This window comes from Drosophila hydei, unplaced genomic scaffold, assembly GCF_003285905.1.
Source record: "Drosophila hydei strain 15085-1641.00,03,60 unplaced genomic scaffold, DhydRS2 tig00008145-arrow-arrow-pilon, whole genome shotgun sequence".
NCBI classification, from domain to species: Eukaryota; Metazoa; Arthropoda; class Insecta; order Diptera; family Drosophilidae; genus Drosophila; species Drosophila hydei.
In genome coordinates this window covers 616,197-688,285 of record NW_022045850.1, presented here as the reverse complement: position 1 = coordinate 688,285, position 72,089 = coordinate 616,197, and the positions used below count along the sequence as shown (strand labels likewise).

General features: G+C 35.5%; 5 protein-coding genes across 14 annotated transcripts; 4 read left to right on the top strand and 1 right to left on the bottom strand.

Annotated features, from left to right (window-relative positions):
• The first annotated feature begins 15,111 nt into the window (after positions 1-15,111).
• Positions 15,112-29,149, top strand: LOC111597799 (tau-tubulin kinase homolog Asator). Of its 3 annotated transcripts, none has more exons than XM_023312686.2 (15): positions 15,112-15,130; positions 15,983-16,098; positions 17,291-17,747; positions 17,840-18,205; positions 18,599-18,988; positions 19,821-20,027; positions 20,095-20,163; positions 22,151-22,513; positions 22,581-23,354; positions 24,676-24,806; positions 25,660-25,804; positions 26,599-27,058; positions 27,545-28,150; positions 28,615-28,714; positions 28,784-29,149. In XM_023312686.2, exons 2-15 carry the CDS (start codon positions 16,076-16,078, stop codon positions 29,091-29,093), a joined length of 4,401 nt encoding a protein of 1,466 aa, XP_023168454.2. In that variant the 5' UTR covers positions 15,112-15,130; positions 15,983-16,075; the 3' UTR covers positions 29,094-29,149. The 3 variants fall into 3 exon arrangements, with proteins under 3 accessions (XP_023168454.2, XP_023168448.2, XP_023168462.2); XM_023312680.2 differs by lacking the exon at positions 15,112-15,130 and adding an exon at positions 15,382-15,514; XM_023312694.2 differs by lacking the exons at positions 15,112-15,130; positions 24,676-24,806; positions 25,660-25,804 and adding an exon at positions 15,382-15,514.
• A 1,921-nt stretch (positions 29,150-31,070) lies between these two features.
• Positions 31,071-38,099, top strand: LOC111597773 (transcription initiation factor TFIID subunit 3). Its single transcript, XM_023312636.2, has 7 exons — positions 31,071-31,478; positions 31,548-32,105; positions 32,521-34,332; positions 34,397-35,436; positions 36,838-37,189; positions 37,257-37,752; positions 37,818-38,099. The coding sequence occupies exons 1-7, from the start codon at positions 31,310-31,312 to the stop codon at positions 37,936-37,938; spliced, it is 4,548 nt and encodes a 1,515-aa protein (XP_023168404.2). The 5' UTR covers positions 31,071-31,309; the 3' UTR covers positions 37,939-38,099.
• Positions 38,100-39,011: 912 nt separating this feature from the next.
• LOC111598003 (calcium/calmodulin-dependent protein kinase type 1) lies at positions 39,012-44,910 on the bottom strand. Of its 4 annotated transcripts, none has more exons than XM_023313000.2 (10): positions 44,835-44,910; positions 42,231-42,460; positions 42,029-42,163; positions 41,212-41,256; positions 40,906-40,980; positions 40,715-40,853; positions 40,389-40,653; positions 39,781-39,907; positions 39,630-39,717; positions 39,012-39,547 (listed from the first exon to the last, which is right to left on the bottom strand). In XM_023313000.2, exons 2-10 carry the CDS (start codon positions 42,344-42,346, stop codon positions 39,233-39,235), a joined length of 1,305 nt encoding a protein of 434 aa, XP_023168768.1. In that variant the 5' UTR covers positions 42,347-42,460; positions 44,835-44,910; the 3' UTR covers positions 39,012-39,232. The 4 variants fall into 4 exon arrangements, with proteins under 4 accessions (XP_023168768.1, XP_023168776.1, XP_023168785.1 ...); XM_023313017.1 differs by having other exon boundaries at positions 39,237-39,435; XM_023313008.2 differs by lacking the exon at positions 41,212-41,256.
• A 2,248-nt stretch (positions 44,911-47,158) lies between these two features.
• On the top strand, positions 47,159-57,370 carry LOC111597835 (ephrin type-B receptor 1-B). Of its 3 annotated transcripts, XM_023312734.2 has the most exons (14): positions 47,159-47,357; positions 47,419-47,498; positions 47,923-48,103; positions 48,172-48,657; positions 50,934-51,830; positions 52,687-52,863; positions 53,557-53,574; positions 54,647-54,694; positions 54,885-55,013; positions 55,081-55,176; positions 55,806-56,176; positions 56,603-56,749; positions 56,818-57,150; positions 57,223-57,370. In XM_023312734.2, exons 1-14 carry the CDS (start codon positions 47,165-47,167, stop codon positions 57,325-57,327), a joined length of 3,261 nt encoding a protein of 1,086 aa, XP_023168502.2. In that variant the 5' UTR covers positions 47,159-47,164; the 3' UTR covers positions 57,328-57,370. The 3 variants fall into 3 exon arrangements, with proteins under 3 accessions (XP_023168502.2, XP_023168512.2, XP_023168521.2); XM_023312744.2 differs by lacking the exon at positions 53,557-53,574; XM_023312753.2 differs by lacking the exons at positions 53,557-53,574; positions 54,647-54,694.
• Positions 57,371-61,688: 4,318 nt separating this feature from the next.
• LOC111597653 (protein Gawky) lies at positions 61,689-70,777 on the top strand. 3 transcript variants are annotated; one of them, XM_023312492.2, is made up of 9 exons: positions 61,697-62,347; positions 63,458-65,034; positions 65,101-65,469; positions 65,533-65,817; positions 66,229-66,410; positions 66,472-66,613; positions 66,684-66,871; positions 66,941-67,208; positions 69,556-70,777. In XM_023312492.2, the coding sequence occupies exons 1-9, from the start codon at positions 61,867-61,869 to the stop codon at positions 70,360-70,362; spliced, it is 4,299 nt and encodes a 1,432-aa protein (XP_023168260.1). In that variant the 5' UTR covers positions 61,697-61,866; the 3' UTR covers positions 70,363-70,777. The 3 variants fall into 3 exon arrangements, with proteins under 3 accessions (XP_023168245.1, XP_023168260.1, XP_023168252.1); XM_023312484.2 differs by having other exon boundaries at positions 66,675-66,871; XM_023312477.2 differs by having other exon boundaries at positions 61,689-62,347; positions 66,675-67,208.
• The last annotated feature ends 1,312 nt before the right edge of the window (positions 70,778-72,089 follow it).

Here is a 72,089-nt window from a genome sequence, read left to right as displayed (position 1 = left end):
CTACTTCTACTTCTACTTCTACTTCTACTTCTACTTCTACTTCTACTTCTACTTCTACTTCTACTTCTACATCTACTTCTACTTCTACTTCTACTTCTACTTCTACTTCTACTTCTACGTCTACTTCTACTTCTACTTCTACTTCTACTTCTACTTCTACTTCTACTTCTACTTCTACTTCTACTTCTACTTCTACTTCTACTTCTACTTCTACTTCTACTTCTACTTCTACTTCTACTTCTACTTCTACTTCTACTTCTACTTCTACTTCTACTTCTACTTCTACTTCTACTTCTACTTCTACTTCTACTTCTACTTCTACTTCTACTTCTACTTCTACTTCTACTTCTACTTCTACTTCTACTTCTACTTCTACTTCTACTTCTACTTCTACTTCTACTTCTACTTCTACTTCTACTTCTACTTCTACTTCTACTTCTACTTCTACTTCTACTTCTACTTCTACTTCTACTTCTACTTCTACTTCTACTTCTACTTCTACTTCTACTTCTACTTCTACTTCTACTTCTACTTCTACTTCTACTTCTACTTCTACTTCTACTTCTACTTCTACTTCTACTTCTACTTCTTCTTCTACTTCTACGTCTACTTCTTCTTCTACTTCTACGTCTACTTCTACTTCTACTTCTACTTCTACTTCTACTCTACTTCTACTTCTACTTCTTCTTCTACTTCTACGTCTACTTCTACTTCTACTTCTACTTCTACTTCTACTTCTACTTCTACTTCTACTTCTACTTCTACTTCTACTTCGACTTCTACTTCTACTTCTACTTCTACTTCTACTTCTACTTCTACTTCTACTTCTACTTCTACTTCTACTTCTACTTCTACTTCTACTTCTACTTCTACTTCTACTTCTACTTCTACTTCTACTTCTACTTCTACTTCTACTTCTACTTCTACTTCTACTTCTACTTCTACTTCTACTTCTACTTCTACTTCTACTTCTACTTCTACTTCTACTTCTACTTCTACTTCTACTTCTACTTCTACTTCTACTTCTACTTCTACTTCTACTTCTACTTCTACTTCTACTTCTACTTCTACTTCTACTTCTACTTCTACTTCTACTTCTACTTCTACTTCTACTTCTACTTCTACTTCTACTTCTACTTCTACTTCTACTTCTACATCTACTTCTACTTCTACTTCTACTTCTACTTCTACTTCTACTTCTACTTCTACTTCTACTTCTACTTCTACTTCTACTTCTGCTTCTAATTCTACTTCTACTTCTACTTCTACTTCTACTTCTACTTCTACTTCTACTTCTACTTCTACTTCTCTACTTCTACTTCTACTTCTACTTCTACTTCTACTTCTACTTCTACTTCTACTTCTACTTCTACTTCTACTTCTACTTCTACTTCTACTTCTACTTCTACTTCTACTTCTACTTCTACTTCTACTTCTACTTCTACTTCTACTTCTACTTCTACTTCTACTTCTACTTCTACTTCTACTTCTACTTCTACTTCTACTTCTACTTCTACTTCTACTTCTACTTCTACTTCTACTTCTACTTCTACTTCTACTTCTACTTCTACATCTACTTCTACTTCTACTTCTACTCTACTTCTACTTCTACGTCTACTTCTACTTCTACTTCTACTACTTCTACTTCTACTTCTACTTCTACTTCTACTTCTACTTCTACTTCTACTTCTACTTCTACTTCTACTTCTACTTCTACTTCTACTTCTACTTCTACTTCTACTTCTACTTCTACTTCTACTTCTACTTCTACTTCTACTTCTACTTCTACTTCTACTTCTACTTCTACTTCTACTTCTACTTCTACTTCTACTTCTACTTCTACTTCTACTTCTACTTCTACTTCTACTTCTACTTCTACTTCTACTTCTACTTCTACTTCTACTTCTACTTCTACTTACTTCTACTTCTACTTCTCTACTTCTACTACTTCTACTTCTACTTCTACTTCTACTTCTACTTCTACTTCTACTTCTACTTCTACTTCTACTTCTACTTCTACTTCTACTTCTACTTCTACTTCTACTTCTACTTCTACTTCTACTTCTACTTCTACTTCTACTTCTACTTCTACTTCTACTTCTACTTCTACTTCTACTTCTACTTCTACTTCTACTTCTACTTCTACTTCTACTTCTACTTCTACTTCTACTTCTACTTCTACTTCTACTTCTACTTCTACTTCTACTTCTACTTCTACTTCTACTTCTACTTCTACTTCTACGTCTACTTCTACTTCTACTTCTACTCTACTTCTACTTCTACTTCTACTTCTACTTCTACTTCTACTTCTACTTCTACTTCTACTTCTACTTCTACTTCTACTTCTACTTCTACTTCTACTTCTACTTCTACTTCTACTTCTACTTCTACTTCTACTTCTACGTCTCTTCTACTTCTAACTTCTACTTCTACGTCTACTCTACTTCTAACGTCTACTTCTACTTCTACGTCTAACTCTACTCTACTTCTACTTCTAATTCTACGTCTACTTACTTCACTTCTAATTCTATTTGGGGGGGGGGGGGGGGGTGCGTCTACTTCTACTTCTACTTCTACTTCTACTTCTACTTCTACTTCTACTTCTACTTTCTACTTCTACTTCTACTTCTACTTCTACTTCTACTTCTACTTCTACTTCTACTTCTACTTCTACTTCTACTTCTACTTCTACTTCTACTTCTACTTCTACTTCTACTTCTACTTCTAAGAGTTGTAGGGTATTGAGTCAGCCGGGTAGAGCCCACGGCAATATCGGCACAGTTCCGTTTTATCCATAATTCGACACCTGAACAGAGTTGAGCAGCTTTTCTGGCTGCGTCTGTTTTTATCTGTTTTGTGTTCTTTTTGGGTTTCGAGCTCATTGATGGGGGCTTGGAGAGCGTCTCAGATGCACGTTTGGCTAGTTAGCATATTTATGAGTTCATTCAGGCGGGTCCATTCATTAACTCTTCAAAATATTTGTTATCAGATTTGATCAGATTAACGCGTTGACTTTTACAGCTTACATAAATTAACAATTTTTGGGCTACGAGTTGAAAAATTCTTATTTACAAATACTCAAAAAACATTTAGAATTTGTCCATCAAATTAACAAATATAATATGTAACAAAAAATACGAATTAGTTAGGAAAGTGAAGTAAAAACTGCCGACCGAGCTCTGGAAGTAATAGTAATATAGACTAGTAAATGTTTTCATTTCAATTGAAAGAATCCCAATACAGATACGAGATCAAAGCATGTAGGATTGCCTCTCATATGAGACTTCCCGACTAGAATATACCCTGTACGCTGCACGGATTCGTCATTGAGTTATAGAAACAAAAAAAATTGTTTTATTAAGTTCGTCTGTAGTCCAGTTGACGAGACTGGATCTAGTCTGCAAAAAGTATTTATGCTCTCTGATCCTGGGGCTATCTCTCTCACGTCTGCTAGAAAGGTTTCTTCCATGTACGATTGATTATAGCAATATGCAGGTATATTGAGGGCTCGGTAGGCATCCCAACCATTTGTTGAGCGGAAGAGGCATGGGCAGGGGCAGGGGCAGGGGCAACTGACCTGGTGCTAAGAAATCTGTGAATGAAATCGTAAATTTGTCAAGTTAATAAAAGAGCGAGAGTGAGAGAGAAGTGTAAAAGTGATTATAATATATTAGTATGTACTTGTGTATTGGGCATATCTCAGATACGCTTGGGGCCACACGTTTACAAATATGTTAATATGACGAAGATATTCAATAGAGAGAGGGAGAGAGAGAGAGAGAGAGAGAAGGAGGTGGCTAGGCTTGGATAACCGGTATGGCTATGATTGTTTCAAATGATCGCATCTGGACCCTGTGTGGACACACTTACAAACGAAAACAAACAACATTCGTAGCCGCATAGCCGTACACACATAAATACACATAAATAGCTATGTTTATGTCACACCTCGCTATCCAAATAATGCGTTTTTTGTTGTGTTTAACGGTCTTCTTCTTCTACATCTTCTTCTACATCTTCTTCTTCATCTTCTTCGCATTCGCGCTTGCGTTCATCGTCTTCTCATTTTGCTGTTCTCTATTGTCTCTCTGCAAGTTCTTTGTATGTGGGCCGTAGATATATACCTCATGAATGGACCACAGAGCATTCGATATTAAAGCGTTTCAGGTTATATTTTATAGACATGTCGTTCTTATTTTCATTGACAAGAATCACCGAACGACCACTCTCTGCGACGCATCTCCAAACATGCCAGACCTTTCAATTCATATGCACATATAATCATATCTTTACAATATGTATATTTACAGCTAGTTAGCCTCTGCCGGCGTTGCGCGACTCTCTTATACACCAATATTCGCCGAAATCTCTCCAACTGATCTTTTTCTGATCAGTTCACGGGGTCTGCTCGACTAGCAGATGCCAAATCGATAGAATATACATGTGCACATAGCTTGAGGGGTCTTTGTGCTGGCTATAACAAGTGAGTGTAGAAGGGCTGAGTAGCTTCCATATATAAGTGCAGTACGTATTATCCATTCAAGATTCGAACATCTACTTTAAAAATGGAAGGACGAGCACTAGTCTCTCCTTAGACAGATAAAAATATGTTTCAGATAGAAGATTGAATTTATTGATAGATTGATTTAGTCCTCAAGCTTGCCTAAGATTAAGACAGCAATAGGTCTTTACCATTTACCTACTCTCCAGTTGAATTCGAATTCCCAAAACCCTATTTTACCTCCTTAACAATATCTGTCATGCACCCGTCTGTCATGCACATTCTACGGACATTTCTCCTCCTTTTTTGCTATAAAAACATGTGGGTATCTTTACGTCGGACGTCACCGACTGTACCACTCATTCATAGACATAGATGTCTGGCGGGAAAAAGGCTAAGGAGGCAGCACTGTTCTGAATGCTGATGATGAGGCGTAACCACAACAAGGATCAAGCGAAAGGTCCGCGCTGAGGATGAGAACGGAACAAAGTTGAACGAGATTTTACAGAAATGTAATTTAATTAATTATGTTGTCGCTTTAATAGTGGCGAAAGAAACGCTAAATGCATAATTATGCTGGTAATGCCCTGGTCAAGGGTAGATGGGTCGCGCGCTTTCAATTATAATTGTTTTAACAGAGTTTAAAATTAACACAAAATAGGGGAGCGACAGCAATTGGTCAGAGAAGCCACTTGACTTCCGGCATGAAGGAAAAGCGAAAAAAAAATTTTAGGGAGCTGAAAGGAAATGAAAACAAATAAACATTGGGGCGACCATTTCAGCTTGCCCGCACAGATTTGTTTTGGCATTAATTTGAGATTAAAAACCGTAAACTGAGCCACCGACCGAGCGAGCGACGAGTCGCGACGGTCAAATGCTTGTTAAGTGGCAATATTTTGTGGGTCTTAATGAATTTCATAAAAATCGCAGTTTCAATTCAATTCAATTTTCTGCGCCCGCAGCAAAGACATCGATTAAGTGATTTACACACAGCTAACAACCTCTGATAATGGCTTGGCTTTACACTCACAAGTACTTACTCGCCTCTCATTCAGCTATATAGCAACTCTAATTTTAATGGACTGCAGTTGTGATTTCCATTGAAGATATGTATATATTATATACGTATATACGAGCTGATCCATGTCCGCACGTCTCCAGCGATCCAAACGATCTCGCTCAAGCACTCATCCAAGTCAGAGCTCCATAAAACTTGTCCACGATCCACAAATAGTTCAATTAACAACAAAGTCAATATCAGTTTCGGATTTGTCGCATCATTTATTGGCGCATCTGTGCACGTTGTCACACCCCTGTGTGTGTCTAGACTGACGAACGGATGCTGCACAAGAGTATTCAGATTTAATCCACGTAGAAGCTGGATGGATAAAATGATTGAAGATGATAAAGTTAATGTGACTTAAATGGGCTTGTGACCAAGTACTATATCGATGATCGGTTACATGTATCCAGAGACAGAGACAGAGACGAGGACGGAGACGGAGACGGGGACAGAGGATACGAAAAGCAGTAACCCGAACACAACAAGAAACAAGAAACAAGACACAAGAAACTTGACCGCAACCAGCGCCGTTCAAAAGCTTTGACGAAAACCAAATTGTAGCGAGTGGGTAGCGATTTTGGGGCAGCTTAAGAAGCCAAGATGACCGAGACACAGACACAGACACAGACACAAACACAACAACAAGAACAACAGTCCACACCCATCGTTCATGCATGGCCATTTGTCCGGCAACCCAAACAAAAGCAACTAAGAAAGCTTTAAGCGGCAGTGCCCGACTTGGAGATACCCTGAGCCCCGACCGACGCACTACATAATCATCTATATGTAAGTACTTATAGGAATTTACTTTGAACTCGCACAACCAAATGGCATAATCCGACTTCGACTGGAGCTGAACCCACGTCCAAAAGAATATAATATAAATTTGAAAAAGTACAAAAGAAAATTTGAATTATCGATCTTAAGTAAAACACAATCATATCTTCTATCGCACCAATTACTGTGATCATAGGTGGGCTGTGATTCTTGGGCGGAAATCATATTTAAAGTGTTTATTGATGGAAATGTTAATTCAACTTGTGGGCTTCCGCAGTGATAACTTGATATGGAAGATATGACACAAGCAAGATCTATTGAATCTGTGTCAATTTAAACAAGAAACTCTTTTACATACTGACATGTATTACTTGCAACTGAAATTATCTCAAGAGCTTCGCTAAATTTGGGGCCTGCATCAAAATTGCATTAAATGCAAAATTTCGAGAGCCTAGCTGAAAATGTATGACTAAGTACGATAAGCTTATAAATGGATTATATTGAACCGGGAATTGTTATCGATTCATTGAAGTAGCTTCTTCAACAAAGACTTGGAAGGACTTAGAAGAATTAGCGGCGGGGACAGACGGTGCTAGAGTCGCTTAGCTCGTTGCTCGGACGAAAAATATATTTTGTGGGATCCGCCACGTTTCCCTTTGATATAAGCAGTACGCAGTATACCCTGAAATTCGGTCTTCAATGAGTTCCGGGTACAACAAGATACCCTGGCAGACAAAGTCAGACCAGGATAAGAATAAATATATACACATATATTCATATACTCTTCTTCTTGTTGCATGTATTGGAGCGTTAGCTGAACACCTTAGAATGACATTTGCAAAGGGTATTTAGAGTATTACAAAAGAGCCTGTTAGAACGATGTGCGACTTCAAAGTTCAAGTTGGCTTCGCTCAAAATATATGTATATATATATATATATGTGAATATATATATGAAAGCTAAAAGAAAGCCAACAACTTACTTTTCGATAAGTAATTTCTGTAAGATCGATAAATACGATAATACGTATACCTTCAAAGTTAGATACGCTTTTTTAAGCAATGTTAAACTGAGCCGACAACTTCTTTGTGGGAAATTTGAAATCTTATAATTTGTTAGCGAAAGACTTTTAGCTTCCTTTGCGCTACTTCAGTTTGGCACTTTTCGACTGTCAAAGGCGAGGCTGACAAATGGATGCGAATTAAAATTATAATCAAATTAATAATAATAATAATCTTTGTTGTTGAAAGTAGGCCTACATTGAAGGACGGGACGTGAGTTGATGTCATTAAACCGACTGCATCCCAATCTGACTTCAGCAATCAGCGGAGTCCTCTAAATGTAAATAATTAATGATATCGGATGCATATGTATATATATAATCGTATCCGTGCCGTTGGTCAGAGTAAATGGGGAACTGTGCGTGAATGCGAATTCATACGTAATTCATAAAAAGTGAGTTAGTGAATCTTTCGTTTGGGGGATGATAGGGCTGCAATCAAGTGAAGCAACGAGTTTTGATACCCTCTCAGTTCGTGCAAAGCGAGTATATTCGCTGGCTATTTGTGCGTCGGTATTGTGCCAGCCTCCGTCCCACAGTCAAATTACTATAGATCTGGCCGATAAATTGAGGTAAACAAACATATATAAAGGTAGATTCTAGATAGACCCTGGAGCTAGTGCACTTGGCTAGGGTTTTACTAGACATGTCTCCCATCCAATTGAAGTCATATGCAGTCGGTTATGCCCGTTCTAGCATATTCGCAGCTACCTATTCTTCTTCTTGTGCGTACTGTGACACGCGTAATTTCCATCAATTTTGTCGAAATGACAAAACGCGCGCCGCCCACGACTGCCTTTGCCCGCCCCACCCTGTCGCACTGTCGCACTGTCTCGCTCCCTCTCTCACTCTCTGGAGCTTTTGCAATAATTATGCAATTCGTAGCATATAAATGGGCGCTTTATGCCTTTTACGGCCCACAAGGATGTGAGCACTGTGATTCGATTGGCACCGTAACGAAATTAATTATATTTCAATGACACTGCTTAATGGACGAATGCAGAAGTCATTGCTGGGAATTAGCTCAAATGGATATGCATGTGTGTGTGGATGTAATTGTTATCTCTGGCATATGATGAATAGAAATTAGGAATTATGGAAACCCAAACAATATCAATAGAAGGACACATACAGGCTTTGCTAGTTCTGCAAATAATGCGTTTGCTCCAGCCTAATTTCCAAAGAAGTAATCTTTTCGTTCAAACTCTCTTTGGCTTTCTTCGTACTCGTTCACGCATTGAAAAGAGAGTGTATTGATTTTCAATGCCTGTCTATTGCCTACTGAAGCTGGATTATAATATATACGCCCGTGAGGGAACAGGGAACACCTTACTAGAGCAACTTATCTATTATCGATAACGTTTAAGGACTCGGAGGTTCTCAAAACACTTTAATTGTATAAAAATAGAGTTGGTCTAAAGCAAGGCTTTACTAGTTTACTAGTTATGTTAAATGTCTTTATAATTCTATGCCAAATAGGCTTTTTGTACCCCTCTTCCATAGGACTAATGAATAATAATGAAATAGAAATCTAAGTAAATACATTTACTAAGCATTCAAAATTATATTTAACAAATTTATAATCAGAATCCAATAGAAAAACAATTATGAAGGCTCTGTTCGGGGGTGCGCAACTAGCAGATACCCGGAGTCCTGACCGATCCTAGGCACACGCAGTTCAGTCTGCTCTACTGCATGGCTTACCAGCTAGAGGGCAAGTCCGAAGCTAAGGTAACAGCGGAAATTTCAGTCGAACTCGCGGCTCTATTAATAGAATTCGAATTCAAATTCGAATTCGAAGAATGCACGCACTCTCTATGTATGGTTAGAGACAATTACTTCTATGTTACTTAACATTTCAATGAAGTTTCCATGTGATCTGCATAGTCTATTGAATATTTGCTAATTTAGAGAATGTGTGAGATCTTCCATTGGCTATATTGCTACCAAACTTCAATATAAGGACGGCAGACAAAGGATTTCACCTGTCACATCCACTTTCCTGCGATTCCCATTCTCAATGGATTCAGGGCATATTCATTTTTAGGACAACAAATATTCGCGGGAGAAATGGATGGACATACAAAGTGTGTAACATGTCTAATACATAACAACTCTAGCAGGAGGCTTCAACTGTACTACAGCAACTGCATGCAAATACATGTACACATAAAACTATCCCATTGAACGAGCTAAATGCTATTAATTATCTCGTATACTTTAATCAAACTGTGAAGAGATGGGACAGTATAAAGTAAATGTTTGTTGTTGTTGTTGTACGTAACGCACAACATCCGGCTGGATGCGTGTAGAGTGTGAGAGCGCGAGACTGTGAAGCCTGGCCCAAGAAGCTATGCGGCAGCTGGACAAGTGCTGAAAGTTCTTTATTGATGTAAAGGGGCGAAATGGGCGACCTAATCGAATATCTCTGACACGCACGAACAAGAAGTCAGAATGCATGAATGGGATATATATATATATATACATATATATATATATATATATATATATATATATATGTATCTGTTACAGTTATATGAAGTACAAATTAAGTTCCTGTGAATTTCCGGTACACAGAGCCAAAAAGGTAAATGAAACAAAGGCAATTAAAGCGTTAATGTTTTGCGAGTCGTGATTGTGATGCCAACGCCAAAGATATCGCACATCCCACTCCCTCATCTCTGTCTTGCTCTTACTGTGTGCGCTGGCACGACACGCCGAGTCCCCAAGCCCATCCCCACCCCATTCTAGATTTGCAGACGTGTGGCTGACCGGCTCTTTATGTATTTGCAGTTGTGGGTGAGCACAGGGGATATGCTCTGGATATATTGAATAAAGTATGTGGGTTGTTGGGTCGACCTTCATTCACAAATTCTTCAACACTTTGGTCCAGACGCTTTTTCTGTCTAAAATACAGTGAGAAGACATGAAAAACTTCACAAATGAATTGTATTTCTCTGAGTGTAAGAGTCTTAAATATTTATATAATTTCAAACTGTTATTTACATCTTATATATGTTTCTCTAAGTGTATTTTTCAGCGTTTGCAACGTTAGACAATTCAGAACAGTTTCCTTATGTGAAACAAAAATGAAGTTTTTAAAATTTTAATGAAATGTCAAAGAGTTTTAAAATGTTTCTGCTTGGAACATATTTCTCTCAGTGTAAAATCAGAAACCTAATAAAACACCCAAAATATTATACAAGAAAATAATTAATGTTAAAATACTTAATATACCTTTTCTCTGAGTGTAAGAAGTTGTTGGCAAACGAAACCAAAATATGTTTTTATTTATTGCGTTAATAAAGGACTATTCGGGATATTTCCATTTGGCGCAATCTTTACTAAATAGAAAGTTTAACTTTGGGCCTTGAGGGTGGGTCCTAATTTGGAAATGTGCTTCCTTCAGTTCATAAATATTAATAAATATTAATAAATGTTGCGGAATGCATGAAATGAATCTAAACATATTTTTAATCACTCTCTCACTTTTCGCCTGTAATACAGAATTGTAATTAGAAGCTGTATACAAAGGCTGGAAGTGTTTGCTCACTAATAATAACAAAATAATAATAGTAATAATAGTAACAATGTGAGAGGATTTCCTCGTAAGCCACTATTCGCCTCTGAGACCATTGCATGCAGAAGTCTTCCTTTGGTGTCTCCTTTTCTCTGCAATTTGTGACGAATCACATCACATCTGGCACACCTTACACCACCATCGCCTTCAGTAGTAGTCCTAGTTTATATGTGGATTCCAGTCGAACTGTCAACTTCATTCCGAGGCGACTGTCACTCAACAAGTAGATTGTAGGATTCCGCGAGGAAGATTGAAAACTATACTCCTGCCATATAAGATCTCTGTGAATTATGTTTTGCAATTAAGCTCAGCATAGTTCCCTCCAGCATGACAATCAATGACAGGATATAAGATCCTACTACCTTTGTCCAAAACACTTTCTATTCATAACAGGTAAAACACAATAAGCAACCAACAAAACCTACTTTTCAAATGAATACTCCAGACCAGCCCAGCCCAGCCCAGACGATCGGTCGTCCATATTTTATCTAAACATGTCCGTCCGATCCTTAATTCTAGTCAAAGATTTGAAGACTTTACGTATGCTTGATACTATTGGTGGCAAAGTAATCTGCCATATGTACCCCGTACCCTTTAGAGGCGCTTAATGGGTCTCTTGCTCTTGCTCTTGCTTTGACTGATCCTTTACGTTCTTATAAAGGAAAATACGGCTATGGCTAGATCAAGTTATGTCCTTGCCCTGACCAATAATGCAATACTTTATGTGCTCTGCCACGCCTCTAGCCTCTAGCTGCCTGCTACACATATTTCCAACGACTACTGGCTATAACAAGTAGGAGTGGGCGAGCAGAGAGTAATGCACATAGGCATATATCCTGTAATTAGGAGCCTCGTGGTTTACTAATCAAAGTAATGAAATTCTGAAAACGACGCTCTGTGCCTACATATACCCAGGTACTGTAAGTATGTCTAGGTAACTATATAGGTAATTTGTTTTTATTTCCAGCTTTTCATAAAGACAAAAGAGCCTGAGTTTTGCATATGAGAATCTGAACTTCTTATGATATACACATGAATAAATATGAAATATATTGTGAGTTTTCGCTCTGTTCTGAAATAAGAAAAGCCACAAAAATTAACCCCTATGCAGAAACGCACACACACGCACGCTTTTACATACAGGCATAAGTGCAGGGGTTGGGGTTATTTTCCTTTTTATTTTTCTTTTTCTTTTTTTTCATCATTGTGGATGATCTCGGTTTTTTATGTATACATTTTTTTTTAATTTTGATGGTGTGTAGGGTGGCGATGCGACGCGACGCGACGGTGGTGCCGGTGGTGTTCCCAGTGCCAGAAGGTGGCAAAATTTGCTCGCTTCCCCGTCGAATCTTCGAATCCTCATGGCCCGTTTGAAACTCGCATTCTGCTTGCTTTTTTGCCCACCACCAACTTCATTATAATTTTTGTCGGGGTTGTTTTTTCAGTCGTTTTTTTTTTCGTTTCTACTGCTGTTGTGTGCGTGTGTGCTGCTGCCTAGCCGCCTTGGCATGTGCGCCCTTTTAATACCCTACGACAGCGCAGTTACTCGTGCTGTAGTTCGGCTCGTAGCTCATTCGAATGTCATCTAGGTCTGTCGCTCTGTGTGTTCTGTGTGTGTGCCATAAAACGACACCCCCAAGTTTTTTTTTCGTTTTTTTGTCAGTCCGTGAAAAATTGGATAAAAAAAGTGCTTGGCAGTTTTAGCATCTAAAATTCTAACATTGAATTATGGAATATCGATTTTTTGGCTTTTTGCAAAAAGCGAAAATGCTTTCATCCACATACACACACAAGACACACACACACAAAGCGGAACATTTATCTTCCCGTTTTTGGGACGTAAATAGTTGAGAGGCTGGAGAGAGGTGTGGTCAGATATCTTATATATGATAATATTGAAGGTGTAGCGAATCGAAAGAGAAACAACTATTTAGATTAATTAAAGCTCCATTGACGAACAGATTACTTATATTTGAAGATTTGCCATTTGATGATCCTCCTGAATCTGATCTTCCTTCCTTTTGTACTCCCATACAGCCCTTTCTGCTTGATTACGCTCTAACAGGTCGTGTATAGAGCAATATTTAATGTATTTCTCTGATACATTCAATAGCTTTGTATGCTATGCTGATTTAGAGCTATATATTGCTAACCAATTAACGACTTGCCATGCCTTCAAAGAGGCGTATATATAAAATAGATGGGTCAATAAAGAAGGTCAACGTGATGGCCTTGCCAGGTGTTAAGATCCTTGAAATTAACGAGGTATTCTAGTTGGAATAGAATAGTTAGAATATTCGCTTCATTTCATCCACAGACAAGAAATTCTCTTGAAGTTATGTGAAAAAGTTTATAAATTTTAAAAATTAAAAAAATAAAAATAAAATAGTATCCATAATTCAAAATTATATAAATTCAAAAATATACATTTTCAGTATTACTAAATAGAAGATAAAAGTTAGTTTTAGTTGACAAACTAATGTTCGTGTAACATACAAGTTATTTATTTCTATATTAAGAAAATATAATTATTATATAAATATAATAATATATATTTATAATAATACCTCAATATATGTATATAGATAGTTACTTGTATATATTTATATTTACATTTATATTTATTGATAAATATCTTTAAAATTGTAAAAATTATTCAAAAGTATAATTCTATGTCTCTAAAATAATCAGATTAAGATTTATAGATAATAAAATGTCTTGAGTATATATATATAAATATAAAAGCAATTGAGCAATATATTTCAAACATATATAAAAAATATTAAAAAATATATATATTAATATCAAATTTAGTTGTAAATATTAAATTTGATTGAAGGCATATTTATAAAGAAAAACCGAGCCGAAAACAATCTGGGCTACAAGGTATCTCCTCGGCGAACACTGCCATTTATAATTTGTTTTATCTTTTGTTATTTTTCGAACACTGTTTAAGGGTGACAACTGCTGATGGATCTTTTTTATTTTCTATTTCCATATTGATTTGGTGCACATATAATCTATCTAGTTTCAGTAGAGTTTGTAGTTGTTGGTCGTGAGCCACGTGTCATTTGTAACCCCCATTCGAGTCGATGCACAATCAATATTATCGGGTCGAGCCTTTTGTGTGGCTGGAATTCGAAACTTTTTAACCCTTTTTTCTATTTGATATTTCATGCAGAAGTCATTTTGAATTTTCCAACGCAGCCGAAAAGGGAACTGGAAAAAGACACCAACAAAGTCTACATAATCAAAGAAACGACTTACCAAATTAAAATCACATATTCAATGGTTATGCATACAATCCATATCCAAGCCTATAGTAAAATTTTTGACTATCTAGTAAGCATAGAAAATTAATTGAATATCATAATTCTTATCCTTTTTTTATTAGTTCCAATAATAAAAAATAATACGAAAATGCAGTTTATGAGTTAACTTAATTTGTATGCGCGCCGATAACTACGCTATCGATTTATTTGTATGCAACGCTGCTGCTCTGATTTTTATAGCAGTCAGCTTTTGATCCCAAATATATCAATGAGTCCATAAACACCTACATAAACTTAAATATCGCGTGCTTAACGAAACTGTGTGGATTTTCAAGCATGTGAAACAAACTTAATTAAATACTGTAAATCAAACAGCGTTTTACCGAAGCATATTCTTTATCTAAATTTAAGTTATATATTTATTAAATTGATAATTACAATACTCTTATATGAATGTTGGTGGAATTATGAACTGAGGACCTTCAACACTTTGAAGCACTGGATCAGAGTTCTTAGTTTTCAGCCCTGAAAGGGCTACATCAAATGGAATGCTCAAGTTTTAAAAGTTTCTTCAATTATTTTCATTTCAACTGGATTGTTAATTTAAAATTTGAAATTATATGTCTTCAAGTGAATTTAAAATTTTAAATAAAATAATTTCTTCTCGAAAGTATATATACTTTAGTTGATATATATATTTTATACTTATACCTCGTATCCTACTTCAGGTCCAATTTATTGTTTCTTCGTTCTTCCTAGCTCTGCTACTCCTGACAACTGGCTTACACCTGGTTGTACTGATTCTTATACTTAATATGGCTCTTCTATTCAGATTTCCTGGGGTCTTTGATATGTAATATCTGAAAAGCTCTATAAGGTATCTCATGAATTATACAATATCATTAGATGTTTGTTTAGATTTGGCTTTTATATTTAATTGCTAAAGAAATGTTATTATATTTTCTATGATTTTTCATAATATATTTATATATTTTTAGATAAATATATATATGTATATATGCCTCCTACACCTTTATACGAGATACGTATAAAATACGTCTGTATATGAGTTGGCGTAAAAGATTTGTTCAGGTCTGATGTATGAAAACGTTTCAGTCGAAAGTTTTCAGTGAACAATCTCGTATGTGTATGAGAAAAGCTCCGCGAAAATCGGAAAAGTGAAAAACGAATTGAGTCAACAACTCTCGCCTCTGTTTAAAATGGATTTTTATATATTTTCAAAAGAGAATACCATTTTTTGGTATAAATAGAAACTTAAAAAACAACAAGTTGAATACATTCTCCGATCGTTGCAACGCCTCATTCGAGTTTCACATTGAGAATTTATAATTTATTATATTTATTTTTTGATTAGCTTTTGATTTTCTGACACGTGCTTCATATCGTCCACGAATTTTTCGGTTAATGTTTTTCCTCTTTCTCCGTCGCTCTCGCTAAAATTAAAACGATCAAAATATATACATTTAAAAATAGATTACTTCATACACACACACAATGCTTACCTAGTTTAGTGATAAAATTAAATAAACAAATATTCGAAAAAGAAAATGAAAACGAAACAACAAAAACCAAATATATATAAAATACATAAATAATTAATCATAATTATTTTTAATAAAAATATCGTCTCTTTGATAAAACAGAAAACAACACAGAAATGATATAATCTATTAATTTTTTATAATTTGGTATGTATGGTATAAATCAGCTGATCAATTGGAACTTCATTGTGTGATATTATCATCATCTAACTGAACTGAAGAAGCAAAAAAATACAGAAACAGAAAAATAACAACAACAAATGCATTTACAGGAAAGCCATAGGTAAGTACCTTCAAGTCATATTAAGGTGTCCATCTAATCAGCTAAAGCAATCATGAATCTGCATGAATTTTATGGCTCATATCAGCATCGTCTTTCAAGCCATAAACAGTTGAGAATTGCAAGCAAAGAGATCAATCAGGTGTCTTTAGTTGAAATAATTGTAGTCTTTCAACCCTTGAGTAAAGTAAATGCACTCAAGACTGGGATTGGAACTTTAACCAAAAAGCAAGCTTCATAGAACTTGATCAACTTGAACTTAGCATTTAACTTGAAAATGCCTCAGATTCAGCGTGTTCTTTAACAAACATTTTTTACATTTTCATTTTGTACTTCAAACCTATTCCCATTTACTTATTAGTTAAGAGACGATTAAAATCTCTGTATAAAGCTTATTGATATAATATCAGTCAATAGCTCGTTGATACAACACTCACTGCGTGTGCTAGTCCTGGCGCACGCGCTGTTATAAGGGTGCAGCTGGTTACAAATTTGTTGTAACCATTGGCAACTGTCATTTTCAATTGCTCAGACACACACATACATATTGTTCTGTCTCGCTCTCTCTCTGTCGCGTTTCCTTTGGTTGTTTTTGTTGAGTAAAAAGCTTCGCTTAGGAACAAAGCTTACCGAGCTTTGCAATCAATACGAGTTTTTTTATTCGCATTTAAATAATATGGCAAGCGCAGCTCCGTTAATAATCAATGTTCAATAATTTAATTCTATGCGAATCTAAGCAATGTTAAATGAGTTTAGGGTGTAATTAGCAAAGGACATTAAGGTGATACGATAACTTTTCATTTTTTCAACTGTGAAGGCACATATATATATATTTTTATGCATATATATACATATATATTTGCATTACGTGTGCTGCTAAGGGATTCCAAATCAGTCATGTGGCTTTTCAATAAATAACTAAGGTAAATTTGATGAACTACGAAAAATGTCTCGATTTTGTTTACTTCTTCATTGAATTTAATTTTTCATTATTTTTTAATCTGAGCTCCTCAAAGGCGAAAAGTTATGCAAATGTATGTATGTATATACATGCATGATGTAAATGTGAAGAGATGTTTTTCCATCTGAAAATTACAATTATCAGTAACACTTTGAGTTCTCACCCTTAATATAGATACTTAATATAGATGCCGCTACTGCATTTCGTGCTTTTTGTTTTTTTTTTTTATTTTAGAAATGACGAAAATGTCGCTGATCCACATAAGATCCATAAAGCTCAAGCTAAAGGCATACGACTACACGAAATCCAAGCGCATCCACAGCGGACCTACATTGATGATAGTCCCAAATATATAGAACGATTGCAGCCACCGCCCCCATCGAAGCCGCCGCCGACGCTAGAGCCAGCGTTATTTTTTCAAACTCTTCGCACCGGAGGTGCAGCCGTTGGTGACTCATCGGAAGATCGTAAATTTCCGTATGCAAATGCGCTGCAGAGATCTGCCACATTGCCAGCGAAACACAATCGGTTAGGTGCACGAAGTCGCGTCACCTTTAAGGTACCACAACCAGCCGCTCCAACAGCACCTCAATTGGAAAGCAGTAACAACGTCGCATTGCCAAAGGAAGCGAACAAAATGACATCGGAGGATCTCTTGCAGCCAGGACATGTGGTTAAGGAGCGCTGGAAGGTAAGATTAAAAGAGGGCGAGCGGGATTCCTTTTCCATTCAAGCTTCCCTACTCTACTCGCTTCTTCTTCTTCTTCATCTTCTTCGTTTTAGGTTGTGCGCAAAATTGGTGGCGGCGGTTTCGGTGAGATTTATGAGGGCCAAGATCTTATTACCCGCGAACAAGTTGCGCTTAAGGTGGAGTCCGCCCGTCAACCCAAACAGGTACTCAAAATGGAGGTAGCCGTGCTGAAGAAGCTGCAGGGCAAGGAGCACGTTTGCCGCTTCATTGGCTGTGGACGAAATGATCGATTCAACTATGTGGTCATGCAACTCCAGGGTAAAAACTTAGCTGAACTGAGACGAGCCCAGCCAAGGGGCGCCTTTTCTCTCAGTACAACCCTGCGGCTTGGCTTACAGATCCTCAAAGCCATTGAATCCATACATTCGGTTGGCTTTCTACATCGCGACATCAAACCGGTAAGCCCACGGTCTATCATTCTATACTTCTACTACTGTAACTGTACGTTCACGAGCTTTAGTATTTATGTGTTCAATCGAGAGACTTCCGACGCCCCAATATCCCACAGTTTGAAAATTTCGATCGATTCACGTGCTCAAGTTGTGGCCTTCACTGTACAAGTTCTCTGCAGATCGAACTACATCGCTAGCAGGCGTAGCGATAGAGTCCCAAATGTTTGACATCCATTGGGGAAGCTACCTTCCTCAATGCTTGACACTTTGACATTTTAAGGGGTGTGGGCGTGGTTGGCAGATCTGATGGAATAAAGTTGCTATGAACTATGAACGACTATTTTGCAGTTGGCTTCTACTATATCTACCATATATATTGCTTATTCGAATATTTTGCAGAGCAACTTTTCTGTGGGGCGTTTGCCCTATAATTGCCGACGCGTCTATATGCTCGACTTTGGGCTGGCTCGGCAATATACGACGGGCACCGGCGAGGTTCGCTGTCCTCGAGCAGCGGCTGGATTTCGTGGAACTGTGCGCTATGCATCGATAAATGCGCATCGCAATAGGGAAATGGGTCGACATGACGATCTGTGGTCATTATTTTATATGCTCGTTGAATTCGTCAATGGGCAGTTGCCATGGAGAAAGATCAAAGACAAGGAACAAGTTGGATTGACCAAGGAAAAATATGATCATAGAATATTATTAAAACATCTACCGTCTGACCTCAAGCAATTCCTGGAACACATACAATCACTCACGTACGCTGATCGACCGGACTATGCGGTAAGCGCTAGTTAGTCAACTAAATACTATATGCAATTCAATATTATATATATATATATATATATATATATATACTACTACTACTTCACTATTTTATTTTAATCTATTTATATAACTGAATGATTTTATCTATGTGTAGATATATCAACATTGTGTTTTTGTGTAAGAGCAGCAAAGGCGTTCAAATTATAAAAGAACGTAAATAGTAACCTTGTAGCGAACGTAGACATAGACTTCTTTGGTAGATCTACGGGGGATCTCAAAAGTAGCTTACGTGCCTACCTCATTGCTCGATTTTCAACGTCCAACATTGGGCGAAGATATATGTACTATATAAGTATATTTTACTATTTACTCGTGTTGGCAACGATTCAACAAACGTCTTCGATTTGATATAGATAGAAATATATAGGATCTGAGATGGATAGCCAGAAGAAAATCGCTCAAAAGCAATATACTCCCATCACTTCATGAGCGAGTATATATATATATATATATATATATATATATAAATAACCTTTGTAAAATGCAGTTGTCTGCAGTGGTACATGTTTATGTTCAAGAAATATCGTTGATCTCGAATAGTGGGAGGGGTTTGCTTGTGTATATATATAACTATATCTATATCTGTATCTGTTTCTGTATCTATATCGGTATTTATATCTATATCTATATCTATATATATCTATATCTATATCTATATCTATATCTATATCTATATCTATATCTATATCTATATCTTTATCTATATAATCTATATCTATATCTATATCTTTATCTATATAAATTTCTATATATACTTCTAAATCTATGGATTTATTGAAAATCAAAGATGTTGATTGGTCTATTCGAGCGGTGTATGAAGCGACGTGGCGTTAAAGAAGCTGACCCGTACGATTGGGAGAAAGTAGATACAGCCGCTGTTGGCAACATCAGTGCATCGGCAAATGCAACTTTAACTCCAGCTAAAAACGAGTATATGCATGGAAATGTGACCCAAATGACGGTGGCTGCATCCAATGCCAGTGGCACAGAATATGTAAGCGTCTTTGAAGATGTATTTAGATATACAGTACCTAAATGATGCGTCTGAGTGTATATTATAGGTGCGCAAGAGAAACGATATAGACACTGCTCAGATGGCCTCAACAGAACCTCTGCATATAAAGGAAAAGGTAAAAGCTCATAGAACACAATTTGGATTACCCAAGATTCAGACTGTACCTAGTCCCAATATTTTTGTCAATCTGAATTCGTCTCAGAATATATTTACGCCCATTCTAAGATTTATTATTGCCTATATGTGAGGTACAATAGCTCTGTGATATATTTCAGGAATTCGGAAAGAGGCGAGGTCCCATAAAGGTCCCAAAAAAATATATATTGTTAATCAGGATAACGCGCAGAGTCGATCTAGACCTGTTCGTCTGACCGCTTATATGAACACGGCAGTTTAATCGTTCACTTTTACTGTTTCAGTGTGATTGATTAAAAACGTTATCGACTTTCAGTTATCAAATCGTATCTCTACGCCTTTCGTAATGGACTCTACAAATCTTGCATTTAGCTTCATGTAAATTTCATATAACTTTCATTCTTTATTTATATCTAAGGAAATTCGCTGAATTGAAGATCAGTTGATAACTTGCCTAATATGCGAAAGACGTAACATTAGTAGAAGTTAAACTTATGTCTTCACTTTTCTACGCCTAAGTACATACATCTGAGTGTGTGTGCGTGTGTGTATGGTGCAACACAGATCGGCTGGGACCCATGGTATCACCTAGTCGGGCACTCTCGACTAGAACTGTCTTACTTGTTTTTTTCCGATAACTCATCCGCAGTCCTGATTTATACACAGATATGGAGTTATTCTCCCAAAAATTAAAATAAGAATACATATTTCAAATAGTAGGGTTTGTTGTAGTTATTATTCTCTAAATAAGTTATAAAGAAAGTCTAGTGAAAGAAGCTGAATAACTACTCAAAAAGCAGGAAGAAATCCATTTTTTAGCGTTTCACTTAATATTTTATTAAATACGTGTACATCTTGTATTTTTATAAGGCCTTCTTACTCTGAAAGATCGGCTTGAGCTTCATTATCGTAGGATGGATTCGTGCCATAAAGTAACTTTACCTTATACATAGGCAGCGTGCTCAGAGCAATCTTATTACTTAGCTTTACTAGGCTAACCTGGTTAAAGCCCCGTTCTATTTCTGAATTTGATCACGGCAAAAAGAAAACAGCTAGTGCAACCAATGCCAGTTTTATAATTCGGCGGTTGCCACCTGAATAGAGGCGAACTTCTTTCCATGGGTTTGTCATGTCGCTGAATGCTGTCAAAACGCCAGATTCCCGCTTCGCAGAATTTAAAAATAGATTCCGCAATTGCTAATCCAAAACAAGTAAGAAAGCTCTAGTCGGGGTGCCCGACTAGAAGATACCCTGATCCCAGTCTTCTTTGAGTTTTTTTAATATTTTACGTAGTTTCTATCGAGTATTCAAAAAAATAAAATAATAATAATAAGAATAAAAAAATAAAATCAAAATTGCATAAAATGTACATAAAACTAAATACAAAATTTGGAGGTTCTAGCTTTTCCCACTAATACAGTCCAAGCGAAGCGGCTGAAACAAGTGAGATTTTAACGGGTTTGGCTAACTACCTACTATCAAGAGTTCTCAGTTTGGGAATGCATTAAGTTTGTACTAAAGATCATAGATACATATCTTTGTTAAGACTTTTGAGATCTTGGTAAGTAAGGGAACTAAGGACTTCTTTCTTCTAATTTTTATTTAAAATTGATAATAATCTATTCCGTACTTTTGTTGCTTGGACGATTTGAGCTAGAGTAATTAAAAATGTAATATTGTCGCTAGGTGCACCCAAATATGGAGAATTTATTTATTTCCCAGTCTCTTTTTAAAGATAGAAAGTCTCTAATTAAGTTGATCATAACTCTTTATAAAAAGGTATATATATATCCAATGATGGACAAATAGACCGACATTACACATACTAAAAACTCAACAACTCAGGCTATCTTCATCTAAAAAGTCATAGTCGTGGCATAAGGCTACATATACATGCCCTTCAGTTTCTTTATATATGTTAATATATACCAATCCAGATATTTATATAGATGTATTAACCATTCAAGGTTGATAAAAATTGCAATGCAACAATAATACCACAAGCCTCAGGGGATTGCGTTGTGCAAAACGTAAGCTTAGGACCTCAAAATACATTACCAAAGCAGCAGCAACAGCCGCAGCAACAGCAGCAACAGCAGCAACAGCAGCAGCAGCAACAGCAGCAACAGCAGCAGCAACAACAACTTGTACTGGTTTCGAATACATCGATAGCTCCACCCAATCTTCCTAGTGCACTGATTAAATCCTCGACTGTAAGCATTGTGAATCATGAGGTGCAGTTGAAGTCTTCGCATGGAAAACGTTGTCAGCCTCAGACAGTCTCTGGTTCATATGCCACAACCAATCAAAATAATTCGGCGCCTGTTTATGTAAGTTCCAAAAATCAGCTTAAAGAAAACATATATAACATATATAACATATTGTATATTGGAACAGTATCCAGAAAGTAAAACTGTGCCAGCTCAAGGGCTGCCGAATCTAGTGAAAACCATTGATGGCAAAGTTCATGTGGAAGCAGGTGACAAGAATAGTCGCTACATCAGCGTGGAAGGCGGCAATAGCAGATCCCTAGGTGGAGAGATGCAGCAGCCGAAGCAATCGACTAAGATCACAAAAGTGGAAACCCTTGAAGGTTCGAGCCACAATCAATTATCAGCTGACAAGAGCTGTGAAAGCAAACGCTGCTCGCACGCAAACAGTGTGAATCTGGTCGAACAGAAGTCAACCTATGGTCGTCTACGAGTGCTGGCTGCTCCAACGCCAGCACTGACTGATCAAGAGAACCTGAATCAAAATCAGAGTCAGGATTTCAATGGCATCTTGAATCATAATAACAAGAGCCTCATCTGTCAGCGTGAACAAATCTTTGGCATATCGCCAATAAATCGTCGCTCGGCAACCTCAACCAATCTACGTCTATCGTCGTCTATAGGGCTGCCTTCGTCAAACCAGCGGGCAGCAGCAATCGGCATTATCGCAGCGAAAACTAATGCAACAACAACGGCAACGGCCACGGCAACGGCAACGGCAGCATCAACGGCTGCTGGTGATCATTCAGTAACACAATTTGCATTAATCGATGATGAGAATGTTTCGGCACTGCAACAGGTAACCAAAGGTGGCGGTGCTCTAACGCTCGCTTCCCAATGGAAGAGCCAATTTGACGACTCAGAGGATACAACCGACAACGAATGGAAGCAGGAGCCACAGGTAATAATATAATTATGATATCCTTCAAATATATCCTATATATGTCATATTGTATACGCCAGCTACTCTGAGGCACTTTTCATTTCATACAATCAATCTTAAATGCTTCAAGTGTCCACTCCATGGTTAAGTCGTATACCCTGAACACATACGAAATTTTCTATATATTCCTGTATATTCTATACGCATTATGAGTTCATCTATTTTTCTATACCCCGAACCCATTGAAAGTGGAAAAGCAGATTATAATAATGTTCTTAAGAGGAATGTAACAGGTAAAAAGAGGCGTGGCAGACCCCATAGAGTGTATATATTCTTGATTTGGACGACGAGCTGAGTCGATTTAGCCCTGTATTTCTGTCTGTCCTTCCGTCTGTCCGTATGTATGAACGTCTAAGCATCTATAAAAGCTTTATATATATATTTCAAGTAAACGATTATCGATTTAAGACATAACCGAAATTCAGTAATTAAATCATAGCTCGTACGTCTTTGGAGTTAGAGTCTCTTTGGCATGTAGTTTCATGTATATCGTATGTAATTATGATTTTTGTTATATTTTGGATTCTGGCTACAAGTGTCCAAAAAATCTTTAAATTTAAATTGAGTAGACAGTTGATGCGCGTAGTGTGGGGATGCTGGTTGTTTGACAAGCTGTGGAAAGTATTTAAAAACACACGGCGAACAGGGTTAAGGGTATCCTCTAGTCGGCCACCCTCAACTAGGGTTAGGGTATATCCCATTATCGATACTCCAGACCAGAATACTCTTAATTGCTCACTCTTTACACTCTTTACCACCTCACTCTTTACATACCTATGTGTAATAATACTATATACATATATACGGCTGTGTTCCAAAACTAATTCTTAAAACTTTTATTACAACTCTATGACATTTTGAAGTTGATTTTCGATCGTACTTCTAGAATCGAAGTTCAATGAGAAATGCCTTTAGCAGCACCGCTTCGCAATAGTCAGAGTATGATAGTCGAGCACTTCCGACTAGAGCACTCTTACTGTTTTGGTATAGCATAAAGCTTTTCCAGTTCTTCAAGTCTTCTCTCATCTTCTCCCTGATTTCAAACGGTTTTAATCTTCAACTTTGTTTTTGAGCACAGCTCGTCTCTACCAATATTATTCCTAGATATATATACAGTATGTAGTAAATACACTTACCTACAAACACATTCTCAATATGTGTGCATTGAGCCCAGGTTATATGTAAATATTTATATTATATTTGTGTTTACGCCCGAGTTACACACAGTTTATGTTGTATCTATCACATGTAAAGTATTCCAAAACCTTTTGCCTCGCAGTCACAACCAAATTTGGATCGATTTGCTAAAGCGGACGTATCTTTGCCGTTAATACACAGAAACTCTAACTTAGCCGTAACCTGTAACGGCAATTCAAAAGCAAAACCATCCGACAATGCAAAGGTTAAGAGGTAAGTGCAAAACCCAGTCTAAATAAAACTTTTACAGATCACAAATTGATCTCCAAAAAACAGCAAGAAAGTTGCAGTTGCATAATAGTCGTTCACTCTCCAAAAGCAGTTCAATCTAACTAACAATCAATATTTTCGGATTTTCTCTTCTACAATGGCTAAAAGTATTTCCCCATATTTCACTCGTTACTTCTTTTGTTTATACATATAAATATTTTCTAACTTGCCACGTTGTAATGCATAGCTTTTCTAATTTCCGCTTTAAAGCTAGGGTCTCAGTGGACTCGATATATAAAAAACTTTGGGTCACATAATTTCGTTAATTTGCTCATATCATTTGTGCTGAATATGTATAACACATCAGAAAAGGAAGTGAATGGTAGCTCACTTGCTCTTTGAGATTCCAGCTTTAATGCTCTAGAAGATATGCATATATAGTAGCTGAGAATATCCTTTCCAGTAATAGAGATTCACTGTTAACCGTTAATTGATAGCCATATAAAAATTAGCCATTAGAAAAAACCATTCTTCCATATTCTTGTGCGGAATTCATAAATCCCAATAAGCTGTGCAATTTGATCATAGCTAAGCTGCTATGCAGTGATCCTGGCCATGACCTCCATGAATTGAAGAGAAACTGAACTTTCTATACAGATGATTCCATTAAATCATATTGAACTGAAAGAGAATGAGTATTAGCCAGTCGATAACGTCAGACTGCAACGTTCTTACACCTGTTTCACTATTCCCACACCTGTGTGTACATATATGTAACTCAATTAGTTATCTCCATACTTTGCCATACGTGAATACGTGTATAATAATCTCCCCATAATGCCAAATGTACATATAGATACACACTTAACATAGCTGGAATCGAAAACTATGAGACTTTGCAAATGTCGATACCGCACTGCTGGTCAGAGCCTGCAATGGGTAATGTATTACGAAAAGATCTAGAGCCACCTGCTGTGCAACAAGCGGCCTTCGATGACACTGTAAGCTTAACTCCAAATTACTCATATTATAGATAGATATATTTATTTGTATATAAATAGCTATATGTATGCATGTTTTATATACTTTTTATGTATGTACAACATTTGAAGCATTTGAGTCAATTGTTGATTATTTGAGTATAAGTGACCTATATATATAATATGCCCTATATATGTAAATATATTAACAAAACATAACTCTTATAGGCATATACTATAAATATATACTGTTAGGTACATATGTGTAATTAAGTTTGGATTATTTCTTTTTGTAGAGAGAAATCGAAAGTATTTTATTTTACTTAATCCACTCTTTGCTCTGAGAACTGAAAATCTGTACATTTAGACCAAGAGCCATTAACCTGAAAATGGCTGTTGTAAGGCAGAGAATCTGGTTTTATGAATTGCATTGAAGCGAAAAGCTTATAGAAGATTGTCTGCCAACTGATGCCACCCGTAATTCGCCAAAATGTTATTTAATCATGCTTTCAGTCTTACCTGAAGTGGACGCATCACGTAATTTGAGCACCATGAAAGGGCTGCATGGCTTCTAATGAAATTTAGAAATTTAATGATATTCTTAAACGAATTTGTGGATGCCGATTAATTGCGACAATTAGTCCGTCACAATTTTGAAGTCAGAAAAAGAGGATTCAAGAATTCCTATAGAAATAGCTTACATAGAATAATACAACTTTACTCCACAGAAATAGAAAATGCTTAAATAGTTAACAATACGATTTTTGTCTTTCAACGCATAAAAAGTTAGTAATCTTTTATGGTTTATTCCAAAGGTGTATCGTATGGATATAGCACGAAATGTTTGCGTTCGGGAATCTCAGTCGGAAATTGCACCGAAGGCAAACTCAAACCACTTTCCCACAATTATTGCAACGTACAAGGATGCTGCCATTGATATGCAATCAAGGAACTCGAATGAGAGTCAGTCACTGTGCAAGCATCGCAATAGCCTGCCCAACGTTTGCCTCATAGATATGTTCGATGAGAAGCCAAACCTGAATGCAAATACGCCTAATGAGCTGCAGGAAGCGGCAGTCGCACCTGTGGCAGCAGCAGTGCCTTGGTGTGTTAAGACAACATTTTGCCAGAGAAGCAACCTACCTACAGATCTAATATCATCCGATGTGCAAGGTCAGCAGCATGGAAATCGAGTTGCTAATTTCATGGATGCTGCTACCCAAAGCAACGATGGCTGTGTTAGTGGGCGACTTGAAATTCGTGTCATTCCGAAAGGTAAGAATCTATGAAGTCAAACGTAAAATCATTTGATGATTCATTTTAAGATCCTCAATCAACCATTCAACTGCATCGGGGTATCTTCTAGACCAATTAGCAAGCAATCCATCCTTTCTAGATAACGAGTTGTTCACTTGTCATAGAGTATCATCCTTTCTGTCAATTACAAAGTATTTGCTAGTCACGATAAAACAATAACTTCCTGTCTAGGAAGTGTAGTGTAGACTCCGAATTATCTGAGACTATACTATGAGATGCCTTTTAGCAAATTTTCCTTGAAATCAACGAGGCACCTCCATGTCACGATAAACACGAACTCTCAGTCTAGACTGTGATGCAGCGTATTATTCCATTGTATATATCGAGGTATCTTTAATTGATAATATTGATAATATTGATAATTGGGACCACCCAACCTGGAGCAATCGAATTAGTTTCTTTATTATATACATTATATTAAAAAATATTTTATATCTTGTACAGAAAACTCGCATATGGAGGAGTCTATCTACTATGATGCCTTAGCAGCTAGCAGTATGAAAAGTTACAAGTCGTTAAAACAGGAAGCAACTGGTGATATGCACGATATGCATTTGGATGATAAGATCTTAGCTAACTGTGATGAAATTACAATTGGTCAAGAGTCGAAAGCTTATGGCAAATTGAATGGCATACCTCCAGAGTGCCTGATTTGTCCATCTACGGATACAGCTACAGCTCCTCAGGTTCAATCCATTGATCCACAATCCAAATCACTTGAAAATCCTATCTTACATATGACCGCTGATGTATGTGATGGCTGTGAATTGGCTATGTTGAGTACACCCAGTAAGATTCCTGTACTCACTTCCAATTTGCGACAAGCTAAATGTGCGTCTTGGGCTGGTGCTGCCACAACAACAGCAGCAGCAGCAGCAGCAGCAGCAGCAGTTGCAGCAACAACGGCAACAACACTTGGGTCCCAGATTCATCCACAAATTGATAATATACAAAAATCCAATACTGTGGACCTTATTAATAGCCCAAGCCGAACTCAACTTTACTCGAATGCTTTACAAAACTCTTCAAATATTATGGACTTGACACCAGGTTTGTCTATGTCGACTTATTATAAAGATTTTTTAAACCTTAAATATATCAAATGTATAGGCTAGAAACTAAAACTAGATACTTGGGAAATTTCAAAATTTTGGGAGACAGGGAGACTAGACAAGGACAAGAGGTATATTATATGGGGAGAAGGAAAAAAAACTGAGACGGGAGGCGGGAAACGGGAAACGGGCGACAGGACAAAGGAGAGATATAAGTAGAGGGAAATTAAAGGCACGATTGGAAAGAGTTGGAGAAAAGAAAGTTTATGATAAAGCAGAAGAGAGGCAATATAGCCTTAGACGCTAAAAGAAGAGGTATAAATATTGGTAGAGAAGAGGGAGACGGACAGGGGAGAGGGAGAAAGAGAGTAGTTAGAGTAGTTAGAGTAGGTAGAAGATAATACATGCTATAGAATCTATCAACTGGAACTAATGAAATGTTGAACGGCATTTAATATTAAGGTTTGCGTCGCCGTCGTGAATCAACAGAAGGAAAGTACGTGACTGATCCCACGCAATTAAATCTACGATTTCAACGACTACAAACTCGGATATCTAGTAGGTAAAGCATCAGTTGTTTATAAGCAGTCATAGTAGTTGCAAACAAAGTTACTAACTGCGTCAATTACAGATCTCGTGAGGTTTCTGCAACAGCAGAAGCAACAACCATGGTGGGCAATTTCGATGATCAGTCTCCAGCAGTAGATATAATTAATAACGATGATGGTGTCAGGAAATTATGTAAAGACAATACGACGTGTAAGACGATAGCTAACTCACGAATCGATAACACTAATAGTACGGCAAGGAATCAAAATATTATCGAATCGTCATCGGCATCCCCCCCAACCACACCAAGGAATGATATTTCGCCCCCACCGGGTGATCCAAAAATAGAAAATAGTGCACGCCTTCGTCGGTACCGGCATAATATAGAATAATTTAAAAAGCTTTTTCATTAATGAAAGCAATAATAGTATCCGATGCATGGTAATGGACCGAAATATATATACATCTATATAAATATATATACATATATATATATAAAGTAACTAATTCTTTTACATATAAGCATATATGGTATGATAGGATTGGGCCTTGCAATTTATATATAATTTGTGGTCTTCAAGAGCTTGCGAATTAACTAAAAGTCTTTGGGCCAGATCAACATATATATCAAATACAAAATATTATTCCACTTCCAACTATATATTTGCTGGCTCATAAATGGATAAATGGGAAATAAAGTTATTGTACGAATACATGTCACAGGCAATGGAAGGCAGGGACGATCTGAAACTTATACATATTTCTATCTGTCTTTCTATGCAGTCTGTCCATCACTCCCTATGAATGGTAAAGTTACCTGAAAGAAATCGTTTTAAATTTGTGTTTTTGTGCATATCCCACATTTTTTGAACTCAAGAGAGAAAGAGATAATTCCCTAATTTGGAATAGAGGTTTTAGATACCTTTATTACTAAAGAGTGTGTCCTTACGGGTATCTCCTAGTCGCAGTCGTCAGTAAAGCACACCTTTACTTGACTCGATAATCAAGCTTTAAACTATTGTATAAGCCCAAGTTGGAAGGGTCTAACTGTCTATCTCCATAACTCTGGAAGATCTAGTTCCAGTTCGCCCATCTGTGCAGGGTTCCGGGAGTGCCCGACTTGTTTGACTTGTTGCCAAAGTGCTGCTATTCATAATTGGTAAGACGCTTCCTCCAGGTGTTGTGGGACAGATACCCTATAATTAAATATGGCTGACCTGTATATACGGTATATACGGCTTATGAATTGCAAATTAAATAAAAAAATTGATTTATTTAATAATCTAAGAACTTCACATTCCAAATCAAAGGATTTAATATGCTGATCCCAAAATAGTTCGACTTTCTAGGTTCTAAGCTTTCCTCCAATATACCGTATGATTATCTCAAGTCTTGGATCCCAGTTTGAATGCAAGACTTGCCCACAATTTAATGAAAAGCTTTTATTTTAATTCTCTAATCAGAAATGAGGTGAAGATTATACTATATATTATATAAATATTTGCTTAAACCATATACTTTCTCTCTCTGTATTTAACTAGCAAAAATTACGTTGTTTTTTTTTTTATTAAAAACAAAACCGATTTTTAGTGTAAAGGATATTTTTTTAGGATTTAAATTAATAATGGCAAAGCTTATTTCGTTACATTGTAAATAAATAAATATCGAAATTGAATTAAAGTAAATTAACAATAATAAATGCATTTTTCTGCCTATATTATTACATTATTATTTAAAAGTTATTTCTAGTCATTACTCTTATTAAATTCGAAACAGCATTTTTTAGTAAGCATTTAAATGTTGGAACTCTAACTTTAAAATTGTGCAAAATATAAATTTTTCGATCCACCATGCCTATAATCGATATACATATATATGTACTTTTCGGTACATCAAGATGAGAGGTCAAAAATAACACATCTGTAAGGTTTTGGTCGTCTTATTACTAAGATAGATATTTTAAAGCACACTACAGATTTGCTGAAGCTCCCTCCGAAATCATATTTAAATAAGATCACGGAGTCGAAAGTGTAACATGAACAACAGAACTGTTAGTTAAAGTAACGTACGTAACCTATGCGTAGTCTCTTAACATTATTTGAGACTTTTAACAGTGCCAAGCAATCATTATGTTTCGAGCGTACGATAGAGATCGTCAGCTCTAAAAAAAAGCACAAAAATGTAAGTATTAATATATAAATATATATAATTTTTTGAATATTTATTTATTTTTGGCATATTTAGTACATTTTATTTAAAGTTCACATAAAACAGTATTTTCTTAACAGTATTAAATAAAATGTGCTAAATATGCCATTATAAAAATACACAATTTTTACTGAATCTATGAACTGCTTCTATTTGCACATTTCGATAGTCCATATCTGACACTTTTCTCGTATCACCGATATTATTAATTTATATTTTTAAAAATGCGCACTTTAGTTAAGTTCAGGCTGCGGAAATACAAACCGTTTAAATTCTATGGTACGGACTTACGTTGTCGTGGCGGCAAAACAATATATTCCTTGTATTACCCAACACTAAGAAAACACCAACACATGTAAAACAATAAAAAAGTATATCTGAAAGACGTCAGTTCGCAAAAATGATGGCTGAAAAATATACTTCAGAGTTATTAGGTGTTGTTATAGCCCAAATAGCTCAAACTATTGGATATAGTAGAACACAGAGTGCTCCCTTAGAATTGCTGGAGGACATTTTACTGCGATTTATCCAAGAACTTGCACGCGATCTACATCGCCAAGCCGAGCACGGTAATAAGTTTGTTTATAAATAACATAACTTACATAAATATACATATGTAATTATCTTGTCCAATATAGCTAATCGTGTTGAACCCAATTTGAAGGATGTACTGTTGAGCTTAAAAAATGTTAGCATTAACGTACTCGAATTACTCGATTATATTGGAAATGTTGAGCCAATACCGTTTGTTCGAGATATACCAGCCTATCCAGTGAAAAGAATTTCAAATATGAATTTCCTAAAGCCTGGCAGTGTAGAGACACTAACGAGACCCGTTCACATATTCGAATACCTTCCTCCGATGTTGCCCACAGAGTCAACTCCTACAGTCTCCTCCTCCCACTCTGGCTCCTCAATTAGATGGCCAGATAAGTTAGAACACGAAAATATTCAGTTGTGTAAACTGGAGTTAAATCGAGAGCCAACAACAATTAAATTAGTGCAAGATGTGAAAACTGACTTTGCCGCCGGTGGCATATCAAAGTTATGTACTCTAAATGCATCATCTGCCGATAATTTGGATCATGATGGTCATGCACTACGAGAAATCAGTAGCGTTGTCATGACCACAGGAGGCTTTATATCGCCAGCAATTGAGGGCAAACTGCCAGAAGCTTACATACCAGATATTATTGGTAAGTCCACTCACAATTTTAAACACCTAACAAGCAAGAGTATTCTCTACGCAGAGCTATTCATTCACTCACATGGTTTATGTAGATTCACTTCTTCATAAAAAATTAATATATATTTAATTGTGTTGGCATACTACATAAAGTATATATATTATTAATCAGGATTTTAAGTGAATTCGATCTAACCATGTCTGTCTGTCCGTCTGTATGATCGCACCACTCTGGTAATGCACAAAGGATAGAGGCATGAAATGTTAAATGTATAAATCTTGCTTTTTCCGTATTATTGATAATACAACAAAACGATTCAACTTTGAATTTACTGTGCGGGATCCTGCGGATCCAGATTCTGCAAATTTAGAATATAACTTTATGATCTGAATAATTACTAATATAAGTGGATAATTCTTTTTAGAAAAATTCAAAGGACTAGACGCACCTTCTGTACCGCATGTGCCAAAATTATTGGAAATACAAAAAGATGCCTCAAATGATATCGTTGATCCAATTATAAAAATAATGGATACTGTAGAGACTAATCCAAATACTACACCGATAGAGCAAAAGCCCTTCTTGTGCAATAATCCGACTACATCAAATGAAGTGAACAAAGGTAAAGAGGAAGAAAATGCTTCTGTTATGGCTGTAGCAGTTGCAACACCTACCCCAAACACTAAGACCAAGAAGAACAAAAAGAAAATTATAATTGCTGGTCAGATGACAAATGATTCAAATGCTATCAAAGCTATGGACAAGGCACGGCGAAAGGCTTTAAAAATGTGTCAAAAGTTGTCTAAGAATCAAATTGATGGTGGTGGTGGCGGCGTCGGAATAGGCAGTGGCAGCAATGTGACGGAACTGAAGAAAACGAAAATGTTAAATCGTGGCATATTATCTGATTTGCCAGATGGTTCAACAGAACGAATGCAACTCGAAAAGTTGATCAAAAAACAAACAAAGCAAAGACAGAAGCAACTAAAAAGCCAAAAGCAACAGCAGCAGCAGCAACAACGTCAATTTCAATCAGCTTCCAAATTCAGTATGGGTTCAATCAATACAATGCCACTGAATCCATTTAGTAGCACAAATTCTGAAACACTTGAAAACCCTATAAATGAAGTTGCATTTATTCCTCCTGCTGGCTTGCTATTGGACAACAAAGATACATTTAATATACCCCCAACCCCTAACATGGCAATTGAATTGATTGATGAAATAAAGCTAGCTAATGAACCAGACCGAAATAAATTGAATATATTCAAGAAAATCTCTAAACAAAAAGCTAACAAACTAAATATTGCTTCGAATCTATATGAAAATGCTAATAATACAGCATCGCCTTTAATTAACTTGCCATCTGGTACAACAATAACACCGGCACCGCCTGCCCCAAATGCCAATGAGAATATAACTAACACCAATTTAAATATGTCATTGGGTAATCTGGCAACATATGATTACTTGGACGCTTATTCACAATTACCCCCAGCAACAACGAATCTAATGCCTAATGACTTGAACAAACCAAAGAAACGTGGCCGTAAACCAGGTGGCAAAAATCAATGCAGGCCTCAAGCACCGTCATCAACAAGTATCTCACCCATACAAATGCATAAGAAAACAAAAGCGTCGAAGCTAAATACCGTTTGTACATACCCGGATGGCTCTACACTAATGCCCACTTTACCCACTGCTGGATCCTTTGAATTGCCACTTATAGAGCCGTTGAATCTAAGCCAGGTCGATCAATTGAAAAGTAATCCTAATGTCAATTTTTCGGATAATCTTGGAGAAAACAAATTTCAAAAACCTAAAGAAAAGAAAGACAGAAAAAAGTCTAAAGCTAAATATAGTCACGACAGCAATGTTTGCGATAATGGGCGAGAATTAAATAAAAAGATTTGCTTAATGGATACAGAAATGCAAATGTCAAAAACTTCAACTCTTCTAATGGGTGCCGAGTCGGATAAGAAACTATCTGGAAATCTAGGCTTTGTGACGAACAATGGACCTAGACCAGCTACAAATTTTACAAGCTCAAGCAATGAAGGAAATATATTGCCAATGCTGCCCTTATTACATTTTCCTCCGCGACCTGGCCTAATACCAACCGGTCCAGGTCTATTTCCACCCAGTTTAACTAGTTTTAACAACACAGTTGCCTGTGGCACGGGCTCCAATCTACTTATGCCACATTCGTTTATGAATTTCTCAGCTACAGCTACGGGTAAGGATGAAACATATTTTGAGTTGATCTCAAGAAATTTTTGATAATAATTTTTGATTCCCAGATAATAAGGCCACACTTCTGAGTGGATTATTGCCGTTGTCCGATATTCATATGGAGCGTAGTTATTGCAATGTTGCTCCATTGGTGCCAGACTCAATGAAACTGCCAACAACGCCAGTTGAAGGCATTAAACTGAAATCACCCCATCGCTTGCTAAGCAGTGAGTGCACGGATAAAGATCTAGCTCATAGATCGATTATAATGCCTATGGTTGTTCAGGGTGGCAACGATGAAAGCGCTAAGGCTACAAAAGTTCCAATCAAATCAGTGCCAACGGCAACAGGTAACGTCGGCGATCCCATCGAGGTATCCGATTCGGATTCCAACGATGACGGAACCAAGGCAAATGACAGCTTATCGCCTCGTCACAAATCGAACTTAATGCACCCATCGAATCTAATAAACCCAATTATTGAAAGCTGCCAAGTGTATGCTAATCCTTTGCCGCCACAATACAATAGGCAAGCTCAGATGGGAGCTTTAAAATTGCCTCAAGCTGATTTACTGTCTGTTGCACCACCACCATCAACAACAGCCAGAACAACAGCAACAAGCACAACGGCAACACCATTTAATATTAATTTTATGGGCAGCGATAAATTTAGCCTTGCTGGGGGCGCCGATCTAATACCTCTATCACGGATTGACAGTGGCTTAGCATACTCGTCCTTAGCAGTGCCATCAACAAGTCTAGCAGTCGGCGCAACGTCTGGTGCACCAACATCTGCTGATGCAACAGTACCAACAGCACCAACAGCACCAACAACAGCAACAGCAGCAGCCCCAGCGGATGTTGATCAACGTTTTGTTGGCTCACTTAGCTATGACGATGTGACGATTACCCCAACAAATAGTTTAACAATCAATGAACTGAAAATTCGAAAATTACATAAGAAATTAAAAAAGCCAAAGGAGGGCAAAATCAAGAAGAAAAAAGATAAGAAGGACAAGTTCCGTAATAAAAATAGATCGGATGAAAAGAATGCAAAACCAAAAAGCGAAGACAAAAAATTAAAAAAAGATAAGAAAAGAGAAAAACAGGTAAGACTTCGAAATTGATTTCTAATCAAAATATTGATTAATACAGGCATACAGGTGTGTGTAACTGAGAAAAACTGATATTGTGACCATTACACTCATTCGCGAAGTGAACGAGTATATTGGCTTTATGTCCGTTCGACTGTCCGTATGAACGAAATCCACTTTGTGACTATTATAGAGACTGAAATTGGAATATATTCTTGGGAGCACCCTCATCTGAGAAAGGGCTAACATTTTTTCGATGCGCCTACCACGTGCGTCGGGAAACATTAAATTTGGTATGTCAGAGACGCTACTCGTTAAAGTGCTAGACTTTAAAAATCAGTGGTTATTTCTACGACCTTTGGGAAGGTAGCAACCGACTGCAAACACTCCTACTTATTTTCAAGCTTTTATTTGCCGAAAAAACATGAAAGATAACGTAAGAATCCAAATCTCGTAATCTACAAAAACAAGGGGCATATGTGTATATACTCGTTACAGTTTCTTTTTTTACATTAACTCCTCTTTATTATTAATAAGTATCGATCATTTTACTTTGCATTCAAATGCGTGTATTCTTTTCTATTCCAAGAATCGAAGTTGCGATTGAATTGAATTCTGATTGAACACTCAGATGCTACTCAAGTTCAAATTTGCAATTCTTATTGCAAGAGGTGCAGTGACTGCGTTGGTAGAGGCGGCGTTAGTCCCAGGGTTCGAGACCGGTGGAGATGAAATATTTTTTATTATTTTATTTTATTTTTTAATTATGAAGTGGCGGTGTTGGTAGAATTGGTGCACGTTGCGCAAACAATCCGGGTTCAAATCCTGGTCTCGTAATGTTTTTTATTTGTTTTCTTTTTTTTTTTGAATACTCGATACAAACTACGGAAAATATTAATAAACGCAAATAGGACTGAGATCAGGGTATCTCCTAGTCGGGCACTCCGACTACAGCTTTCTTACTTGTTTAATTATGGGGTGGCGGTGTTGGTAGAGTGTTGATGCACATTGCGTAAACAATTTGGGTTCGAATCTTGGTGTCATAGTGTCGATTTTTAATTGTTTTTTTTTTTTTTTTTAAATTCTTGATACAAACTACGAAAAATATTAAAAAAGCAGATAGGACTGGGATTAGGGTATCATTAGTCGGGCACCCCGACTAGAGCTTTCTTGTTTTTTATCTAATATCATCTCATATTCATGAGAATACGAATATATTGGATAAGTAGTCCAAGTGGTTTCAGTAAGCTATTATCCAGATTAGTCTTTCATGCTAAAGTATTGGATGTACTGTTGTCCTGAAAGGAGCGCTTTACTCGAGCATGAGAGACTAGCAGTTATGCCAAAGTTAAAAAACTGAGAGCTACGAAGTTTACTTCCAATAATTATGAGTTAAATTGATCACTTTCTTTGCAGTTGCCAACTGATAGATTACATATTATAAAAGAGAGCCGAGAATCTACCATGGGTCTTGCAGTAGTTGGAGCAGATACCGCTTTAGGGCCATCGACATTTGGTCACCCAACGCCGATGACACCCCATTTGATAGCGTCACCCAAATTAGATCTCTCACCTAACCACGTACCAAAGTTAACACTTAAGCTTAGTGGAAGTTCAACACCCTCACAAGCCACACTAGATGGCATGGATGATGCGGTAGTAACTGATACAACGACTCAGACGCCAAGCACGTTGACTAAAAGGGAACATTCGCCAGAATTGGCTAGATTTTCACCACTTGTAACACGAGCTCCAAAACCAAAGCAATGTAGGAAATCGAATTTTAAACATGAATAATTATGTGATGCTTAATTCAATCAGTGATCTTGTTTTAGGCGAAACGCAAAACTTGAACTTATCTTTGGCCACATCTGCTTCTGTTTCCGCGGTTAGTGCCAAAACACAGGCCATGCCAACCATGATGCCAATGACAATGATGATGCCAATACTAAATACCCAGCACACCGCTCCATCTGCTCTAAGTGGAGCTACAGCAAGTAATTGGACTTCGAATACTGCCACATCAACAATATCAGCTAGTTCGGTTTTATTACCACAACAATTAATGCAGCCAGCAGCAGCATCATCATCATCATCATCATCATCCCCTTCAAAGCAGAGCTCAAGACCTTGTGTACCATTGAATTCACCGAAAATATCTGAAGTCACTCCGACACCGACGCAAACAGCGCCACAAAGTGCAGAAGTAAGTCGTCCCTCGTCTTATATTGATGCTGATGGGTATCGTATATGGATTTGTCCAGCATGTGGAAAAGTTGACGATGGTTCGGCAATGATTGGTTGCGATGGCTGCGACGCATGGTATCATTGGTAAGTTAGAGCACTTAAAAAAGTCATTTTTTTAAGAATATAATTATTTTATTTTATCCTTTTAGGATATGTGTTGGCATACTGGTTGCTCCAAACGATAATGAAGATTGGTTTTGTCGCGTTTGCGTATCTAAGAAAAAAGTGAGTGGCTCCGAGAAAAAGAAGAAGCGTAACAAAAAGAAATAAGTTAATCAATAATACTTAAATATTAATAGCTGATTACTTAAATTAGTTTTAATGCATTTCACGTATGTGTATATTCCAATTGTACAGTTTGGCTTACGTTTACTATTTTTTTAATTAAAAAACATTATTGAAACTGAAATTATAAATAAGGGGATTCAGCATTTGCTAAAAAAGAACATCGAATCAAATAATTAAAAGAATTTGAGTGTAGTTTTAATCAATGTAACAATCTTTTGTGTATACTATAATATTAACATTCAAATATGTGTCCAAGTTTGAAATAATTTTTTTTTTTAATTAAGAGGGCATCGGAAATAGAAAATTTAAAGGCCTTGGTTCTTTAAAATTATTGAAAGCTGGATAAATATTATAATGATATAATATATATTATTATCAAGTAGAACAGTTTTCCGTTCAGTGGCATATATATTTCATATTCCTCAATCGAAAATAAAGTTAAATAATGTTGGTAATATTTTGTGAAAGAACTGTTTACTGTAAAATTGTTATATTATATAGTTCCTGCCAAAGACAACCCAAAATTCTGAATATTTTCGAAATTATAATATAAGCTCGGAAAATATAGTCAAGATTTGAAAATGAATATATGAATCAATTATAGAATCGCTTTATAATTTGCAGAAAAACGTTGCTATACACAATTGTAGGATTCTAATGATGTAGAATTGTAGGAATCACATGTTAATTGAAACTTAATGGAAACATATTGTTTTTAATATTGTCAATCATTTAAATAAAAACATAAGTAGTTACAATGCGAAAATAAGTATATTGTTCTATATTTAATTAATTAAATGACATGTTCCAGCTCATTAGTTTTTATATAAACAACAATACGAATGTTAGACAGAGCACAAGTGGCAAATGCTTGCTAAAAATATAATTCTTTAAGCAATATTTAATTTTAATAAATATACATAAGTTGAAAATTATTTAAAATTTATATAATTACGGAAACCAATTTACAAAACAATTTCATTTTTCTAATTTTTTCTTTTCAAATAACAATATATATAGTGTGATATAATAACTATGTGTACATACATAGGTATATGTATACATTGAAATATATATGTATGTGTGTGTGCAAAGTTCTAACTTGATTGACTTAACACTATCTAAGTATGATGGAAGTGGCGTATACATAGAAGATTTTGTACGTCACATTTTGTGAATGTATACAAAATGATCTAGGGAAACGCAACGTTCAACATATATATATAGCATTCATTAATTTTGTGCTTGTGGACTAACTGTGCGTGTTTAAAAAATGTTACTTTGCTTGGCCGCTGAAACTACAATTTGGCGAGATTCTTTGGTGATTCTTAATGTCTGTATGCGGGGTTTCATTCAAAGCCGGAGCGCTCGTTGTCGAGGATGATTGTTTAATAGTTCCCACATTTGCTTCGACTCCATCTTTAACACAGTTTCGGCCGGTACCATTGTCAGATGTAATTTCAGTAGCAGTGGCTGTTGCTGTTGATGATAACGTATTAAGAGAGGAATTGCCATCTGCCGTTGCGCTGCTATTGCTACTAAGCGCCATTCGCTGCATTTGTCGTATGACTGTGGCAGCATAATAAGCTTGCTATATTATAAGTATAAGACGCAAGTATAAGACGCAAGTATAAGACGTATATAATATATATAATAGGAGTGGGTCAACTCACTTTCCACCGGCTCTTGGCAAAGTTTTTCTTAAGCTGCTCTGACACAGTTCCATGAATGTTCTTGCTGCTAGCCTCATTACCAGATATCCTGGAAGCGTTTATTATTATATTACATCAAAAGAATTCTAAAATTCGCGTTTGTATCACTTACCATGGATGTCCCAATGCTTGTTTACAAGTATATCGTTTTTCCACAGTGACACACATTAAATTTTTAATAAAGTGCTTGGCTGACTCACTTATTTCGTCCCAATATGGCGAATCGAATTCAAATTCACCTTAAAAACCAATATATTTAAATGCACTTATCTACAACTTACTATTAAGTAAAGAGAGCTTATCGATTCCATGGAAACTGATCAAATTATCGATCATCTAAAATCATGCCTAGGATCGACTACACTATTAAGCCATCTGCTTCCACTTAATACAGAGTAATTCATCTTGATATAGCTATATCGACTATAATATATCTATATTACTAATAAATAACTATTATATAACCAGAGCTACTTTAGTGATTCCATGGAATCTGATAAAATGATAGATCATTTAAAATTTGATTGATGGGCATGTTTTGGATTCACTAAACTGAAGCCATCCTCTTTCAATTAAAGCAGAGTAGTTCATTTTGATATAGCTATATCAATTTGCAAATATAGCATTCTTAGTTACTAAATCCTTTCAGCCTGTGTAATTGACAACTTAGACGTCATTAACTGCAATGGAAAGTCTTATTCAATATATAATCAAACATACCTTTTAGAATTTGTGCAAATAGATTGGCATCGTTTTCATCATAAAAGGGAGGATATCCACAAAGTAGTATATAGGATATAACGCCTATGCTCCATACATCAACGGCTTTGCCATACGGTTTTTGGGCGAGTACCTCTGGTGCCACATAGCCAGGAGTTCCGCAAGCAGTTGCCATGATTCCCGAATCTTCCATTTTCGATAAACCAAAGTCGCTTATCATTATTTTACTGTCATCGTCTGGACTATAGTATAGTAAGTTTTCAGGCTATAATGTAAAAATCAAATAATCAAAATTATTGTACTTAAAAATATTTTAGATTGGTTACCTTAAGATCCCTGTGTACTACCCCCTGCTCATGCATATAGTCTACAGCCTCTAAGATTTGTCTAATTAAGTGGGATGCATCCTTCTCCGTATATGAACCCTTCTCCACGATACGATCGAACAGTTCGCCACCTGTTACTCTACAGAAAAATTTATTTATATATATATGTATATATGAAGTGTAATGCATACAGTTCCATGACCAGATACACCTTAGCCTTGTCTTCGTATGTTTCAAGTAGTTGCACTATATTCGGATGGGTCAGTCTGTAAATAGAACAAACAATAAAAATAGCAAAATACTCTTTAATCACAAGTGTAGTAAGAGTGGAACATAGTCTTAAGGCTTTACAGGGGATACTTGAGTTTGAGCCCCTACATCTGATTAGAGTATGGGAAATTGCGGACGAAATCTAACTCATTTAAGATATAGTTATATCTCTTATTACTCCAAAACGGGACATTTTTGGTTTTTTATTGTTTGGGATCAAAACTCACCGCGTTCCATTCGGACTGTTGCCATCAAAATGGTTTGCACTAAACCTACATAGAAAGAAAGCAGATTAAACGAAGAAGAAAATTTTAAAAATAAAAATAAAATAAAAAAACAAAAAAAAAACAAATTCAGTAAAAATCATAAACAGAAATCGATAGTAGTTTGGGTAGTTCAAGATATGCTATGCAATTTGCAAACTATCGATTCAATCATAGCTGAAAATCAAAAAATTTTAAGCGCTGCATCCAGCTAGTGATAATGCCAACTTAAGCAAAAATATAATATATATATATGTATATATATTATTTGTAATAAATCAAAATTGAATAGAATAGCAATGGAAATATAAAGACCTCTTGTAACCTTTATATATCCGCGATGCTATTTTAAATTCCCTGTGTGCAACTCACACTTAGTTCCTTATCGATTTCTTATAGCATTTCCCTGAAGCTTCCATTAATGTATACGTAATAAAGTATGAAACCAATATGCTGGATACTGGTACCTTCTTACTCATCATTTTATTCTATTCTTATTCTATATTCTTAGTTCAGCTACATGCTCTTTCTCTTTTATTTTCCTCGCTCTCTTTTATCTCTTCTTTGTCTGTTATCTTCTTTACCCTTCTATACTCGTCTCCTGCCCTTATTCTACTTTTTTACACCTTCATTTTTCCTGACAAGTCGATGTTTCTGTAAATGTAGAGGAGTATTATGCAGTCGATTGGGCCGACTGCATCGTTTTAACTTGCCTTAAAGAGTAAAGATATATACATAAAAACAGATAGATATATGTATATATCAATATATATCAACTTACCTTCGCAAAACACGTATTTCATTTTCCAAAGATTCCTCTTTTCCTTTTAGTGCTTTTTTATCAATAATTTTAACCGCAAAATGATCGCCCGGCGTATCTTTACTTTCGGCTAAGCGCACTTCAGAGAATGCGCCGCTAGCATGAAAGTCAAAAAACACAATTTTTAAAATATATAAAGAGATGTATAGAGATATATACTTACGTTCCCAGTAGACCATGTAGATTGTATTTCTCTTCAATTGAGACTTGTTTGTTCAACTCCTTCGTGTCCTTCGACTTGGGCCTTTTGCCAGAATCTTTTTTGCCAAATAGTGGCATCACTTCAAAACTTTGGTTAAATCAATTTACCAATAAATTTATCATCGAAACTTTTCAAAGAAACTTGAATACTTTTTCTTTTCTGTTGACCAACTCTTCAAAATTTTCAAGAGTCTGTAAAGGAAATATTTTTGAAACCATTATCTTTAATATACAGTAAGCTGTATAAAGCTTAGCTATATTGATAGTGAAAAAAGCTCAAGTTGTAGAATTGGCACATGAAGGAGGCGCACAAGCAGATTATAATTGATTAAAATACATTGTCGAAATTCACAATTTTATACAATTTTGATTTTTATTATATTTTGTTTAAATTGAAGTCTGCCAGACATGGACGCTAAACACGTTCCATATACCGTATTCCAGATAACTTAAGCAAGCACTAAAGATAAAAAGCAGATTGTACAAAACTTATAAAAACTGTTGCAATTTCATTTAAAATAAATAAATAAACGAAAACGACTGAATTATGGACAATGCTGTAGTTGTTAAATTACTTCTTATTGAGGTACTCAGAGTAATTCAGAGTAATAAAAACATTGAAATACGAGAGCAGCAACTGAAAATAATACGGGGATTGCTAAATTACGTATCAATAGAACACCAGATTTAAGTCTGAGTTGAAATTACAGAAACTCCAAAAGTCAATCGATAGAGAAATGTCTCAACTTTTCTGGATCGACAGCTGAATCGCAGCTTATCCTATTTGAACATCGGGAAATAAAAATCCTGCTTCTCAATGAACGTTTTACTGTCAAATTTGAGCCGTAAACTTTCGATTACTTATTATTCGATTTATTCCAAAGCTGTCTACATCCTGATGAAGATATACACACATTTCTCATCCATACAACCCCAGCAAAAGCAAATAGTAACAGAAAATTTTATGAATAATTTCTTCAAGTTTCTGTTAAACTAAATAAATGTTAAATTAAAACTTATGTAAGGTTGACACTTCAATCTGATTCCAATTTGTAATTCCTTCGAAATCTCGTAATGAATACTCTCAATATCTCAATAGTTTTCAATATATTGGGACTAATGACAAAAGCTAACAACCGTCCTAACTGTGACGTGAGTAATATATGTATTAATACTTTGGGATTTCGAATATATAAAGACCGCCCATTGGGCATGCCTAATTGGTAGACTGTATATTCTACCTTGAGGTGCTATTATCTACTTTATATTAAAACTTGCATGAGATTTCAACTAAGACCTTCAAAATGTAAGACTTCAAAGTCTATGTAAAATGTTAACAAGGCATTTAAAAATTAGTACCGTACAGATGCCCAACTTAAGATGGGCTCTCACATATAAGACTACGCCAGAGTCTTAAAATATTAACTTGAAAATTCATATACAAGATAAAATCAAAAACGGAAATCTATTCCCTGATATTTCACCTAGCAATCTTGATATATGAGACTTCAAAATCTGTATAAAACTTGATCAATACATTTAAAATATAGAGTTTTAATATTACGTGCAAAGTATAAGAAATGCACATGAGCTTTAAGAACTATTCGACTTGAAACTGTCTAAAGTTAACCAGATGCCTTACTCAAAACAAAAACAAAAAAATATCACAAATTGAATATTTTTCCTTACGAGTTATTCTCAACCTTCACGTAAATATATACATATACACATATATACGTATACGTATAAGTATGTATATATAGTAAATAAAGAAACATGCAATTATTTTGAACAGTCAAAGGTTACTTCGAACTGATTAGGTTTTAAAAATACTGTTTACATTATATAAATAATACTCATAAATCCCTACGTACATACATATATACATACATATACATATACATATAAATGTATGAATAAAAATAACGAATTTATGGATTTTTCTATGAATATTTAGATTAACTTGTGAAATTTATAGATCTTAAAATTTCAAACATTCAATTAATACATACATTTGTACATCCTTACTCACTCACACTTATATATGAATGGGCGTTTACACACATAGATTTAAATGTAGTCTATGTTTTGTTTACATTTGTTAGTTTTAAATAAACACTTCAATATACACCTATGTAGTTATATATATATATATATATATATATATATATATATATATATATATATATATATATATATATATATGCGATATTATAAATAAAGTTCATAAAGTCATGATTAAAGTGTGATCGATTTATCTGGATTAACTTGAAATTAATATATGTATGTCAGATTGAGCATACGCTTTAATACACATCTACAGATGTATGTATATATCTACATATATAAGTTTAGATATGTATGTACACACTTGCATGAAGTATTCATCAAAATTTTATAGAGCACAATCTGTTCGCAAGTATCTAATTTGTTATATTAATATGCAAATCGATGTACTATATACATATTGATATATGATTCACAATATGCGTTTCAAAAATCTTATACACATATTGTTTTTATAATTCTAATAATAAGATTATAATTGGACATCTTAACAACTTACACAAAATCACGGCTTAAACTTTTATATTATATTCCACAATATTTAAATTTACTTGCGTAATACAGCGATTCAAGTCAAAATATATAATATTGCGCCTTCGAATATTAGTATTATAAACGAACTTAACTATTTGCAAAAATAATGTAATGTGAATTATATTGATTTTTCAAGTTCGTGCAGATCTTTTTCTGTATAATTTACAACACATTATTTGGTCACACTATATTATTGTATCGTTTGCAATCTCTAGTAAACTTTTTAATCGAATAGAACTGTAGGCTTGTTACTTTCCCATTGAATATTTTGATAAAAAAAAGATGTAAAAGCTCGAATAGAATATTATTCGATTCATTATTGAGGTAAGTAAGAAAGGGCAATTTGTACGTTTAAAAATCGCTTATGCTTCAGTTTTCCGATTTCTTCTTTAAAGTATATAATATTTATTTGTGAAAATCCTCATGCAAAACAAAATATATTGACCTAACTCCTAGACTTATTTGAACTTTCTACTTCTACGCAGCTAAAATTAACTTGAATCCTCCCACAAAAATTGAGGCCTCGTGCATAACTGCATTAGTTAATATTTGTTTTTTGTATGCTTTCATATTTGCATTTATATTAATATTTAAAATATTGATATACCATATTTTGTAATAACTCTCTTTTGCTCAACACTTTGAAATATAGGACACAAAATGAGCATAAATGAATATATAATCGGAATAGTGTTAATCAGTTGTAATCAGCTGTTATTTGCACATCTCGAATAGTAAGCGATAGTCTACATCAAACAAAACTTCATTAAGTAGTATCGATGCCTTGATGCTCTCGGTAAATGTTCCGCGAGTGCCCTATGTGTAACTTAATTGCTTAAATTCAATGAAATACGCAAAAAGTAAAGCTCCATCGCTAAAAATGGAATTCTCGTAAAAACTACGTGATCGCATTCACATTTCCAAAGACCTATTCCGTTTTCAATATGCCTGGTCTTATAAGTGCAACAGAAAATTAGTGAATAATATATAAGTAATAATAATATGAACAGAGTAAATATTGTTTAATCGATTATTTACTATTCGATAAAAATATAATTTCAAAGCAACTTGCTTCCGAATGTATGTCGACCAATAATGTTGGTAAACATCATAGAGATGTTGAATGTTGAAAACTCTAAAGTGTGGCAGCACATTTTTTAGAAATTGATGTGTATACATGTGCATATTTCGCTTAAATGAAAACAAAAATGATTCAACGGATTAAAAAATGTGCGGTGTTAATGTGATAAATTGATAATCTCCCGGATCTTTATGCAAAGAAAATTTTAATTTAAAAAATTTAATTAAAAAAAAAAAGGCTTGAAAAGTGAATGTGTGTATACACATACTTGGTTATGTATGTATTTATTTACACATACATATAAAAGACAAATATGTATTTGTCGTGTGAAGATTAAGTGTTTATAGAATTAATTTTAGAAAATTAACAAAAATATTGTTTTGTGTAACGCATAAATATCAATGCTATTTATTGTAAACTATATGTATGCGATTAATATATTGCGTTTATACTACTTCGGGAAATGGATGTTTGAGTGCTGTCACATACATACTCATATGCATATAAAGATCCGTTTGTAAATACACATGCAGGCAAAGTATGTACATGCATTTTCATATGCATGCAAACATGCATGTATGTAGCCAAAGACTTCTATTGTCATCCCAGCAAACATATAAACAAAAAGCGGCTTATAAAAAATTTCCCTTAGGGCATTTACGAAGATTGTAAACAAAAATTGTGATGCATCTTCTATAAGGGCAGTCCGCTATGTATTTATTAATTAAAATAAACTTTTATTAATTAATAAAGTGCTGAATTTAAATTTTGTTTAATATATCGAATATTTGTATATATTTATAAATGTATAGATACACATTTAAACTTCATAAAACCTATTATAAATTACGGTGTCCGCATATATTTATATGGGAGTGCTCGACTGCTGACACCGCTAACTATAATAGGTTTTATTATTTTTATTACAAAAAAAAATTTTTGATCAATTATATATTTATTTATATATTTGAAATAATAATAAAATAATAAATATTTTATTTTTTTAATCTTCAATTTTACATATAGTGTGAATCGAATTGGATAATGATCGAGATGTATTTAATTGACTCATTCCTTCTAAGGCAGACTCAACAGACTTCGTAGCTTGAGTACGACGGAGAAATATATATATATATATATATATATATATATATATATATATATTTTTTTTTTTATACACAAACTGCATTTAAAACATTTATAAAATGCCAACAATGCACTGGACATTTCGACTGTTCCAAATACAATGTCCAAACCAAAATCGGAGTAGTCATGATACGGATATTTCCATAAGAACCAAAAACTTCAAACTGACTTCCATAATTCCATTCAGTAAATTCTCAATTGTCCTATTGATTTGGATAATTGGTCCAATTTGCAATTTACAAATTGCAAATGCTGATCAAGGTGAGCACAAGAACTTAATTATGTATTGTTTTTGTGCTTATTCTATTTCTTGTATTTAAAGTTGTTTTATTAGACACGACGAGAGAAGCTACTCTGGAATGGACAAGGTATCCATACGGTCCTCAGGCTCAAACTCCAGGCGTACGTATTTAAATTTCATTATAATATATTCTTTTATTTTTAAGACTACTAAGGGCATCTTTAGTCTAAATAGTATTTGCATAGCATCTTTAAACTGGCACAAAAGTTTTATTAAGGTGTTCAATAAAACTTTTAATAAGTTTTTACCATAATCAACACCGAGTAATGTACTGATGAGCTAAATAATATATTTAAATTTTAAAACATTAAGTTAATTATTCGAATATGATTTAGTTCTCAAAATATTAACTCATTTATGACAGCTTGTCGCAACGATTTGTTATATGTAAATTGATATGAGGACAACTCGAAGAGAATAGGATTTATATAGATCTCTCCTAGAAGATGCATAGTTATTTATTATTTTTAAAATAATGCCAATACTGTACTAATTCGGGGTGTCACTTTCACCCATTTCATGAAGTGGGTTGAGGAATCATTTACAGACTTTGTAAAGGGCATCAATTGGCGCAGCTATGTTGTCTGTGATGTTGCATATCACAATGTTAACAATTGGCTCTGGTCACCATTCATTGATCGTGGGCCAGCGAATCGGCTATATATTGAAATACAATTTACTATACGAGACTGTTCGCTGTTTCCAGGTAATATACAAATATACAAATATTTCGATATTATAAATAATGTATTAATATATTCATATTCAAAATAGGAAATGCCCTGTCCTGTAAGGAAACGTTCAGTTTGTTGTTCTACGAATTTGATGCAGCAACACGTGAGCCACCGCCTTGGCAAACAGATAGTTATAAACTGATTGCTCGAATTGCGGCTGGCGAGGGACGTTTCAATCAAAACTCTGATGTAGATATTAATACGGAAGTGAAAAGTATAGCTGTCAGCAAAAAAGGTGTATATTTTGCATTTCGTGATCAAGGCGCTTGCATCAGTGTTCTGGCCGTTAAAGTCTATTATATAACATGTCCAGCGGTAACCGAGAACTTTGCTCATTTCAATGAAACGCCCACCGGACGGGAGATAACAATAATTGAAAAACAGAACGGCACATGTGTTGAGAATGCTGAGCCTTATGAAGCGCCCACGTATTTATGCAAAGGTGATGGCAAATGGACAATTCTAACAGGTGGTTGTCGTTGCAAAGTTGGCTACGAACCCAATGATGTTAACAACACTTGTACAGGTAAGTCTGTCAAAAATAATATATTCTGCTTTTCGATTATATTATATTTCTAATGGGCTTGATTTCCGCTGTTCAGATTATACTTATTTCTTAAACCTCAGCTTTGACCTACCCTGCAAAAGCGTTGCCAAATTATCCTCAAATCTACCCTGCGAAAGCGTTGCCACTTCCTGACAATGGGTTAACTTTGTTGTGTGACAAGATTTGCATTTGCTCGGAGTTTTCATAAGCCGTGCTTCGTGCTTCGTGCTTCTCCGGTCGCCCTAGTGTGTTGTCTATGTAGCAGTACACGTGGTTGGCCGAGCGGTCTATGAGCTCAGTGACCAGTGTCAGTTGGCTCCAGAAGTTGCCTTATTTCGTCTCGGGCTAACAACCATTTATCGAAAATAGCACTTCCAGCTTTTTGGATTCGTTGCACTACGTTGTGTTGCATAAGTGTGCTGCCGTAGTTAGTTGCTCATGTCGCGGAAACAATGCTTGCCAATGAGTGGAGATTGTCCATTCAGACGCTCATTATTTCTTCAGCCGTTGATAGTTTGGCTTCGGCATCAATCAATAGTAGGTCGACTGGGAGATTGTGTGCGATTATAAAACTCGATACGAGGATGGCAGAATATGCTGTCTGTTGTTGCTGCTGCAACAGCGGTGACTGTAAACGTCACTGTTGCTGAGAATTGGCTTTTGTGTTGCAACTGCACCATTCACATTATAATGGACGACTTTTACTGCTGAACTGTTGTTGCTTGATAGGGACGCTGCCTTGTACTTCTGCTGTGATTTCCGATTTGTTAGGTGAAGACGAGACTCGTGAAAGGAACGTTTGCTGTTGACCTTCGGTCAGTACGATCAGGGAGAGCAATGATATCTACTTTAGTGTATCGGTTGACCTCGGGTGCGTTTCACCAAGAACCATCTTCGATCCTGGCTCTCGGCATGCCAGGGAATCGAAATGGTGGATTCGTGAAGGGGCATTGTTTCCTGTTACTTCGGTGTTCACTCCGTGCTCCTTGAGAGCGGTGCGAAGAGATCTGCACGGTTTTCCAACATTTAAAATATTATTTTTTTAAAACGTTCACGATTACCAAGAAATGAGGTTCAGGTCGGGGTTACCATTTTAGTTATCTCCAATGATTTATTGGTTATTGAAATGACGATCTTTCTTTGCTCTATTCGGCAACTTTTATTTTGCATGGCCGTCATGGCGATCGTTATTGCGGCTGGCGATCAGTTAACCCCACCGCCAGGCTGTGCCAGCTTTCTCAGGGTATATATACACTGACGAGCAAAACTGTAACACATGTTCAATGTTCTCACTTCAACGGTCTGTATTATCTTTTATACTTTATGCATGATTATGATCATAGTCTTGTTTTGTTAGTGAAATATTTGGCTCTTTTATCTATAAATTTGAAGACATTTGATTAGCAATAAGAGAAATACAATAGCAAAGAGTAAAAAAAGTCAAATGTTACAGTTTTGCACTGCAAATATTTTTAAACAAATATTTTTATTAAATTTTTTTTAATAACGGGTCCACAGCCCTTTTGATTTTTTGAGGTTGTTTCTACGGTTTGGCATACTTTGCGTGTAGCGTCGCACCATTTCAGGTGGAATCGAGTACCAAACGTCCTTCGTTCTCTCTCATAACTCCATCCTGCCATTTGGAGGGGCCGCATATTTCGCAAGCTGCGATTTCAGATGGCTCCATACATTTTCTATGGTATTCATGTCTGGAGATTGCGGTGGCCACTTCATAGTTTGAGACCTTTGGTTCAATAACCAATTTTTCGCCAAATGGGATGTGTGCTTTGGGTCATTGTCTTGCTGAAAAATGCAATTTTCAACAGCCAGACCCATGTTGCCAATGACTCCTCCCAAATTTTCTTGAAAAATTTTTAGGTATTGCTCCTTACGCATTATACCATCAATTAACACTAAGGGCCCAACTCCATTTGTACAAATACAGCCCCAAACCATTATGGACCCGCCACCGTGCACCGCACTGTATTTGCCGATTGGACTGTGGGATTCCTAGTCCAGAGAACATTGAACATGTGTTACAGTTTTGCTCGTCAGTGTATATATATATATATATATATAGACACAGATATAGTCAAGGAAAAAGTTATTGATATATGTGAATATAAATATAAAGTATCCCCTACAATTCTTTCAACCTGCCTAGTCTATGTAAAGAATAAGCTTAAAATGATCTGTAATAAACTGAACTGATCTGTATGAAGCTTAAGTATATCATTTCGCTTTTTCTTTTTCAGAATGTCCTGCTGGTACATTTCGCTCTGCTGAAGTACGTAAATGTGTATCATGTCCAGCCAATTCGAATAGTTCGAAGACCGGATCACCAATGTGCAACTGTCTAACGGGCTACTATAGGCATCCAGCTGATGGCAGGCATATGCCATGCTACAAACCGCCGAATGCGCCAATGAATCTGACACTATTATTTGTGGATCAAACTAGTGCAATAATATCATGGTCAGCACCAGCAAAAGATGATAACCAGCTGGCAACAGCCAATGGTCTCGAGAAATACCGCACAGATGTTGTATATAAAGTGCGTTGCAGTAGCTGCAATTCAAATGTTATGTTTAATCCATCGGCGGATACGTTTAATGAAACAAAAATAACACTCACGAATCTAGAACCAGTGACAACATATACTGTACAGATTCATGCTACGAACAGCATATCATATTTGGTCGATACCGGACTTTATTCCAATGAAACCTATTCGAGCAGTGATAATGCGTTTAGTAATACTTCAAACTTTTCAAATATTAATGGCCATCAGCTAGATCTCAGCGAAATTCGGACAAAATATGCTGAAATTGTATTTACCACGGAGTCCGTGATGCTCACGACTGTGTTCAATTTAAGAGTTGTTTCCATAACTAGCAACGATGCTAGTCTAGTTTGGGATAAGCCGGGGCAGAGTGATACACCCATTGAGCTATATGAAGTCCGTTGGTTTCCCAAATCCGAAATGGAAACAATCAATAACACCACACTAAACACAAAAGAAACAAAAGCTCAAATTTATAACCTAATCGAAAATACTGAATATGGGTTCCAAGTACGTTGTAAAACAGTAAACGGTTTTGGTTCTTATAGCAACATGGTCTATGCCCAAACCCACCAATCTGTCAGTACAGGTAACTATTGCTCTAATTATGCATAACTTGTCGGCTGTCAACTTTCCCTTTTCTTAAACTCATTTTGTGAATTCAAATAACTGGGGTGGTGTTCAGTTGTGTAATGATCTTTATTCGTCTGAGCAAGAGTTCTTATACCCTGGCTCATGCGTATTTCATCTCTTAGCCTAAGTACATTATGTAATGAGTGGAGCTCCAAGCGGGAGACATACTATGCTCTCCCGTTGTGTAGCTTCATATGTATAGCTTGTATATACTTATATGCATATGGCATAAACATTAGGCAAGCGGCATAGGCTTTAGGCAAAGTACGTACGCGGCATCTCCCGCGCTGCTGTGGTCTGACCATAAGTGGCTGATCATATTACATTTGTTTATCTTTGCGCTCGCCCTATGTTTATGCGTAGGGACAAATGTCACTATATGCGTATTTAGTATACACTATCATATGTTAGGCATATGACGCATCTATATGCAGAATACTCTACATTGCTTCGGGTCTTATTTATCTTATACTACAGTATGTTCATGCCTGAAAACATTTCTTTTGGTATTTTGATATTATGCTTAAACTATAGGCAAATAGCAAATAGCATTTTTCACAGAGATCAGTTCCAAATCGAGATACAGGGTGAATTGGTTTTTATGAAAATGCATGTTACAGGAGGACCTGACCTTATAGAAGCAGCGATCTTGTAATCCACAAAAGTAAGAGAAGAGTAAAACACTCTTACTTGTTCCTCATACGATCTGTGTCTGTTTTTCAAGTAGGGAGAGTTGACAGTAGTAAGAAAAATCCCTCTTAAGCACATCACATATAAATATCTAACAATTGTAATTCTCTTTTTATTAAAAGTCTATGAAGATTCAATGCAAATACGATTTATTGCTGGAGCCATAGTGACTGGCGTATTCTTCCTGGTCATCTTTATCGTCGCAACTGTCTATTTTATGAGGTCTAAACATCAAGACGAACTCGACAAGAAGTCCACTAACCATCTACCATTACCAATGGAATACGCTAGTAATGAAGGTAATTATCCAAAAAATTTATTCATACAATGCAATTTAAATATTTATATTAAAGAACTATGTATTTGATAAAATATGTACAAACTTGTCTAAAATTCCAGATAATCCGAAAATTTAGCAAACATTTTTTTAGCTCAATTGCACAACAAGTTCTTGTTCGCTTAGAGACTCAGAGTTTATTATCAGAGTATATTTATGCAGAATCAGCTTGACTAACTAGAGTTATTGGGAGCCAAGAAAACAGTAGCCGAACCAGGCATTAAAACTGCACTTCGTTTTCGTACACTGCACTGAAAATATATATTCCTGTATGCCTCTTCCATATTTATTAAATTGATAATTCGCGCACTCAAGTGTACTACTTTAGACCTGTAGGAACGTCTTCAATCTAGTAGAGACTTGACTTTATCAAATACATATAGCTGGATCTGACCATAATCGCAACTCTGTGCACCGGGTGCAGGGTATCTCATAGTAATAATAAATCATATGAATATATTTTCTAGTACTCTAACTATAAACATCTGCGTATACAAGCGTAAAGCGATTTAATTTTACTTTACTTTGATTTGTTTTGGATTGTTTTGTTTTGTCAACCTCTTATAAATCTAATGAATTCTGAATAATCCAAATATTAATTATTTATTATATCCCTATCCTTCATATTATAACCAAACCCGAAACTCTTCTTAAGGACTCGTTGTGACATATAGTAAGTTTTTTTTCTCAAACATTTTTCGACACCAAAGTAAGATATATTTGATATATTAGTAATATAAACATATACAGAAGATTATATTTTATTTTTTATTCATATTTGGTCTATAATTGTATATTTTTATATCAGGGTATTTCCCATTGAAAATGGGAAATCAGGGTATAATGGTTTTGTGCAGATAAAGTGTGCCCATAAAGTATTTATATTCTTGATCAGAACGACAAGCCAAGTCGATTGAGCCCTGTCCGTCTGTCCGTATGTGTGAACGCGTCGATCTCAGCTTCTATAAGAGCTAGAGACTTGAAATTTTTTGTAGGTCCGTGTATAGCACGCGCAGGTCAAGTTTGTTTCAAATATTCGATAACTATTCGCATTTAATTGTTATCGAATGAAAACATGATTGAAATGCAGTTAATAAATTATATCTCGGATGTCTTAAGAGCTAGAGCCTCCAAATTTTGTATTTAGTTTTATGTTATGGATTAAAATCCATTAAGTAGAACAGAAGTTTTAAACAAAACGTTTGGCCAATTTGCAAATGCAGATGTCAGCAGCGCCACGCGCACGCATTTTTCCTATGCGTGTGCATACATACACTCAAACGCGTGTATTCTTTTCTATTCCAAGAATCGAAATTGCGATTGAATACTGGTTGAACTATCAGCTGCTACTCAACTCAAATTTGCAACTCTTCTTGCAAGAGGTGCAGTGGTTGCGTTGATAGAAGCGGCGCTCGTTGGCGTTTAGTGTCGGGTTCAATCCTCGCGGCGACGAGACATTTTTTGGTTTAATTTTTTTGTTTAATTATGAAGTGTCGGTGTTGGTAGAGTTGGTGCACGTTGCGCAAACAGTCCGAGTTCGAAACCTGGTCTCGCAATGTCGCTTTTTATTTGTTTTCTTTTTTTTAATACTCGATACAAACTACGGAAAATATTAAAAAACTCAGAGGACTGGGATCAGGGTATCTACTAGTCGGGCACCGCCGACTAGAGCTTTCTAACTTGTTTTAAATATATTTTTGTTAAACTTGCGATAAATGTGTTTAAAATATTATTTTTCCTTTTAGTAAATGCCATGGATACAACTCCAATTGTCAAGACTCTACATTCGAATGGTATATAATTTATTTATGTTTTGATTTATGGTTGTGGGAAGCTACTTAGAGTTTTAAAGTTATTGTATTATTGCATATATCTATATAAATATTAATAAATCTATTTTGATTGTTAAGGAATGCTTTCATTTGAATATACGTTATTTATAAACTTTCTCGTTATTAATTTCAATAAATTTTTTTCTTTCAGTGACGACCCCTCTCTTTGGTAGTAGTCGCAGTTATGTGGATCCGCACACTTATGAGGATCCTAACCAAGCAATCAGGGAATTCGCTCGTGAAATCGATGCAAATTATATTACAATCGAAGCAATAATTGGTAAAAAAACGAAATCAATTTACGATTTTCAAAACAAATTTTAAAAGTCGTCATCCCTTCAATTTAGGTGGAGGAGAATTCGGAGATGTGTGCCGTGGACGCCTTAAGATTCCGCCAAACTTTGTCCAGGATATTGACGTAGCAATCAAAACCTTAAAACCAGGTACTATATATCGATAGTATACATTTACTCGTGTTCAGTATGCATTATACGTTAGATGTGTGATACGTCTCCCGGCTGGGAAGAATTCTAGCTATATTGAGACATGAAATGTATTAATTTTATTTTTGAGAACGACATTACTAGCAAAATCTCAAAATATTTTAACTTTGCAACATTTCTAGTTGATAGCTTCATCATTTCTAGTATTGAGCTTCATCATTTCTAGTATTGAGGTCATTTAAAAACATTTATAGCTTTAGTAAATAATACAACAGCATAGTGACAGCTGGACTAGTTTATGATCGTCTTTAAAGCTTGACCTGGCATTTTCATACACCTCAACCACTCAACATTTATTGAATTTAAACTTTATTTATTTATTGCTATTACACTTGTGTCCCCGTTTTCCACCTTAAGCCGACGGAGTTTTGCTCGCTGCAGCTAAGAGATGGCAATCGTATTAAATAGAGCTAAGTGTGTGATAACAACGTGTAGGTTATCGGATCTTATGTCCTAGTCTTCCCTTGTGGACATTTTATCCAAGGCGTACATAGCACAGAAAACTTCAGCCAAAATAGCAAGAGACGCAGGCCCCAATAGTAAATGCATACCTATCTCTTCTTTTTCAGGGTCATCAGAGAAGGCCCGTTGCGATTTTCTAACGGAGGCTTCAATAATGGGACAATTCGATCACCCAAATGTTATATACCTGCAAGGCGTCGTTACGCGCTCCAATCCAGTGATGATTATAACCGAATATATGGAAAATGGAAGTCTGGATACATTTTTGCGTGTCAACGATGGCAAATTTCAAACGCTGCAGCTAATTGTGATGCTCCGTGGTATTGCTAGCGGCATGTCCTATCTAAGTGACATGAATTACGTCCATCGGGATTTGGCAGCTCGCAATGTTCTCGTCAATGCTCAACTTATTTGTAAAATTGCCGATTTTGGTTTGTCGCGCGAAATCGAAAATGCCAGCGATGCCTATACCACTCGCGTAAGTCTACCCGATGTGCTCATTACCCACCTGGCGTAAATAGTATATTTGTGCAGATAATCTAAATATAGGTTTGGATCAGATCAGGTATCGAAGTCCGAAATATTCATAATATCTGTATTCATTAAAACTTCGTATGACATATGGATTTAAAATTTTATAATTTCATTATGTTTTGTGCTTAACGAAATAGATGCGTACTTACGGATAGACAGATTGACTGACGGACGAACATGAATAGATCGTCTCAGCTCGTCGCCCTGATCAATCACATATAGGTTGGAAGGTCTGCGATACCACGTTTGACTTATATATTATAAAAATCGAAAATTGGTCTTGTTTATGTGTTTACGTGCATGTATATGAAGCCTTATATACATTTGCTAGTTGTAAACTCTTAATTAATTTGATTCATCTACTTAACAGGGCGGTAAAATCCCAGTACGCTGGACTGCGCCCGAAGCAATTGCATTTCGTAAATTTACATCAGCATCGGACGTTTGGTCTTATGGAGTCGTTCTATGGGAAGTAATGTCATATGGCGAACGTCCCTATTGGAACTGGTCAAATCAAGTAAGCTTGCACAGTGTCTGTCTGTAGGGATGCCTACAACTATGAATATCTCATTTCTTTCTAATCAGGATGTTATAAAGAGCATTGAGAAGGGTTACCGTTTGCCAGCGCCAATGGATTGCCCGGAGGCATTATACCAGTTAATGCTGGATTGCTGGCAAAAGCAACGAACGCATCGACCCACATTTGCCAGCATTGTATCAACTTTGGACAATTTGGCCAGGCAACCGCAATCGTTGTTAACGACACGAAATTCACCAGAAAATGATAGTAGTACACATATATTGGATACACAACGTGGTCATAACATATTTATAAGCACTGATCTATGGCTGGAGAATATTAAAATGTCTCGGTACAGTCAACACTTTAGAGAGGCTAATTTAGTGAGTGCTCAACAGGTACGTCTACTGGACTCCTCCTCACGACAATCCAACATTCTATTCAAAACATTATTATTATTATATTTACAGATCTCAAGATTAACAGCACAATTGCTATCGGATATGGGTATTACTTTAGTAGGACATCAAAAGAAGATTTTACATCAGGCAAGACAGCTGGATACAATAATATAATCAGCATCAATCTATAAGTTTATATAAATATATATATATATATTTAGATATGGGCTAAGTCTAAGTCTAAAAGTAAAAAGGTGTAAATATATAAACATATATCATTTATACTTTGGATATCGGGCCTAACTTGTCCGACGTCGCTAAGTGGCTTAGACGACACGATATGTAAATGTGGTACGAGCGAATATTAAGTCGAATCGAATTGAAGCCCGGTGACGATAACATAATGGCTGAACCGCAGCAGTTATATTGTGTTGACTACGCGCACGTTCGTTTAGACAACATAGACTTTGGACATGAGTTTTATTTGTGTGTGTGTGTGTTTATGTGTACATTTTATTTTGGATTTAACTTTCATAAAGTAAAGAGTAAGCACAGTTGTGCGAACAGAGTCAAAAACTTAGCTGTATTATAAAAATATATGATTCATGGCACAAGAACATATAATACACCTTAATGGTTTTGACTGTGAATATATATATATATATATATATATATATATATATATATATATATATATATATAGTAAACACAGTTGCAGTCAACATCTTTAAGTTGTGTTAAATACATATACAAGATAAATGATCTAAGACACAAGATGATATAAATTATTTACATACATATATATATATATTAAGGTACATTTTGTAGTTTATTAGCTGTAAGTAAATATGCATATATATTTATGAAATTAAGGCTGCTACCGCCGTATGATCGCAAATAGCGAAATTACAAAGCAAAATATTTACATTCAGTTTGCATATTTAAAGATTGTGGTGCAGTGTTTCCATCTACTATGTTTAATCAAAACGCCATGTTTTCAAGAGTGTAACGTCATATTATGCTAAATTGAAAGTAAATTTTAATTTAAATAAATTTCAATTCAAATTCAATTCGCTCTCAATATTCACATGTTATTTTACGGCGTCACACAGACGCGTCTTGTGTTGCAACTCAAAGTAACGGAACTGCGCAGCCAACAACCGAGTCATTTAACGGTGGTATGCGCATTTAACGTCCAATACAAAATGAAAAGCAAAAAGAAAAACAATTACTATAATAAAAAATAAAGAGAATAAAATTAAAAAATTACTTCGAAATATGTCGAAATGTATATATATATACACACACTTATATACACCGCATACATATGCCTTGTAACTCTTGAGGCTAAAATCGATTTAATTTCGTTAATATTTTAACATTTGTAAACATATGCGCGCATACAAATAAAATTTATATATAACATATGTATAATATAAACATATATATATATATATATATATATATATATATATATATATTTTTATTTATATTTATTATATATGTATAATAGCGTTTATTGTAGGTTGGTTTATATCTTAAGGTTCTGGACTTCAACAAGTATTATTTATACATTGCATACCCATGTATTTATTTGTAGCATCATTTATTTTTTTATAAATTGTTCACAAAACATAAAGGAACCGAAAATTCAATAAAAAAACAATACAGATCAAATGTCGATACATATTATTATAAGATCTTTTCAGGCAAGCGAAGCAAAAAAGATCAAAAATATTGTTTAGGGTCAACGGCTAATGTTCAATTTAAATTGATTTTATACTGTTTTGTTTTGATTTCATACTATTTATAATATATTTTTTTATTTTTAGGGAGTCAAACCTTCGATTACAATCCGTTAATTTATTTCTTTGAACTACGTACGCAGTACACGTTTAACTTTTTTTCGATAACTCATTCCATTTCCTTATCGATAAGAATCGATAATTTGTCTTGTTTTTTGGCTTACGTGTATGTAAATGAAGCATCATACACATTTGCTACTTAGGAACTCTAAATTATTTTGACTCGTCTAGTTACCAGGTAAAATTCCAGTACGCTGTACTACGTCGGAAGCAATTGCATTTTGTAAATTATTACATCGATTACAGTCCGTTAATTAATTTCTTCTTTGAACTTCAATTTATACATACGCATTAAAATTTTACATTACATGAAATGGCAAATGGTATTTAGTATATATGTATGTAGGTCTCAGATCGGTAATACATTGAAACAGCTTGGCCCTAGATCTATTTCATCTGATCCCTGGTTTTTTCATGGTTGATTGCTGACATTAAGAATTCTATGAGTTCCTTTTATTTTTTTAATACAGAGCAGTAGAAAAAATATTTCTTAGACTTTCAATTTGTATTTGTATTTCAATTTATTTCAATATTGAGCTTTATTTCCAGGCAAGTAGCAGCGCGTTGGCGCACACCAATTTTCAATAATGTGAGGTTACTCTGTTAAATGAACATTATTATTCTTTGATGATCATTTTTGTGACCACATTTATTATTTAAATTTAAAACGATTCCAAATATTTTCTTGTAATAATCTTTTTACCAAAATATGAAGAATTTAAAGTGGAACTAGAAAAAAATAAATGTCTTAATATTTTAAAAGTTACAGCTTTTTTACGATTACGTATTTCCTTCTATGTACATATTACGTTACTCTCCTTTATTTTTAGCCTGCGCATAGCTTTATTGTGTTACGTTATGTTACTTATTTTTGGGTATTTTCACATTCACCACTAACGGTCACACGTATTTAAAGAAAAAGAGTGAGCGAGAACAACGTATCGGTTGAAGTGCGTTTTAAAATAGGTAAAAAGTACGAATTAAATCAAAATTAACAATACTATTAGAACATTTAGAACTCTGAAATGTATTTTAAGATTGTGCCTTTAATAAGTAAGAGCACCTAAGACGTGCATAACCGCAAATCTTCATGGATAACAGAGTCTAACACATGTATATACATAAAAATGTATGCATTCAATTATGTCTCTTTCATGTTCGTAAGTTAGAAAGAAATAGCTAGAGTTTTAACAAAGAGTTGCCACGTTTTAATTATTTTATATAAGACAATAATTATACAAATTCGTAAAACAAAGTATACGTAGTTATATTTTAATTATTGAGAAAAATATTTATGGAATTGAACAGGTCTTTCCAGACGGATTAAGTGGTTTACAGGGAATGTCCACAAAAGTTTATATATATATACTGTGGGCTCTTAAAAAATCTGGCTAGGTGGCAACATTGCGCGAGCAGCCATTTATACAGTAGTAAATTGTCCCGTCCCATTGAACGTGTGGTTTGATCGTTTTCTTACCGAAAAAGTAATTTCCTTTGTCTAAACCGTATTAAATATATTACTTTCTATTGGAATTGTGTTATACAAAAAACGAACATAAAGTGTGATTTAATTATTCTGTTCGAATTATCGTGCAATTTTTGTGAAGCACGAGTTCAATTTCGCATGCAGATGTTCCTAAAAAATCGTACATACATACTTTGTGAAATCGTCGAAGTGGCTTGGCTTTTATAATACAAACATACATGCAAATGTATATGTGTGTATCTGTCTTTCTATATACATACATAAGTACTTATTTGTACAGAAAATATAATTTTAATCGATAAATGCAAAAAAAAAATTAGAATTTATTTGTACAAAGCATAGTATATTTAAATGTGCAACAGTTAAAAATTACCGAATGAAAATTTAAATATGAAGACTTTGACCTAACTTTCAATATTGTAAAAAAATTAAATTCATTTTCTCCTTGAACATAAGTTTTGATTGATTTTTGTGGATGCGCTTCTTTTATATACTTGATATGCATAAAAAAAAAATTACAAAAAAAAATCTGTGTGTGTGTATTATAGCATATTTGTTGATTCGTTGTGCGTATATATAGATGTGTGTGTTTGTGTTTTAGTGTGAGTGCTTATGCCTGTGTGTTTTTTGTGTATCTGCAAATGTATGTGTGAATAAAAGTACAGAGTTAAAATAGGGTGATTGCGTCAATGACTACTGACCAGAGTTGTCAAGTATGTTTTTATACATTCGGGCAGAAACACAAATGCACACACACAAGTACACTTTTCTGTTAAATTGTAAATATGTATCTGTTAAACAAAAAGTACTCCAAACACCGATTTAAGTGAAATAAAAAAGTATAATATACGTTAAAAGATATATAAAATATGTCAATATTAAAAAAAAATACATTGTCCCATGTACAAGCACCAACAGTAATATTTGTTTTGTGCGCCTAAACTTTTTAATAACGAATCTCGTCAGTTCGGGAGATATTCAGGAAATATTTATATTTATATTTCTTATTTTTCTAGCTAATAATAATTTTTGTTTTCCAGGCAATATCAACAACAGTCTGTATTTCGAAAATATTAAACATCAAACATAAATATATATATATATATATATATATATATATATATATATATATGTATGTATGTATATAACTATACATATATATATATATGTGTCGATTCTTAAAGGAGCAAGCAGAGTTTAACAATTGAAAACAAGATTAATACCGACAGCCTTAAAAGTTCATTTAATGACAATGACGATGATGACAATGCTAATACAAATATAGTCGAGACTACTGGGTGTCACTATAGGAATGCGCCACATGCTAGTCGAGCTGAATATCAATTAAAACAATTGAATACAATGCGCGAGGCTCTTTTCTCACAGGATGGCTGGGGATGCCAGCATGTTAATCAGGATACTAATTGGGAAGTACCCAGTTCTCCGGAGCCGGCCAATAAGGATCCTTCGGTGCCGTCGATGTGGAAGCCGAACATTAATAATGGCACTGATTTATGGGAATCAAATTTAAGAAACGGAGGCCAGCCACCCGCTCAACAAGTGCCAAAGCCATCATGGGGTCATACACCATCATCTAATTTAGGAGGTACTTGGGGTGAGGATGATGATGGTGCAGATAGCACAAGCGTTTGGACAGGTCAACCATCCAATAGTGCAGCACCCAATGTTGCTGTGGGTGCAAATGCCCCGGGCGTGAGCTCCTCTACGGGGCCCCAATGGGGGCAAGGCGTTGGAGTCGGAGTCGGTGTTGGAGTTCCCTTGAGTTCAACGGGAAATAACAGTGTGCCAACAACTGGAGCATTGGCTGTTGTCACTCCTGGATGTAAGTACAATAAAATCATTTGTAATTTCCATTTCTAGAGTTTAGAAACCTATGAATACATTTTTTGAAGACCAGAATACATACATATGCTCAGACCAATAGTTGTATTTTATGGCGCCTTATATTATTTTACTTTAGTGATTTTTCATGTGATGACTACACTAATTCGAGCTATATTGTATTTATAACACAGTTTGTAAATAATTGGTGTAAATTTAAATGAGTAATATAATGAAATAAGAGTCGAATTCCTTAAATATCATACAAAACATAAATTGGCGAATTGTACTTTCAAGTGATTTTCCGTTCAGAATGCAATATTATAATTCTTTATTGTAAACTTCGGTCATGAATACAAAGATTATGTATATTTTGGATTTTCAACTTTCCCTAAATTACAAAAAAAAAGCTATGATTTTATTATCACTCTCAAGAAGTTGGATTAAGAAAGTCTATCTGCAAGTAAACTTATTCAACAATTAAGTTCACATAGTATACCCCCATACTGCAGCCCAAGCGCATCAGCTGCGCGTAAGCAGAACGCGTGCTTATACTTGCTCTGTATGTATAAAAAAGCATATAATGATTGTAATGTCACCTGCATGCAGGGTTTATCTTTATGTTAGACGCGGTACGAGTTTATTAAATTTTCCCATTTCTGTATTATTGATAAAAATTAATCTGTTTTTATTTTTATAGAAGTATCGTAATGAATACCATAAAAGATAAAGATTATAAATTTACTATGTAGGTTAATAGAATGCATAGAAAGGTTTGGAATATTTCAGATTTCCAACTTCACTTCAAATTTGGAATGGTGTTTTTTTTGCAAATACTTCTGAAAATTATTGTCACACTCTCAAAATTTGATTGTGAAAATACATCTGCAACAATTGAGTTAATACTGCAACGTATGGGTGTGTGCATATATTGTTTATGTATAAAAGAAGGCTTTAGGGTATACTTTAGTAGTTCCCTCCCGACTAGGGACCTGTTACTTGTTATTTTTGTCAACCCACAATCTAAATCTCTTTTCACATAACCAGTGTAGGGTTTTACTTTTATCATGAACATATTATTAATATATTGTCAAACTTATATGTATAATAGGTGGAAGTAATGGAAATAATTTAAGTGGAACTGGAACTGTTGGAGGAGGAGCTGGCGCTAATGTTGGCAATACTGGCAATGGTTGGGGTGATCCTCGTGATATGCGACCGTTAGCTGGAGCTGGCGGCGGTGGTCCAATTGACATTCGAAACGTCGATCCGCGTGATCCAATATCAATGCGTGGAGTTGGCGCACCATCTGGAGATCCAAGAGATTTGCGTATGATAGATCCAAGGGATCCGATACGCGGTGATCCGCGTGGCATATCAGGTCGTTTAAATGGCACTTCTGAAATGTGGGGACATCATCCACAGATAGCCCACAATCAACTTCAAAATATTAACAAAATGGTTGGCCCTGTTGTAGGCGCAGCTGGTGCAAATATTGCCAACTCAAATATTGGTCCAGCTGGAGTTGGCTCGATATCAAGTAATATTGGAGCACAATGGGGGGCCGCGCCACAAGCTGTCGTTGGCGGCGGAGGCGGTGGTGTTGGTGTTGGTGTTCAAAAGGATTTAGCGAAACAAATAACGGGATGGGAGGAGCCATCACCGCCACCTCAACGACGAAATATACCCAATTATGATGACGGAACTTCGCTTTGGGGACAACAGACGCGTTTACCCGGTACCGGTGCCCATTGGAAAGATATGACAGACTCGATGGGCCGTAGTCATTTGATGCGTACCCAAAATCCAACAAGCCAAATTGTTGGCAGTGTGCCGGGCGGTGTCGGTGGAAATCCCAATAGTTCAATGGTTGGAGTTGTTGGGCCGCAGTCTCGTTTGGCAAACACTGGCGGACCAAGTGGTGGAGTTGGAGTTGGTGGACAACATAGTAAACCGGATTCTGGGGCCATGTGGGTGCATCCAAATAATAGTGGAGGTGGGGGCGGGGGCGGTGGCCGAAATGCTCAACAGCAAGTCAGCTCTTGGGGCGATGATAGTCACAATGTTGGTGTTGGTGCTGGTGGCGGCTCTGTTGGTGGAAACAATTGGGTCGATGATAAACAAAATAGTTCACTTGCACAAATTGGCGGTAATTCAACATCATGGAGCGATTCACCGTCTGGTGGCGTTGGATGGGGTAATAAACAAAATAAATTATCAACAACAGGAGGCGCTTCATCTGGCTGGAGCAATCCAAGCACAGTTGGCGGCAATGTCGATGCTAATGATTTATCTTCGGATTGGCCCCATGGTGGCGCCATCGTTGGTAAAGCACAACAGCAGCAGCAACAACAACAGCAGCAACAGCAACAACAAAAACTTGCGGGCATTAACGTTGGAGTTGGTATACATAACACTGATATTGTCAAGCAAAGCAAGCAATATAGAATTTTGGTGGAGAATGGCTTTAAAAAGGAAGACGTTGAGCGAGCATTGCTGAGTAATAATATGAATATTGAGGATGCAGCTGAAATGTTGCGGGCCAATACAAGTTCATCATTGGCAGCAATGGATGGCTGGCGTCGTCACGATGAAGTCCTTGGTTCCTATGCTGATCATTCAAATACTACGAATAGTGGCGGATTTCCACAACGTTATCCAGCACAACCTTCAATGTCATTCCCTCCGGTAAGGAAATCGAACTTATATTTATGACTTTAAATTTATTAACTTGTAACATTTTTTATATTAAAGAATAATCTTATGACAAATATAAGTGGGACAGCAGTAACTGGTAGCAATAATCCAAATATGGCTGCATTGCAAGTACAAAAATATATAAATCAAGGCGGTGGACCACCACATGGTGTTGCCCTTGGACCCCAATCTGTAAATGCATCAAATGCATCTGTTGTTGGATTTTGCCAAAATCCAGCGAATTCAGCGCCAGCGGTCAATATTGCATCAAATGCTAATAGCCAACCATCAGGCCAGCATATTCGTATGCTTGGCCAACAAATCCAATTGGCCATACACAGTGGCTTTATATCCAGTCAAATATTGACACAGCCGCTAACACAAACTACGTTAAATTTATTGAATCAACTACTCAGCAGTATAAAGGTGATTACCTATTTATATATTTTATATAAAAAAAGCTTCAATGTAATTATTTCTGCCATTTAGCATCTTCAAGCAGCACAGCAATCACTTTCTAGAGGCGGTAATGCTAATCCAATGGTTGTCAATGTAGCAATCGCCAAATACAAACAACAAATTCAGAATTTACAAAACCAAATCAATGCACAACAAGCTGTTTATATAAAGCAGCAAAATTTGCAACAAAATTCACAACAGCAACAGCAGCAGCATCAATCCGGACATTTAAATAATTCTGGAAATGATTATTTAAGAAATCATGATGCAATTGCTACACTACAAGGGAACTTTCCGGAGCTTAGTCTTAATAAGGTACGTATGAAATTATATGCGCGTGTATATGTATATATGAAATAATTTGCATACGATTTTGGCTCAGTGCTCAGGTTGTATCCTGGTCTGGCACCCACTATTAGTTCTAAAGTACTTGGGTGTTATACCTATAAATACATAAGACAAGCTCTATTACTTAGAGGCGCAAAAGTAATCGATAATATGAAAATAAACTAAATCTGTATGTACTCTATCAAGATTTCAAACTAAGCTCTTATATACGTATATCCTTCTACAAACTAAAACTTGATTTCCTATTTTCAATAGGGGGCCACGTCCACACGGTTAAAGCACTAAGTCTTTTTATATATAACATGTACACTTTTTTTTATATATATATGTTATTATATTACATTGATTTATACTTTTGACTTGGATTCAAATTTGTAGCCAAGTGGATATCAGGGTGCGCCCAATCAGCAGTCTCGCTTAAATCAGTGGAAGCTTCCAGTATTAGAAAAGGACACCATTGCAACAGATAGCACTGACTTCTCACGAGCTCCGGGTGCAACCAAACAAAATTTATCTAGCAACTCAAACAACATGGGTCCATTGGGTCTACAAAATGATGGGTAAATTGAGATGACATATTATTTCGACGACTGTGTGACTTATTTAATTCACACTCTATAGTACTTGGTCAACTGGACGCAATATTGGGGATGGTTGGCCAGATCCGTCAATTGATAATGAGAACAAAGACTGGTCAGTTGCACCGACAGCAGCTGCGTATACCGACCTGGTGCAGGAGTTTGAACCAGGCAAACCATGGAAGGTAACTGTAGACATGATTTCTTATATCCAATAACTACCCAAGCAGAAGTTGATTTTTTAAGGGTTCTCAGATCAAAAGCATTGAAGATGATCCAAGTATAACTCCTGGAAGCGTTGCACGATCTCCATTGTCCATTAATCCGACGCCAAAAGATGCTGATATTTTTGCCAATACTGGCAAAAACTCACCGACTGATCTGCCACCATTAAGCTTATCGTCGTCAACGTGGAGTTTTAATCCAAACCAAAATTTTCCTAGGTATGTATATGGACAATCTATATTCAAGAATGATTTAAATATTGCTAACAAAATTTTTATATCTCTTAGTTGGTCAGACAACACTCAACAATGTGCCACCTCAGAACTCTGGACGAGTCCTCTCAATAAAAGCTCATCCCGAGGACCTCCGCCAGGCTTAAGCACAAATAAATCGGGAGGCGTTACTGCTACTGCAACACCATCTCCTACGGTTGCTGGTAACTCAAATGGCTGGCTACCAAATCGAAGTGTGCCCAGCACTAACACAACTTGGACCGGCGGAAACGCTATTTCGTGGAACTCGAGTTGGTTGCTTTTAAAAAATCTAACTGCTCAGGTATGTGACCAAAATCGTTACGTATTAAAGGTATTAAAATTAAACAATAAATTATGAGTTTAAAAATGTGATAGCTGAGACTTCAACATGTGGCTGAATTGGAAGCGTATGAAGACAATTGTCATATATGCAACTTAACCCTAACGTTCCAAGTTGTAGGTCTCTATTTTTAATAGCCGCGAAATGCCTTGCTAGCCGGATATTGCGTATAACCAATATACTCTTCTTAACCTTGTCGTCGAGTATAGGAAGAAAAATCCTTGTAGACCAGCCTTATTTTCAGAGACTGTTAGTATATCCATAATAGCTAACAATTATTCTCGCATATTCTAAAGCTTTGTAAAGAGCTTGCATATGGATTATACTCTGAATACGAGCACGTCTAATTTAGAACATATATCACATAAATCTAGAAAGAGTTGCAATATTTGAATTTTTACTAAATTGCCACAAATTCTATGTATGAATTTTTATGATGACCATGTTCGTTGAGTAGCTCTGAAGTTATAAAATAAAACGTATAGAGACGCTTTATATTAATAGAATCGCAATTGCGAAACAATTGTGTTTGAATTATCAGCTGTAATTCAGTTTCAGATTTTCTCCTTGGCGTCCAAGCAATAAAGTAACGGCGTTAATAGAGTTAACTCGCGTAGTCTAAGCCATATACATAATTATAAGTGTGCGCGTAAAAGAATAACTGCGTGTTATTTGCGTATCTATGTATATATACAAGCTATAGAGCGTATTTAAAAACGCGGATCGTTCAGAGTTCAGGGTATATCTTAGTCGGGCACTCCCTGGTAGAGCGTTACGAGTTTATTATATTTTTGTGCACATGAGTAATTGCAGGTGCTTCTATGATAAATTTGTAATAATAATTATAGTAAAAGTAATATATAAGTACATAAGTAAAAGTAATATATAAGTACACTAGGCGGCATAAGTATTTTGACAAACAAATATCGTGTATTTTTAAGTTTAACTTTTAAAGGCTTTATGTTTAACTGTCGCAGCATTATGCTATTGCTTATTATTATTATGAGTATATATATTTTTGATCAGGATGACATGCAGAGTCAATTTAGCCCTCTCCGTCTGATGAAGTAGCTCTGACATTTTCTATAATATTGAAATGTGAACTTTGAGGGAACCAGCTCTAAATATCAAACAAGTAACAACAATAACTGCTTACGAGCGCCGCCTTTACCAACGTACCCACTGCACTGCTTATGTAAAAAGTTGCAAATTTGAAGTTAAGTAACAGCTAATAATTCAGCACAAAAGAATACATGCATCTGAATGCATGCGTGCGCGTGGCGCTGCTGACATGTGCTTTTGTAAATTGACCAAATGTTTTGTTTAATAACTTTTTTACTTAACTGTTTTACTTAATGGATTTTAATAAAATTTTCAGCATATGATATACATATTCACATAATAGCCCTTCATATAATAGCCCTATTTCCAACTGAACTTACATTTTAAGCATTTGGCGAAATTTTGAGCCGGTATCCAAAATCCAACAAAAATCAAAATTGCATAAAATATACATAAAACTAAATACAATTTTGGAAGCTCTAGCTCTTAAGACGTCCGAGATAATATTTATGAAATGCATTTCAATCATGTTTTTATTCGATAACAATTAAATGCGAATAGTTATCGAATATTTGAAACAAAACATGCGCGTGCTATACACGGACCTACAATTTCTCTAGCTTTTATAGAAGCTGAGATCGACGCGTTCACACATACGGACAGACAGACGGACAGGGCTCAATCGACTCGGTTTGTCGTCCTGTTCAAGAATATATATACTTTTTGGGGTCTGCCACGCCTCCTTCTGCCTGTTACGTGCATTTGCGTAAAACCATTATACTCCGATTTCCCATTTTCAATGGGATCAGGGTATAAAAAATAAGTTGTGTTATGGAGTATTTGTCCTGACACAGAAGAAATGTATCTCTTATAAGTCTATCCTGGGAAGGAATTGCGTTGCTTTGCTTAATTTGGGGTCAATTTAAGTTAAATATAAAAGTAGTTTAGTTCTCACTTGCTTAGAAATGAAAAATAACAATCAATAATTATAAGTTAAGAAAAAATCCGTATCAATAATAATGTTCGCCTAGTCGATCTAGCCAAGTTCGTTTATCAGAAGAGGTTCCTCTACGACGGAAAGAATATGAGCTGGAGATCTGAAATCACTTGATTATTTTACGATATTACTCTTTATATTACGTTTAAATAACAAAAACATATACCAATAATATAATATTAAATTGAAAAAAATTAAGAGTGAATTGAAATTGATTGATAGTACATCGTGTTTTCTTTGATTTTACAGATTGACGGTCCTACCTTACGAACATTGTGTTTGCAACATGGTCCACTTGTTAGTTTCCACCCATATTTAAACCAAGGAATTGCCTTATGTAAATATACAACGCGTGAGGAGGCTAACAAAGCACAAATGGCGCTCAACAATTGTGTGCTCGGTAACACAACGATTTATGCTGAATCGCCGAGTGAGAATGAGGTGCAAAATATACTACAGCATTTGCCACAACAACAAGCTCCGTCCACCACAAACACTGGCAATACAGTCGTTAACAATGGCACTGGCACCACTAGCTGTGCCAGTGGCTCTGGTGGTACAAGCATTTCTGGCGGCAACAATAGCAGCAATGGCAATGGAAGCGGAGGCAACGGCGGCGCCAACAGCGTATCAAATCCAGTGGGTTCAATTGGCGCACCCAGCAGCAATGTTAGTGGCTCTGGTGGGAGCTCAGTCGGCGGCAGCAGTACAGCTGGTAACAATAATAATAGTAACGGCAGTAGCAATATGAATCCATCAACTGTAAATGGTGCTACAACAACTGGGGGCAACACCAATCCTAAAATCGTCGTTGTCAACAACACAACAGGTGGTAGTGTTGGCGGCAACAATATGGCAACAGCCATGACTGTTGCTGGCCAATCGAATGCTCCTGTCGCTGCTTCTGCTGCTGCTGCTGTTGTGACTAGCGCCACTTCGACGTGGCGACAAATAACTCAAAATCAAGCTCTACAGGGTCCAAATAGGCCAGCCGGTAGGGAACCAGACTATGATTATAATATATCTCAATTCGTTTGTTCCATTGTTGATGATTAGTGTGATGATGATAGTAATTATGATGATTATAATGATTATAATGTTATATGTGACGAGACAATGGCATAGTATTTCTGTCTATCCAAGACTCATACACACATACACAGACAAAAACACACATATACATGCATGTATATATATATATATGTATATATATATACTTACACATTTATGGAAAAAAGCTATGTTATTGAAAACGTACACACACACATTAAAAGCGGATCGACTGATAAACGAATGGACTTAGAATTTTTGTATGCCTGTAGATTTATTTTTTCTTCAACGTTCATAGTTTTTAGGGCTGTATTTATGTAAGAAAGATCGATATATACATACATACAAACATACATACGTTTTGGGAATGATACTTGAATTATTTACTTACACACACACAGTATAGAGTATATATACGATTCGCAGATATATATGTATATATATGTGTGTGTGTGTGAATGTTTCTAAAAGACATCCATATGTATCTCTCCTTTGTTTAAGTATGTACATCGTTCCATAACTGTTTGAAAATTTGATTATTTTTTGTATTTCCAAAAACAAAAAATATACATGGAAAAGCAAACTCTTAAAAACAAAAATTTAACCTGTGTTATATAAATATAAATAGGAAGTTATAATCAATTACGGTTTTGCTTTCACTAAAAAGCATTCCCACCGAACAACAATTCGGTTAAACATTACATAAACAAATTAGCTCACAATAAAAACAAAAAGTTAATTAGAAAATCAATTTGCCTTTATAGTGTATCTCCGCATTGGATACCTCAAATGGAGCGATATTTTTGTTATGTTAATATATATATATTACTGATATACTACAACTACTACTCTCTCTCTCTCTCTGTTCTGGTATTCTTTTTGATTTTATTATATGTATACTGCATATATGATTATGGTTACTGTTACTCTAAATAGTATAAACAAAAAAGATTTCTTTTTTTTTGTATTCATTTATTTACACTTAATATATATAAAATATATAATATATATTAAGTGCAAATAAACGAATACAAAAAAAAAAACACATACACGCACACACACATACACACGCACACGCAAATACCTATCAAAAGGAGATACCTTATATATCCTTAAAATTCACACCATTTCTTCTGATGCTTAATTTGGCTGACCTTTAAGAACTATTTTCTTTGTTTACCCGATCCGAAATATGTGCATTCAGATATTATATAATATATGAGATATGAGGGTTAATATATCTCATGCATCTGTAGCTGATAAGAGATTGAAGATTTGCCCGAATATGATTGATTTTTGTCACTCGATAAGCATGAAATCTAAGAAATATTTGTATGAATTTACTGAACTAAAGAATCAGTTATGTATCTTTATTTGAGCTTTATACAAAATCATGGTATCACATTTGTATATAATAGCGGCCTTATTTCTATTTGAGCAACATAGTTTTCTAAAAGAGATTCCACTTATGTAGAATCTCAATGCTTTTAAAACTCAGAGCCTCTATATATAGTTTCTTATAGTCAAGGGTACGAACATAAGATACATCGATAAATATCGAGCTCTAACTCCACTTATCTTAGCATATTAAAAGCTAGAGACAGCAATTGAATTATGCGTAAATTGCAATGAAAAAAACACCAACTAAGAAGCTATAAAAGTCAAAGATGTGGATTATGCAGTAGGTGGATGTGGTCTAGGAATATATGTCATAGTGGAATGAAAATTACACC

Excerpts from the sequence above, each read along its gene's own strand:
- LOC111598003 (XM_023313000.2), bottom strand. The coding sequence starts at position 42,346 with ATGCCACTATTTGGCAAAAAAGATTCTGGCAAAAGGCCCAAGTCGAAG. Across the intron at positions 41,257-42,028 it reads GAAATACGTGTTTTGCGAAG|GTTTAGTGCAAACCATTTTG; the intron begins GTAAGTTGATAT and ends CTTTCTATGTAG. Across the intron at positions 39,718-39,780 it reads CAAGCATTGGGACATCCATG|GATATCTGGTAATGAGGCTA; the intron begins GTAAGTGATACA and ends AAACGCTTCCAG.
- LOC111597799 (XM_023312686.2), top strand. The coding sequence starts at position 16,076 with ATGCATTTACAGGAAAGCCATAG. Across the intron at positions 18,206-18,598 it reads TACATCGCGACATCAAACCG|AGCAACTTTTCTGTGGGGCG; the intron begins GTAAGCCCACGG and ends AATATTTTGCAG. Across the intron at positions 20,028-20,094 it reads ATGCCAGTGGCACAGAATAT|GTGCGCAAGAGAAACGATAT; the intron begins GTAAGCGTCTTT and ends TGTATATTATAG.
- LOC111597653 (XM_023312477.2), top strand. The coding sequence starts at position 61,867 with ATGCGCGAGGCTCTTTTCTCACAGGATGGCTGGGGATGCCAGCATGTT. Across the intron at positions 66,411-66,471 it reads TTGGGTCTACAAAATGATGG|TACTTGGTCAACTGGACGCA; the intron begins GTAAATTGAGAT and ends CACACTCTATAG. Across the intron at positions 67,209-69,555 it reads TAAAAAATCTAACTGCTCAG|ATTGACGGTCCTACCTTACG; the intron begins GTATGTGACCAA and ends TTGATTTTACAG.
- LOC111597835 (XM_023312734.2), top strand. The coding sequence starts at position 47,165 with ATGCACTGGACATTTCGACTGTTCCAAATACAATGTCCAAACCAAAAT. Across the intron at positions 48,658-50,933 it reads TGTTAACAACACTTGTACAG|AATGTCCTGCTGGTACATTT; the intron begins GTAAGTCTGTCA and ends TTTCTTTTTCAG. Across the intron at positions 54,695-54,884 it reads CAAGACTCTACATTCGAATG|TGACGACCCCTCTCTTTGGT; the intron begins GTATATAATTTA and ends TTTTTCTTTCAG.
- LOC111597773 (XM_023312636.2), top strand. The coding sequence starts at position 31,310 with ATGATGGCTGAAAAATATACTTCAGAGTTATTAGGTGTTGTTATAGCC. Across the intron at positions 34,333-34,396 it reads TTTCTCAGCTACAGCTACGG|ATAATAAGGCCACACTTCTG; the intron begins GTAAGGATGAAA and ends TTTGATTCCCAG. Across the intron at positions 35,437-36,837 it reads ATAAGAAAAGAGAAAAACAG|TTGCCAACTGATAGATTACA; the intron begins GTAAGACTTCGA and ends CTTTCTTTGCAG.